This window comes from Saccostrea cucullata, unplaced genomic scaffold (genome assembly GCF_032062105.1).
Source record: "Saccostrea cucullata isolate Sc308-1 unplaced genomic scaffold, CSIRO_AGI_Scuc_v1 ctg1890, whole genome shotgun sequence".
NCBI classification, from domain to species: Eukaryota; Metazoa; Mollusca; class Bivalvia; order Ostreida; family Ostreidae; genus Saccostrea; species Saccostrea cuccullata.
In genome coordinates this window covers 1-72089 of record NW_026939062.1, presented here as the reverse complement: position 1 = coordinate 72089, position 72089 = coordinate 1, and the positions used below count along the sequence as shown (strand labels likewise).

The 72089-nt window shown below is 32.3% G+C and overlaps 1 protein-coding gene and 4 long non-coding RNA genes across 6 annotated transcripts; 2 read left to right on the top strand and 3 right to left on the bottom strand.

Annotated features, from left to right (window-relative positions):
- Positions 1-31295: 31295 nt before the first annotated feature.
- On the top strand, positions 31296-35561 carry LOC134252176 (uncharacterized). Its single transcript, XR_009988918.1, has 4 exons — positions 31296-31411; positions 33562-33648; positions 34358-34523; positions 34772-35561. It is a non-coding gene; the product is annotated as an uncharacterized LOC134252176 (long non-coding RNA).
- Positions 34501-37752, bottom strand: LOC134252177 (uncharacterized). 2 transcript variants are annotated; one of them, XR_009988919.1, is made up of 4 exons: positions 37300-37752; positions 36480-36581; positions 34802-35002; positions 34501-34588 (listed from the first exon to the last, which is right to left on the bottom strand). It is a non-coding gene; the product is annotated as an uncharacterized LOC134252177 (long non-coding RNA). The 2 variants fall into 2 exon arrangements; XR_009988920.1 differs by lacking the exons at positions 36480-36581; positions 37300-37752 and adding an exon at positions 35733-35821.
- Positions 37753-42964: 5212 nt separating this feature from the next.
- On the top strand, positions 42965-44285 carry LOC134252174 (uncharacterized). The gene is made up of 3 exons (XR_009988917.1): positions 42965-43053; positions 43784-43984; positions 44198-44285. It is a non-coding gene; the product is annotated as an uncharacterized LOC134252174 (long non-coding RNA).
- On the bottom strand, positions 43225-47491 carry LOC134252173 (uncharacterized). Its single transcript, XR_009988916.1, has 4 exons — positions 47376-47491; positions 45137-45223; positions 44263-44428; positions 43225-44014 (listed from the first exon to the last, which is right to left on the bottom strand). It is a non-coding gene; the product is annotated as an uncharacterized LOC134252173 (long non-coding RNA).
- A 2328-nt stretch (positions 47492-49819) lies between these two features.
- On the bottom strand, positions 49820-72030 carry LOC134252178 (origin recognition complex subunit 2-like; the record flags this gene model as incomplete). Its single annotated transcript, XM_062734612.1, has 11 exons — positions 49820-49991; positions 52263-52381; positions 54231-54464; positions 54802-54945; positions 55079-55178; positions 59556-59688; positions 62552-62766; positions 63907-64043; positions 70763-70855; positions 71099-71182; positions 71934-72030. Coding segments are annotated over 11 exons (1443 nt in total), but the record flags the coding sequence as incomplete, so codon positions are not given.
- Positions 72031-72089: the final 59 nt, after the last annotated feature.

Genomic DNA, 72089 nt, shown 5'->3' with positions numbered 1-72089 from the left:
GCGTTAAGAAGTGAATCGCGATGTTTCAATAATAAAAAATATACGTTAGGTTGAAATCTCAGAAAATCATTTACAACATTAGGTTTATTCAGAAAAAAAAAAATATCACACATTAAGATTTAAGGGAAGTGTAATCAAATCAACAATTATTGAACATTTAATAGATGAAAAAGTTCATGTATATACTCAGTATCCGACGGTGTTCTATATTATTCAATGTATTGACCCAGAATAGTTGCTTGTATTTGGATCCCGCAATTTCTATATCTTTGGGGACGTCAACATTACGCTACATTGCGAAAAATTTCAATTCATTTACGCTACATTTCTTTGAAATTAAATTTCGAGTGATCAATACCGCTATATTTTATCATTAGACAAGACACAAGACTTTATTCTCATGAACTGTACAAAACAGTATAGAGAGGATATTACATTAAATATTTACAATGAACAATTAAGTATGCGTGAGACAAAGAAAAAGAAAAAAAAAACATTGAAAAAAAAAATGACAATAAGACTATTGCCGATTAAAACTCATTACAGATACATATCGAATCAGCCAGCAATGGAACAGAATTATACTTGTATACTGACCCACAACTCGCTTCTGTACATTGATCCCGCAACATTATATATACAACTAATTAATGACCTACAATTATATCATACATACATATATAAATCTTAAATAATATTAAGTTAATTTAAAAAATACATCATTTATGACAGAAAATGGAAAATGACTCTTACCAAATGAAAGTTGGATTATAAGAAGTATATGATTGCTTTTACGTACGTGTAAAGAGTAAACACACTTTCTGTTGCATCTGACCAAATATTTGTTTTATAAGACATAAACACATCGCTTCTTGATCATGCATAAATAAGAAAAAAAATGTCGTACTCGGTCTTCTTTTGTTTATGCTTAGACAGATATACGTTGCTTAAATTTAAGTCAATGGGACTGGGTTCCAGGGTTGTGTAATTTTTGTATTGTGTGATTAAATTCACTAATTCTATTGAAAATCTGAAATCACTGAAATCCATAGTTTTTTTTAATAATCATATTTCCAAGAAAGGGTGACACTTGACCTCATGAATACCAGGGAGTGTCTCTGTCCACACTATACATGGGTGTTGCAGCCGTGGTGCTAGAGAGGGCTTATCCCCTCCCCAAACCCCAGCCCACGTCTGAAAAGATAAACATAAAAAAGGGATTGAGAATTGTGGCTTACCTTTTTTGGTTTAACCCCCCCCCCCCCCAATTTTAATTTGCTTCCGACGCCAAGATGCTAATGATTTTATTCACTGTATACACTTTTCCTACCAGAGTCGGTGAGATTTAATTTCCGAAATGATTGGATAATTCTCGTCCATTACCTGCCTTTTGTCGAAATATAAGCTTTATAAAACACGTAGTAAATCAAATAGTCCTGGATGTACCCTGCACTGAAATGGAAAGCAACGGAAGCAAATTAAAATGTGTCCATAAAATTGAAGAGGACACCTGTAATTGCCTAGAAAGAATAAAAGCCACGCCAAACCTGTTCTTTTTTACTTTTCTGCAATTTCGGAACATCTTTTTTCCGTCAATGTGGTGATTTTTAATTTTCTTATAATGTGTACAACTGCACATATAAACAGAGAAAGAGAAACACAATTAACAAAAATATCCTGTGTGACGCAGTGGTTAGAACGTATGTTCTACAGCAGCGAAATAAAGAGTTGATGATTATGTCGACATCAGGAAAATTATGAATTTCTAGTATATTGACGAAAAAACTGCATGTAAACGACGTCCCTGAGTGGGAATACCCCCTCTCCCCTTCTCCAAATCGTCTTAGTATAATGACCAATTTATTTCCGACTCGGAATTAAATATCACACACAGTTTAAAGTCAATTAACCATAGAAACGTCGGTATATTTAGGTTCAAAATCGATGAAAATTTTAATTTTAACGTGAATAACAAATATCAAATAAATCTACACCGAATCTACACCGAATTTTTTTTTAAGCTCAGATATTCGATGTATGGCTTTATCAAAAGGACATGTAATCATAGCCTATCCTACCTATATTTCGGTGATTGATATCATGTTCCGTTTTTGTAAAAATTTATAATCAAAGATTGTCTCTAAACAATATAATTTTCAAAATACTTAGAGGAAAAGAAGATAATCTTTTAAACAAACAGGGTGGTACGCTTCGAAGGAGGATTTCAACGTGAATACAACGTCAGCAATAAAATTAATGCAAGACTCAGATCAGGGAAATGTTGTTTTACAAGCCTATAACATATACATCAACACCGGTCAAAATTATTTTTCTGTCCTAATTTTGAGTTTTTTTTTATTTAAAACTGTTTTCCTTTTACTGGCACCGGGACCCAATCATGAGATTATGATTTTACGTTGTGCTACACATCCAAGGAGTTCATATTAGCTATTTCTGGATTTAAACAAAGTGACAGTGAAAGGAAAATAGGTAAATAAACGCTAACCATTCCTCAGGTATACCTGTGGACCATGATAATATAGTCTGTCCCTGGTGTCCCACCGTACCAACTTGACAATTTCTTTTACATATCAAAATCCATTTTACATCTAAGTGTACCTGGACTTTTAAAAATTCAAACTATATCAAACTAAACTTTTAAATAGATTGTTCTTTTTTCCAACATTATTCCTTGATAGGAACCCTCCATTTTCATTAGTATATATACATGCATATGTAGATTGAAAAGGCAACGAATTCAATCTCTTTGGAGATAAGCCTCATCTTCTCGGGCCTTTCCGATTAGCGGAAAAACAACTTGGAATGTATAACTTAAATAATAATTGAAAAACCTCTTATACTAGTATGTGGATTATGGAGTTTAACTTTGATATTACCTAAAATATACTAGAAGGGCTTTTAAGTCCGTATATTCATTCTCTCCGACGGGTATATTCTGTTTTTGAATAAACTGGAAAGATGAAATTTTTTTTAGCATCCGGTTATGTTAATACATTTGAGGTACTCAAAGATAGCACACTAGCCTGATCACCTGGCTCATCCTTGCCAAGGAGTACAGGGACAGGGAACCAGCCGACTCGCACACTAACCTCAGACGTCAAAGGGGTTCTACCACAGGAGTCTGAAGTTTTTATTATAAAAAAAAAAAAATCCGGAAAAATTTTTTCCTACCCTTAACTAAAAAAACCCCAGGATGGCAACGTGTTTTGGGGGGACCCACCTAAACAAATAGATAAACTAATTCAGTATCCAGAGTGTTTGTGCTATTTATTCAAGTTCTCTCTGCTTGACGACTACGGGCTGTTCATGGTCTTTTTTCCAGTTTGACAGCTTCCTGGACTTGCCACTAAACCGGAAGTGAACTTTTGAATATATGACGTAATTGAAGAAAAGAACAAAAAAAATGCATGTAAAACTTCATGTCCAATTTTATGTTACCATACGTGATCAATAAACAAAATAATGTTTTATAAGGGCGCTTAGTCTAACTGTTTGGCTCTTTGTCGACATGGCTTTTCAGTGATTTAAATTTGGCAAAAACTGAATTATCTGTCCTTGGTACACATCGTCGTACAAGTAAGAAAAACAATAAATAACTTTTTAAAGTTCTCTTAAATATATTTAAAATAACTAAATAAAATTACCTTGAACAATTATTTATTTTATTTCATTTGAACAAGTTTTTATAAACCAAGAGATTCTCTTCCGGTTTAGTGGCATGGAGTCCAGTACAAAGTGGAAAAGGGGCTAGGACGGCCCGTATATCAAGCAGATTGAATTTTTCACATCAAATAAATAACAAAAAAGCTCCGGAAACTTTTTAGTCCGAGATTTTTCTAAGCCCAGATCTATTTGTTTAGGTGGGTCCCCCCAAAACACGTTGCCACCTGGGGTTTTTTTAGCAGGAAAATTTTTTTCCGGATTTTTTTTTTTTTTTTGACGATAAAGACTTCAGACTCCTGTGGGTGTTTTTAGTTAAGGGTAGGAAAATTTTTTTCCGGATTTTTTTTTTTTTTTTGACGATAAAGACTTCAGACTCCTGTGGTTCTACCATCTTGCTGATTCAGTCATGTGATCATATTTGAATTTCATTCAAATGTTTAACTTCTGAAGTCCGAGTTACTTTGAATTTTGGTACGCACAACACTAAGTTTTTGCTTTCAAAGACTATTAACAAATGGTTGTAATTAAAAGCATTTTTTACATCAAAGAATTAGACAAATTAAAAAACATTTTTGATGAACTTTATGCATAGCGAAAAATAAAATGAGTAACTAGGCAGTTTCCGGCGGAGAAAAATATATCGACCTGGGGCTCGTAACATAAAGGTTGCTAAGTTTTTGACTTAAGTAGGGTGGTAAGTACGGTTTAGGTATAATCTTATGACCTATTCCTCCACCTATCACACCCGAGGTTTGAGTGGACGAAGCGGAGTCAGCCGAGGATTGTCGATGTTTTTCCGACCTCTGACGGAAAGAGCCGAGATGACGCGATTACTCTCCGATCAGCGGATCGTTCAACAACATTGAAATAAATGTTGGGTGGATTCTGATTTGTAGATTCTTGTCCATACCTTAAAGAATGTAAATTAAATATTACGCAAAATTTGCAAAGGAGGGGATAATCAACTGAATACGAAGCGACTCTATTTTGCATAAAATTTTAACAACTGCTGCTTTTAATACATTTGAGGTGTTTTTTTCCGAGCTATACAAAGACAACAGATGGACTAATGGGCACTTATGAAAATCGTAATATTCACACGTACGAATAGGAGACTTGTTCGAAAAATTCGTGGACGATGTCGATCTTCATTAAACTCCTTTCAAGAAATTTAAAATAAGCTCAACATCTTGACTTTGTACAAATATCTGTTTTGTTGATTTGTGAAGTTTACTTCCGTGGGCGTCGACGGAAGCAGTTATCTAACTTACTACCGCTCTTTTGCGGGGGAGTCGAGAAAAGTCTACATTTCTGGGGCAAATGACATTGTTTATAGTAGTGACAATCCAATGATTCGAACAATTTAATGCCGACATCACGATGTTTTGCCAGATATTGAACTTCAAATAGGAGATCGTCAAATAAGGAAAGTTTAGAATATTTTATCTGATTAAAAATGTGACGATTTTCAATGAAAATTTAACGAGAAGAGTCCGCTTAATTAAAAATATCGTTAAAAATGTGACAATTTAGAATTGGCTCCTCTCAAAAATATATTAGACTGGTTCAACGTTTGTTTAGCGAGGTATTCTACCAGGATTTTTTACTTATCTGTCCTTATAAATGCTACAATGATTGATCTTGCATTGTATTTAATAGCACATTGTCCCCACCCAACAGACGATTCCTACCTCCTTCTCGAAAGAGTTCCGCTAAGTTAAGTAATCGCGATATCAAGTATTGAAAGTGGGTGGGGTGGGTCGGGGTGGGGGTGGGGGGCTAACCGAAAGGGGGGGCTTAACCAACAAAAAAAGATAAATCCTAATTTTCAATGCCTAATATATAATAGTTCTTTTTGTAAAAAAGGGGGGGGGTTAATCCTCCCTAACCCCCCCCCCCCCCCCTGTTTCGACTCTTATGCGTTCCGATTTAATAAAAATCTATTTATTTCATTTTAAGATTAACATGTTTTGTGACCAGGGGCAAATATTTTAATTCCTTTAACATTTTAAGAGTATATGCTGGATTTTTCCCGAGAATAAGATAAAGATTCTTTGCATCGTTATCTGCTGCTCTGTGACGTTCTACAACATCATCTTTTTTTGCCGTTTTCAATGAAGAACTACATGTTCCTCTTTCTAAAATGGATTTATTTTCAACGAAGCAAAATATCGAGGCATAACTTGGAATATGAATCAATGTAACACTTCTCAATTTAAAAGTCTAGGATTTTTTTTCGATTTTGCTCCATTTAGGAATTTTGACCTGCGCCACGAACCGATTTTTGCAGTTTTTATATCTGGATATGTTTTAAATAAATAGTGATACTTTTAAAAAGATTAATAAAAATCATTGGAATTTTTGTTAAAATATTTCTACCAAATTTGGATAAAATATGAAAACGGAAAAGATATGACAGAAATCCACGAACTTTCATGTGATCGACTCGATCACACGCAAAGTTAACATTTCTTTTTATCTTAATAAAAGCAACTTTTTCTAAATACCATATAGGTATTGTGTATTTATTTAATTTGCAGTTTTAAGTTTAAGCTCGGAAACTTAATTAGTGAAAAAAAAACTAATTGTAGCTTTGTAAATTGTATGAAGTATATAAGAAATGTATAATATATTCGCCAATTTAAACATAGAATATCTATGATACAAATAACTTAAATATGGAGAATGAAGTGTTTGGTGGGAAGGTGCTGATTCATTAATTTTTGACCTTGTATATGAAGTTCACATTCACTGCGATATGTAAATATTAACCATCCCTTTATTCCGAGTTCACTAATCAAGATGTGTAGATCATAAGACTGAAATTTTGTCCCCCACTTTTACTGAAATTGGGGAATATTACTTTCGGTCCGTCCGTCTGTATAGCTGTCTAGCTGTTTTTCTATCTGTCTGTAAAACTTTCTTTTTTGCGCGATATCTCGAGAAGCTTTTTTTTTACAATGAAATTTACATAACAACTTCCCCTGGTGTAATCATAAGAATCCTTTAAATTTTGAGGTTAAAAGTTCATAAAGGTCAAGGTCGCAAAATCATAAATTCTGTCTATTTTACAATTTTCGTTTGGGCCCGATATCTTGAGAAGAAGTTAGGCTTTTCCTGTAAAATTTTATGCCACAACTCACTAAAGTTATTGCCTAAGAAATACCCCTTTTGATTTTGGGGTCAAAAGGGTAAAGTTGTAATTGAATATTTTCTGTGTGTTTATAAAACTTTAATTTCCGGGCCATATCTCAGGTAGCTTTTAAAATTTTTGCAATCTTTTCTTATATCTTAACTCCCCATGGCCCCGCCCATCCTCCGTCGTTAAAGTGTCCCCCCTCTGCACCCCCATATACCCCCACCCACCCACCCCCGCCATCATCACATTAGCTTGTGCTGATTCAGTCTTTACCATAACAGCATTTATTCAACATCAATAAAACATTAGCTTAACTGTACAAATCTTAAACTCTTTAATACAATTCAATGAAAAGGGAGAACAAAATCAAAATTCAACATACAAATGATACAGTCAATTTATTCTATCACTTTACATGGTCAATTTGGTGTCACATATACCGGTATATTGTGTTGAAGAGTTTATTTATTACGTTTGTGTGTGTGTGTGAGAGAGAGAGAAGAGAGAGAGAGCGAGAGAGGGGGAGGGAGGGATTATAACACAAACTTACACATAAGGATTGACAAAGTGTAAGGCAGATAGATAAGTAAACAAGCTGTAATTATCCAGCATAACTCGCAATTATGTAGGGAAAAAAGTTTGGTCAGAACATTTGTCCAGGATTTATTTTTTATCACTTCAGTCCTTTGGCTGGTTTCGAATTTTGACCAGTTCCGAATAATTATTAATTTAAGAGCTGATAATGAATACATTAAAAGGTGTAAAAAATAAACTTATAACTATGGTAAGAAGGCATACTTATTAGTGCTTGAATTATGCGAAGTTTTGATTTTTTCCCGTCAAAATTTGGAACTGACCAAACAACTGTAAATCGCAGATGCCTGAAATTTTAGCACATTATTTGTTGAGGCATGCCATATGGTGATATTCATTTTTGTTCACTACAGATTCAGCTTCCTGTTAATCCGTGCGTCTGTCCGTGTCAAACATATCAATAATTTTTGTCGCAGTTTTCTCAGCAACTTCTTATTACAGATGCTTGAAATGTTAGCACATACTTTGTTGAGGCATGCCATACGGTGAATTTCTTTAATATAATCAACTTTCTATTGATGCATCTACCTGTATTAACTGAACTTAATAGTATATTAATATGATAGTGTATCCATATGTAAATATATAATTATATATTTACATCAGAGCGGGGATATATCAAGTGAGCATTGGATCACAGACTTATTGTTGATGTTTGGGTTAACATTTTTTGCTCGACTGGTCACATTTTGTCTGTCATCCTTCTAGAAATTTTTCACATTTTCAGCTTCTTCTTCTTATATCAATCAAACTTGCCACAAATCATCAGTGGATTAAGGGCATCAAGATTGTTTAAATGAAGAGCCATGCCTTCTTTCTAGGAAAGTAGTTATGAATTACTGAATATTTAGTGACAGTTAGAGGATGGGGCTACAATGGGTGATCAAAGTTTTTCATAGAATATATAAGAATTCTTTCAAAATCTATTCCAATTCTGAAATACGCATGTTTTCTTGTATCTAATAACTTACTGCCCGACTATTAAATTGCACTTTCACAGATGTCATGACCCACAATCATATACATGTAGTGCTGTATATAATTCTGCTGTCGACTGCTAGTGAGTGTGAATCGTGCATGCTGATTCGAAGGAAGAAATTCTGTGATTAGACTGAACTGAGTCGAAGTGCAATCAACGCTAATCTTTATATTACCCATGGGAGTGGTGCTAGGCAACTATCAATTATGTCCGCAATTTTGAGGAAAGGGTGTAAAACTGTTTCAAATTACAAATTAAACCTTTAAAATTTTATTCTCAGAGAACAATTTGAGGACTTATATAGTTAAATATTTTCAACATTGTGTATGGGTGGGTGGGTGGGGGGGGGGGGCCAATATCCTATACGTGCTCAATAATATTGATGCGTAAAACTATAAAATGGACATATACATGTAGCAGGGAATAAACAAGTAAACAATAAATAAATTATGAATAATGTTTAAGGTGATAACACAAAGTCTGCACAGCAAACATCTGCATAGTTTAAAAAAAATAATTAAAGAATGTTTTACTGGTGTTGGAGAAAGTGCTAGATTCTTTGACTATTTTAAGAATCCATATCTCTTTATTAAACACCCTCTTTGGAACAGCCCGATTACACGCTATAATTAAATTTCAAAATAGCGTTTTATTGCAGCTGCTTCCATTGAGTTAATAAATGCCAAAATGATATGCTTGAAAAAAATTATTTGTCCTTTAGTGAACATGCAATCTCATGAAATCTATATACTAGTATTTGTTTCTCGATTTTCATGGGTACTCACACGTATGATTGATATACACAGAGAAATTTGAATTAATGAACTTACAGTAGCTCTACGTATACACAGTAGATAATTAAACTTATTAAATATGCCTACTTAACAAGTTGAACTGCACGTTAATAATATAAACGTTTATAGTGTGTAAATGTTTGAAAGACTGTGTGTATTTCAAGTTAAAACATTATCCAAGAGAATTATTGTTGAACACAACTAATTCCGTATCAGATGTAGCCAGGTAATTTTGGGAGGGTTCGGGCTTCATTAAGAAGCTTCAATGGATCAATTCCCTCTCTGGGAGTATAATCTTTTGATGTGAACTCTGAAGCGACATTTCATATCAACAAGAAGCCCTATAGAGCATGCAGATAACCTAAAAGTTTCTGAAGATATTTTTAGGTTTGGAAATCGGATGCACAAACACTATGTACATATTACATGTCAAGATGACAATTTTCTGAAGGTTGAAAATATAAAATACATTCAGTTGTTAATAAAACGAATCTTTAGATTTGAGAAATTCAGAATGTTTGATTGCTTTTGAACCCAATGATTTGTAGAGGGATATCATTTATATTGATTTTATATATTATATATTAAGATTTATATCCCCAAGGTTAAGCAATTCTTTTTTATCATATTTTTTTAAAAATAACAATTAATATTTTACACTGTGTTTTATATTATGAATCCACACTATTTACTTCATCATTTTCATGCAACCCCCTCCCCCTCCATTCAACCTCGAATGTTGTTGGACTTTTTTTTTCCCACAAATTATATTTATTACACTTATTCATAACGTGTACCATAAGCAATAATCGTGAAAAAACCCAAAATTTTCGTTCCACACACACAGGCACTCCATCCATCACCCTAAAAGACCCAATTATAGTTTCCTATAAAATGTGTAGTGGGGTATTTATTTGCGGGTGAAAGTGTATTTTGGATTTTTCACAAAATTTTCCTAAGATACACATGATGAATACGTTTAATAAATACAATTAGTGAAAAAAAATATCCAGCAAGCCCTGGGGTTGAATATCGAACGGGGAGGGGTCCTGTCCACATGTACATGTACCTGTGGGATAAAGGGGTAAACATGTGATCTTCATAGATGTAACATAATATCTAGTCCACTTTGTTCCTGCGGTAAGGTAGAAAATACACATCATTATTTTTTCTCGTGCCCTAATTACAACGAGGCCAGGAAAGAGTTTTTCGATAAGTTTTTGAGATTTAATAAAGTCCATATTGTTGACATTCATACTTTACTCTGGGGGGGGGGGGGGATAAAAATATCCAGCATACATCACTAAGTATTGCTGAAAATGAATATTTATTTTCTATTGTACATTCTTATATTCAGCATTCTGGTAGATTTAACTGATTGTACTCACTTTTTTTTAAACCATTTGAACAAACAATAATGTAGCAGTGGCCAGTCTATATATGTCCACAATGAGAGTTTATTTAATTTACATGTCATTTATTTTGTACAAACTGTTGAACACTTCTAATTCATCCTGTTATAATATCTCATGTAGGATTTAAGTTTTTAGGGGTATATATTTAGTGCAATAAAATATGTTCAAATCAACATGTGATAAAGATTTTTGTTATTTCATAAACAGGTATCCTTAATAATTGATATACACAATCGTTGCACTGTAAACGTGTGTTTAAATTAAAATGTGATTTGACATATCCAGTACCAAGTGGATTTAACGTACCCTTCTTAACCGCAAAACAAGGGCTGGCAAAATGTGTTTCATAAAAAGAAAACCAAACCGCATTATGTAGTATTGGATTTTTTAAAATCTTCAGGCATGATGTGGCGAGGGGTGTGTGTTAGATTTCTCTGATTCGCTGACCTATCTGCAGAACTGTAGCTCTCCGAAAAAATATATTGGCATACCGGAGAGCTACAATGCCACCCGTTGAAAAAACTATATTTATTGCGCACAAAAAATAATAATCATTGGATATTTTTATTTAGCATTCACTCACTGAGTCTTTCACCACGCTCACCCATTTCAGTATCACCTATATATGTAATATACAAAAAAAAAAAAAAAAAAAAAAAAAAAAAAAATACACACAAATATATATGTGTGTATACATATAACATTATGTTTACTATCACTATAAGAAAAAAAAAGAAAAAAACAAACAAAAGTAAAAATTACAATGTTTCTTTATGAATGTTATAAAGCTGATTATTATTCAAATAGATTGTCTAACATAGCCATCTCTTTTTGAACTGGGTGTGTTCCAAATATTTAATGCAAAAAAGTATTTTTAAAAACTATAGCATTTACATGATATATTTTTAACTTCGTTGAATATGAAAGGTTTACAATTTCTATTAAATTCTGGTATACATGCTGTTTTACAAGCAAGATAAAAACATTTAAAGATGTGTTTTCTTTGCCAGAAATATACCTTACATAACAGAAATTGGGTCTAAGTTAATATATATTCCAGTTTTTTTTGTAAAATCCATTCTTCTAAACAATTCCGTATTCCCTTAACAGAAAGACCGTGAGCAATAAAAAAGATGCTTAAAAATTTCCTGCTCTAGATTACAGACAGAACACAGTGGCTTATCTTTAATTTTAGATAAAAACAATAAGGTACAAGTTCCATGAATCCTATGTATGATTTTTACAATTGAACCTTTTGAGATTTGAATCTTAACTTAAGTATTTTAAGTTTGAAAAAGGTTTTTTTCAGTTAAAGTAATTCTGCAAACCTAAATCTCTTGTCCATTTTGAAACTCAAACAGGTTGGAAAGAAAATTATTGTATTATGATTTACAGCCGGAATCATCACTACAAAGAACCTGAATATTTGTGGGAATGTATATTCCAATTATTTAACTGAAGTTCTGCATTGTTTAACTTCGGCCCATTTTTTTCAGTAAATCTAAGCCCTTCATAATTAGTAAATGGAATTAAAACATCATAATTAATGGAAATACAATTAAAGGATAACAAATTACCTTCGGTATCAAATAGATCAGACACAATATGAAAACCATTTGCTTGTAATTGTTCGTAAAAACAGATTTATTTTGTACTATGATACCACTGTTAAACAATAAAATTTTTTTGAGGTGTACCTAGGATAATGCATTAAAAGGAAAATAAAAGTATTTAGATCCGAAATAGAAGAAGTTGGGTTGCAATAAACGCTAGTTAATAAATCTGATCTGTACATTTCAAGTATTCTGTACAATTCAATAAAAGTGGCACTCGTTCTCTACTCTATCTTTAGAAAAAAATACATAAATATACTGCACGTGATTATTACTGATTGTGGGTCACTGTTTGTATGTATATATGATAAATGGGGGGGGGGGTGGGGGGGGGGGGGGGGGGGGTGATGTAGTGTTTAAACCAGTTTGTGGGTCACTGTATACAAGTTTATAACGGATTGTGCGATAAATATATTGTGAGAGAGAAAATCCCTAGAATATATAGTTAAGATTCTTATGAAAAATGTATCGTAGTGAATCATTATTTGATATGATCCGAAAGTAATTAATTATAAAGTAATACTGAAAATTTTGTGGAATAAATATATTGCACGTGATTAAAACTGATTGTGAGTGACTGTTTATAAATATAAAATGAATTGTGGAGTATATTATCGCACGTAATTATAACTGACTGAGGGTCGATGATTACATAATATAAAGAATTGTTGGATAAATAAGTACGTAAATTGTTAATTATAGCGGCATGTGTTATCATACAATAAATCATATCAGAAACATTTAATACAAATATTCAAACACTCGGCCCTTCGGACCTAGATGTCACTTTTAAAAAAAATAAAGGAAATATATATACCGCTACACAATAATATTTTGCATAGCGGTTTTCTGTACAACAAAGCTTGCATTTGCATGTATGATTAATAAAGATATTTTGAGGTGTGCCTAGGAAAATGCATTAAAAGGAAAATAAAAGTATTTAGATCCGAAATAGAAGAAGTTGGGTTGCAATAAACGCTAGTTAATAAATCTTATCTGTACATTTCAAGTATTCTGTAAAATTCTATAAAAGTGGCACTCGTTCTCTACTCTATCTTTAGGAAAAAATACATAAATATACTGCAGGTGATTATTACTGATTGTGGTTCACTGTTTGTATGTATATATAATAAAAGGGGGGATGAGGATGGGTGGGGGGGGGGGGGGGGTTGATGTAGTGATTAAACCAGTCTGTGGGTCACTGTATACAAGTTTATAACGGATTGTGCGATAAATATATTGTGAGAGAGAATATTCCTAGAATATATAGTCAAGATTCTTATGAATAATGTATCGCAGTGAATCATTATTTGATATGATCCGAAAGTAATTATAAAGTAATACTGAAAATTTCGTGGAATAAATATATTGCATGTGATTAAAACTGATTGTGAGTTACTGTTTATAAATATAAAATGAATTGTGGGGTATATTATCGCACGTGATTATAACTTAATAAGGGTCAATGTTTACATTATATAAAGAATTGTTGGATAAATAAGTACGTAAATTGTTAATTATATCGGCATGTGTTATCATACAATATAATCATATCATGAACATTTAATACAAATATTCAAACACTCGGCTGTTCGGACTTAGATGTCACTTCTAAAAAAAAAAGTAAAGGAAATATTTATAATATTTTGCATAGCAGTTTCTGTACAACAAAACTTGCATTTGCATGTATGATTAATAAAGATATTTTGAGGTGCGCCTAGGAAAATGCATTAAAACGAAAATAAAAGTATGATCAAATGAAGAAGTGGGATTAATAAACGCTATTCATTCTGATGTATATTTCAAGTATTCTGTACAATTCAATAAAAGAGGAAAATGCATTAAAAGGAAAATAAAAGTATTTAGATCCCAAGTAGAAGAAGTTGGGATGCAATAAACGCTAGTTAATAAATCTTATCTGTACATTTCAAGTATTCTGTACAATTTAATAAAAGTGGCACTCGTTCTCTACTCTATCTTTAGAAAAAAAATACATATATATACTGCACGTGATTATTACTGATTGTGGGTCACTGTTTGTATGTATATATAATAAATAGGGGGATGGGGGTAGAGGTTGATGTAGTGATTAAACCTGTTTGTGGGTCACTGTATACAAGTTTATAACGGATTGTGCGATAAATATATTGTGAGAGAGAATATCCCTAGAATATATATAGTTAAGATTCTTATGAAAAATGTATCGCAATGAATCATTATTTGATATGATCCGAAAGTAATTAATTATAAAGTAATACTGAAAATTTTGTGGAATAAATATATTGCACGTGATTAAAACTGATTGTGAGTTACTGTTTATAAATATAAAATGAATTGTGGAGTATATTATCGCACGTAATTATAACTGACTGAGGGTCGATGTTTACATAATATAAAGAATTGTTGGTTAAATAAGTACGTAAATTGTTAATTGTAGCGACATGTGTTATCATACAATAAATCATATCAGAAACATTTAATACAAATATTCAAACACTCGGCCCTTCGGACCTAGATGTCACTTTTAAAAAAAATAAAGGAAATACATATACCTCTAAACAATAATATTTTGCATAGCGGTTTTCCGTACAACAAAGCTTGCATTTGCATGTATGGTTAATAAAGATATTTTGAGTTGTGCATAGGAAAATGCATTTAAAGGAAAATAAAAGTATTTAGATCCGAAATAGAAGAAGTAGGGTGGCAATAAACGCTAGTTAATAAATCTGATCTGTATATTTCAAGTATTCTGTACAATTCAATAAAAGAGGAAAATGCATTAAAAGGAAAATAAAAGTATTTAGATCCCAAGTAGAAGAAGTTGGGATGCAATAAACGCTAGTTAATAAATCTTATCTGTACATTTCAAGTATTCTGTACAATTTAATAAAAGTGGCACTCGTTCTCTACTCTATCTTTAGAAAAAAAATACATATATATGCTGCACGTGATTATTACTGATTGTGGTTCACTGTTTGTATGTATATATAATAAATAGGGGGATGAGGGTGGGGGTGATGTAGTGATTATACTAGTTTGTGGGTCACTGTATACAAGTTTATAACGGATTGTGCGATGAATATATTGTGAGAGAGAATATCCCTAGAATATATATAGTTAAGATTCTTATGAAAAATGTATCGTAGTGAATCATTATTTGATATGATCCGAAAGTAATTAATTATAAAGTAATGCTGAAAATTTTGTGGAATGAATATATTGCACGTGATTATAACTGATTGTGAGTTACTGTTTATAAATATAAAATGAATTGTGGAGTATATTATCGCATGTAATTATAACTGACTGAGGGTCGATGTTGACATAATATAAAGAATTGTTGGTTAAATAAGTACGTAAATTGTTAATTGTAGCGACATGTGTTATCATACAATAAATCATATCAGAAACATTTAATACAAATATTCAAACACTCGGCCCTTCGGACCTAGATGTCACTTTTAAAAAAAAAATAAAGGAAATACATATACCTCTAAACAATAATATTTTGCATAGCGGTTTTCCGTACAACAAAGCTTGCATTTGCATGTATGGTTAATAAAAATATTTTGAGTTGTGCATAGGAAAATGCATTTAAAGGAAAATAAAAGTATTTAGATCCGAAATAGAAGAAGTTGGGTTGCAATAAACGCTAGTTAATAAATCTGATCTGTATATTTCAAGTATTCTGTACAATTCAATAAAAGAGGAAAATGCATTAAAAGGAAAATAAAAGTATTTAGATCCCAAGTAGAAGAAGTTGGGATGCAATAAACGCTAGTTAATAAATCTTATCTGTACATTTCAAGTATTCTGTACAATTTAATAAAAGTGGCACTCGTTCTCTACTCTATCTTTAGAAAAAAAATACATATATATGCTGCACGTGATTATTACTGATTGTGGTTCACTGTTTGTATGTATATATAATAAATAGGGGGATGAGGGTGGGGGTGATGTAGTGATTATACTAGTTTGTGGGTCACTGTATACAAGTTTATAACGGATTGTGCGATGAATATATTGTGAGAGAGAATATCCCTAGAATATATATAGTTAAGATTCTTATGAAAAATGTATCGCAATGAATCATTATTTGATATGATCCGAAAGTAATTAATTATAAAGTAATACTGAAAATTTTGTAGAATAAATATATTGCACGTGATTAAAACTGATTGTGAGTTACTGTTTATAAATATAAAATAAATTGTGGAGTATATTATCGCACGTAATTATAACTGACTGAGGGTCGATGTTGACATAATATAAAGAATTGTTGGTTAAATAAGTACGTAAATTGTTAATTATAGCGACATGTGTTATCATACAATAAATCATATCAGAAACATTTAATACAAATATTCAAACACTCGGCCCTTCGGACCTAGATGTCACTTTTAAAAAAAATAAAGGAAATATATATACCTCTACACAATAATATTTTGCATAGCGGTTTTCCGTACAACAAAGCTTGCATTTGCATGTATGGTTAATAAAGATATTTTGAGTTGTGCATAGGAAAATGCATTTAAAGGAAAATAAAAGTATTTAGATCCGAAATAGAAGAAGTAGGGTTGCAATAAACGCTAGTTGATAAATCTTTTCTGTACATTTCAAGTACATGTATTCTGTAAAATTCAATAAAAGTGGCACTCGTTCTCTACTCTATCTTTAGAAAAAAATACATAAATATACTGCACGTGATTATTACTGATTGTGGGTCACTGTTTGTATAATAAATGGGGGGATGAGGTTGGGGGTGGGGGGTATGATGTAGTGATTATACCAGTTTGTGGGTCACTGTATACAAGTTTATATCGGATTGTGCGATAAATATATTGTGAGTGAGAATATTCCTAGAATATATAGTCAAGATTCTTATCAATAATGTATCGCTGTGAATCATTATTTGATATGATCCAAAAGTAATTATAAAGTAATACTGAAAATTTTGTGGAATAAATATATTGCACGTGATTAAAACTGATTGTGAGTTACTGTTTACAAATATAAAATGAATTGTGGAGTATATTATCGCACGTAATTATAACTGACTGAGGGTCGATGTTGACATAATATAAAGAATTGTTGGTTAAATAAGTACGTAAATTGTTAATTATAGCGACATGTGTTATCATACAATAAATCATATCAGAAACATTTAATACAAATATTCAAACACTCGGCCCTTCGGACCTAGATGTCACTTTTAAAAAAAATAAAGGAAATATATATACCTCTACACAATAATATTTTGCATAGCGGTTTTCCGTACAACAAAGCTTGCATTTGCATGTATGGTTAATAAAGATATTTTGAGTTGTGCATAGGAAAATGCATTTAAAGGAAAATAAAAGTATTTAGATCCGAAATAGAAGAAGTTGGGTTGCAATAAACGCTAGTTAATAAATCTGATCTGTACATTTCAAGTATTCTGTACAATTCAATAAAAGTGGCACTCGTTCTCTACTCTATCTTTAGAAAAAAATACATAAATATACTGCACGTGATTATTACTGATTGTGGGTCACTCATTGTATGTATATATAATAAATGGGGTGGGTGGTGGATGGTGGGGGTTTGGGGTTGATGTAGTGATTATACCAGTCTGTGGGTCACTGTATACAAGTTTATATCGGATTGTGCGATAAATATATTGTGAGAGAAAATATTCCTAGAACATATAGTCAAGATTCTTATGAATAATGTATTGCAGTGAATCATTATTTGATATGATCCGAAAGTAATTATAAAGTAATACTGAAAATTTTGTGGAGTAAATATATATTGCACGTGATTAAAACTGATTGTGAGTCACTGTTTATAAATATAAAATGAATTGTGGGGTATATTATCGCACGTGATTATAACTGACTGAGGGTCAATGTTTACATAATATAAAGAATTGTTGGATAAATAAGTACGTAGATTGTTTATAATAGCGGCATGTGTTATCATACAATATAATCATATCAGAAACATTTAATACAAATATTCAAACACTAGGCCCTTCGGACCTAGATGTCACTTTAAAAAAAATAAAGGAAATATATATACCGCTACACAATAATATTTTGCATAGCGGTTTTCTGTACAACAAAGCTTGCATTTGCATGTATGATTAATAAAGATATTTTGAGGTGTACCTAGGAAAATGCATTAAAAGGAAAATAAATGTATTTAGATCCGAAATAGAAGAAGTTGGGTTGCAATAAACACTAGTTGATAAATCTTTTCTGTACATCTCAAGTACATGTATTCTGTAAAATTCAATAAAAGTGGCACTCGTTCTCTACTCTATTTTTAGGGAAAAATACATAAATAAACTGCACGTGATTATTACTGATTGTGGTTCACTGTTTGTATGTATATATAATAAATGGGGGGGATGAGGGTGGGGGGGGGGGTTGATGTAGTAATTATACCAGTTTGTGGGTCACTGTATACAAGTTTATAACGGATTGTGCGATAAATATATTGTGAGAGAGAATATCCCTAAAATATATAGTTAAGATTCTTATAAATAATGTATCGCAGTGAATCATTATTTGATATGATCCGAAAGTAATTATAAAGTAATACTGAAAATTTTGTGGAATAAATATATTGCACGTGATTAAAACTGATTGTGAGTTACTGTTTATTAATATAAAATGAATTGTGGGGTATATTATATTATAATTGACTGAGGGTCAATGTTTACATAATATAAAGAATTGTTGGATAAATAAGTACGTAAATTGTTTATTATATCGGCATGTGTTATCATACAATATAATCATATCAGAAACATTTAATACAAATATTCAAACACTCGGCCCTTAGGACCTATATGTTTCTTTTAACAAAAAATAAAGGACATATATATACCTCTACACAATAATATTTTGCATAGCGGTTTTTCTGTACAACAAAGCTTGCATTTGTATGTATGATTAATATAAATATTTTGAGGTGTACCTCAGAAAATGCGTTAAAAGGAAAATAAAAGTATTTAGATCTAACATAGAGGAAGTTGTGTTGCAATAAACGCTAGATAACAAATCTGATCTGTATTTCGAGTTTTCTGTACAATTTAATAAAAAGTGGCACTCGTACTCTACTTTATATTTTGAACAAAAATAAATAAATATAATACTGATTATTGGTCACTGTATGTTTGTATGTAAAAATGGGGGGGGGGGGGGGCAGGGGTAATGTATAATGATTGTACCAGTCTGTGGGTCACTGTAGATATGTATATAACGGATTGTGCAATAAATACATTGCACTTGATTAAAACTTATTGTGGGTCCCTGTATATTCATTGTATGTTAATAATCAATTGTTGGATTAATATATTGCAGGTAGTTAAAACTGTGGGTCACTGTTTATATGTATATAATGAATTGTGGGATGAATATACCGCATGTGATTATACATGATTGTGGGACACTCTATGTATAGTAAATGTAGTGATCATCGCTGTTTGTGGGTCACAATACATATATAACATTGTTGGGCAGTTGATTGTATGAATGACATTACGACAGAGAATATCCATAGAATATCTTGTTTAGATTCTTATAGATAATTTATCGCAGTAAATCATTATTTAATATGAAATTTTATATTGAAATCAGCGAAACTGTTCTTATTGGTTTATTCTACTATGTACAGAAGTAAATATACATACATGAATATATTTATTGATATTTTATCAAACATTAATTCTTATGTCTTTTCATTGTAAATTACAGCAAATAATATTATATATAGCATAAAATAATATTGCGGGTCATAGAATTAATAAATGAAGAGCATTGTGCGATGTATATAGTTTATCCCACAATGCTCTATATATATGAATGTTTTGACCCACAATTATATACAATATTTATAATATTAACTCAAAAATTATATTATATATTACATAAGGACCATATATAACGCCTAAATCATGAATATGGCATATCTATGCAATGTAGAAATGCGAGATCCCACAAACCAGCTTAGAAGCTCGGTGCCCACAAACAACCTCATATACCTATATATATATATATATATATATATATATATATATATATATATATATATATATATATATATATATATATATATATATATATATATATATATATATATATATATATATATATATATATATATCGAGTACCCGGTTACTCGGATGATTTTTTGTGAAAGTATCAGTATCTTTTATTTATCTTATTCTATACTTATCGGTAGTAGTAATGCACAAATACAATGTATAGGGACATTATGTTTACAATACACACATACGATATCGCCATATATTTACGATTTTAAAATAAAGAAAATTAATAGGGAATTCGACACACGAAGAAGGCAAATAAATACGTCATAGTCAATCATCATTTTACACTTTCTTTTTCAGACCCCGAAATATGTCGCAATCAAGTAGAATAATTATTTACATACTCCATAATTCATAGTTACATACATGTATATAATATGTGGAGTGTCCAGTAAATCGCTGGTTTCCGAATATTTTAAGCTTAGGTGATTTAACAGATTTTGAATCAGCTTTTCTTTTGTTACAACTCCAAGCTTATTATGTCTACGGTGGCATCTCGTTAAATTATTAAATGAGGTAATTATAACTCAGACCTTCAAAATATGTATACCCCAAGCAATCAAAGCTATCAATTATATAAACTGTGAAAACTAATCAAAACAATTTGATCCACTACAATCATGCACTACATCAAGTCTAACGGTACCTAAAATTAGGCAAATGTGTAAGTTCGTATACATTTAAATTATAAAACGTTCATTATCTATGCCTTTACTATGTAGAATTTATTTTATCCCAGTAACCGAATAGCAGTTTTACTAACCGATACTCGCATCGTTCGACGGTTAACTGGGTACTCGTTGCCAACACTAATATATATATATATATATATATATATATATATATATATATATATATATATATATATGTTGTAAATCCTCTTTTTCTTGAGGAAATTCTACAATTTACCAAAGGAATTTCAGCTATTTCGCATAAGTGAGATTTACGCAAGAGCATACTCTACGTATGTACAATATCTAAAACGAGGTAAATTACTGAAAAAAAATAAGTTGATGAAACGAGAATATCAGCAGTCTCGTTTAAAGTCATCATTTCGTTCTATGGTTGGTATAATGACCTTGTCAGCAAAAATAATTTATCATGGAGTCACATGCTTGCTGACTTTTTCATACTTATTATTAGTCATTATTTACCCGATCATGACAAGGAGCACACGACGGATGTGACCGGTCGAAATGAGATGCTCACACATCCATGGCACCTGATCCCGCCTCTTACATTGCGGAGGTCCTTGTTTGCTCTGCTCCTAATTTGTATTGTTTAATGGACTTTTGAACTTAAATGCTGTTCGTCTCATTTGCAAAATTATATGTATGGATTTTGTATCAAAGCTACATGTACCTCACTACAAAATACCTTGCTTAACTGGATAATGTGTTCTTTTAAAACACATGACTATATAGACAAAATGACCTTAATGTAAATACTGGTAAATGAAATACAGTTATAATCAATTCTACATCACTGATCACCAGCTCAGTGAAAAGAAAGTTGATATCTTTCTATCATGTTACCAGTTAATTCAGAAACGCTTTTGCACAGCTTAAGAAATGATCGAAAATATTAATAGTTACGATTTTTCATTATGTGATCATTTGAAATTAAAGGACATTTCTATTGAGAGTTCTTAAATCAAAGAAAAAATGCCCAAAAAATCCTTCATTTTGAATGAAGTAAATACATATGTATTTAATTTATCAAATGACAGAGATAAAGATTAAAGAAAATTTGTCCTGAAAATACTTTCAGAACTTTAAAATCTATAACACCATGTACAGTACTAATGTATGTGCGTAGAAATTGGAACAATGTCATACATTTTGAAAAATATATTTTATCAAATATCATAGAACATTATAAATTCATGCTTTTATGATACCTATTTTTATGCATACGATAAAAAAAAATTGACCAAAGAAAGACTAATTACCCATAAGCCAATACTCCAATGCAACCGTAAAATTATGAAGAGATTAATAAATTGAGTTCAATACACTTGTAAATTTCATAGAAAATCACGAACAAAAAATTAAAATTTAAATCATTCAAATACCTATGGCGCCTTTAATTCGTATCCTTTGATTACCATCAGTAAGAGAGAAGCACAATTATATTCTGCAATCATTACAGCCCTAGATCACTTATGTTTGCCAAATTAGACAGAATGAGTAGGTGCTTAAATGTTTTCCTTACAATCATCGTTCCTTATCCTTTCTTTTCTGATCGCGGTTTATCCATCGATTTTAGATTTATTGATCCCCCTGTAGTCCTTCGCTCACGAGGTTGGACGAACGTGGCAGTGCAAAAGTTTGAAATGAATCTAAGCTATTTATGTTTTCAAATATTTAGTTTGAAGAGTTCAGTTTGTTTAATTGATCGACTTTTCAAAAAGAATAGTTATTTAGGTCTACCAAAGATCACAAGGAAAGAGCGACAGTGATTTTTTTTCAATAAATCTCAAATGGGATATGAACTTTTCCCGATTGTTTAAAGCCCGCTGTAAATTATCTATTTTTAACGAAAACGATCAAAATAGTTTCAAAATATTTGCTGCGAATTCTAATAATATGAACCTATGAACCTTGTAATCAGTATTTCTTCAATTTTTTTTTTATAGAATGGGCACAAAATATGCGATGTTTGATTAAACACATTATATGCCACAATCTTTTTCCATAGCATGTGATTTTTTAATTCAATTTTTGTAATGTAATTTGAGATGTATAGTATTTTCTTTTTTTGTAAACAGGATATTATTTCCCACATATCTAAACTTCTAAATGGTATTGGAAAGCTATAATTTAAATATTGGTTGCTTAACACGAAAATTTATGTAATAACTCAATGAAATATATCTCTTAAAAGATGATTTCAGCATTTAAAGATTAATCCGAGCCTTTAATTCTTTTATGTGAATATTTTGTTTTTTTTTCCTGGCTTTTATTTAAAAATAACATTGAAAAATTTGCTTTCGGTGCAAATAGTAAATTAACAAGCTAGTTAAGCTTTGTGATAAATGTAATGACTTTAACTTTTAAATCGTCAACTTCCCTTACTTCTGCAGCAGTATACCTTCATCAACTGCATTAGGGGTTAATATATCTCAGTTGATTTGATATGCAAAGTATAAACAATTTCTAAAACAAGGTAAGTTTTTGACAAACAAGTTGATGAAACAAGAATATTAGTAGCCTCTCTTTAAGTCATAATTTCTTAAGTTCTATGGTCGATACAATTTATCGTTTAGTCAAATACTGACTGACGTTTTTCATACTAATTGTTATGCCATTATTTACAAGCTGATTTTTTCGTTATTTCCCGATCATGACAAGGAACACAGGACATGGGACGCTCACTCCTCCATGCTACCTAATCTCAGCTCTGATGATTTGGAGGTTCGTATATTTTGAGTTTTTTAACTTATTTTTGGGTGGGTGGGGTATTTTCTTCAAAACGGATCAAACCTTCAATAAACTTTTGTAACCTTTTAGAAAAGAAAATGAAGAGAGACATATATTCAAAACACACACACAAAAAAAAGAATTGATGTCTTATTTGTTTTTTCTGTGAGTGGTCATTGACTGATTGATGATTTTATATTGTTTAACGAATTACGTTTCATTCTTACTTGAAAATACACCTTACTTTGTGTTCCCCCATTTTAATCATACATGTAATACGGAAGAAAAATATCCCTAAATAGTTGCACAATTTGTAAATTTTTTATTTGGTTGTTTCCATGACTGCATGTGTACCGTGATGATGTTAAATAATAGTTCGTAATTGATTTATTAATTTGATCAGGAAAATATACACATGTATAAGTCCTAGTCTTTCGTTTTTTTTGTTTTTTTTTTCCTTTTCTTTCTGACATTAAGTTTTTTAAAGTAAATTATGTTACATTTCAGTCGTATGAAGAAAGAGGATGAAAAGAATAGCGAACTTGGATTTCTAAAATAGTGTGTTATTATAAGGGGTGTTAAGAAAGTTCGTTCCAGGATGAAATATTTTCAAAAATTTCAAAGTAGTGCTTAACTAAAGCGATGAATTTTCAAGTCTGACAAAATCACAAGAGTGTGCTTTAGATTTCTAGCAATTCATTTCTAGTAGGAAGTTATAGGATTTTTCTTCCATATGAAAATATATATAACATCTTTAAAGTACTCGAATGTTAGAAATGCTGATCATTTTGAGTGAAAATAAAGGATAATTTACTGTTTTTTCTTCAGATCTTATCTTGCATCAGACAAGCTGATGAGCGTAGGTATAAGAACGATAGATCACTTTTCAATAGAATAGAATTGTCGTTTTGGAATTTTTCACAGATTTGATAATTTTGCATAATATTTGAAAAGATGTTTTAACCTGTGTGCTTAATATATGTCACAAATATGCGTCATCCCTAATTTTTCTGAACATACATAATCTGTTTTAATACCTGCCCTCCCCTTATTGATTTAACAAAAGACAGTTAAAACCTTATCAGTAGCAAGAATGGACTCTGTAAACATAAAGTAGCACAAACTGCAAATATCTCCTCATCTTATTTCTTTTCGAAAGTAAAAGACAAAATGTAGAACGAACTTTCTTTAAACCCTTTATAAAATATGCTCTGCTTTAATACAACAATACGGTTTACGTCTTTCAATCATTCTTCTTTTATAGATACAGAACCTAACTTGATTTTACTTAATAACTTGATCTTACTTTTATAGAACAATGTTTTAATTTCAATCATAATTTCCTCTTTTTTTTTCCTTACACTTTATAAATTAATTCTTTAACAATCAAAAAAGCAAATATACTTTGTAAGGTACCCATGCACTAATTGGATGAATGCGATCAAACAGTGTTTTGTAACAAAACAACAATAACTATTTAAACATGCCGATAATGAAGATTTAGATTTCTTTCATATACTTAATTACTTAAGAAAATAAAGTGTGTTATTATACGTGACCACATTGATCTTTATTTCATAAGATTTCTTGGATGTGTAAAAAAAACGTGTTTCAAACTGTAAATGTAATTTAGCTACTGCTGTATTTTAATGTGAATATGGAATTTCCTTTCTTCCTTCCATAAATTGACTAAATTAACAAAATAGAAACATTATAAATCAACACCTGGTCTTGATTTCTTCATCTAAATGAGAATTATGACAAAACTAATGTGACATAACTATTATGCTGATTGTTATAGTAGTTGAATGAATTTTGAAATACAACATATGAAATAATCGTCCTGAAAGTTCATTAAAAAAATACTGAAAGCAGAGCAAAAAACGGACCTCTAAAAGTATCAAAAATGGGATCGGGTGCCATGGAGAATTAAGCATCGTTTTAAATTTGACGGTAACGATTAGGATAATATTCGTCCCGAAGATAGATTGCATTTTCTGATAAGGGTGTTAATTTGTTCGGACTTTGTTACATGTATAAGTTCGCTTTTATGTTTCAAAAACTTTGAGTATTAACGGTCAACATCCACGCTCTCCTCTTTAGAAGCCCCACTCCATTTATTTATAAAATAAATGTTTGCCATTTCTAGTCCTATCTTAGTTCCAGGGTTATGTTTTAAGGACAGATGATACAAACAAAAATTGGATGCCTGGATCGGTATATATTTTTTGGCCTAATTTCATTGCAAATGATGCAAATAATAAATTTCTAGAATATAAAGAAATTGTAAACCTTCTGTGGTTTTCAAAAGTCTACCCTTCTGAAACAATCCTTATTAATCTATACAAATATTTTTCACTTCAAATCCCATTTTTGTGAAATTTTGAATAAAAAATTAAAAACTACGTGGCAAAACTTTTTCATTTTACTCACTAAAACATGACCCAAGTTGTTATTTTCAAATTTTTTGGACATAATTTTGTTTGTATCATCTGTCCTTAAAAGAATAAAAGGAAAAAGATTTCACAGATTATATTAGTCGAAAGACAATAACGGGTATGCTGAAAATATTTTGCTTGGTTGACGTTATGAGGTATTTATGAGTGCGTTAGTTAAAATCTAATGTTTAAATGTTCTTCAAATATTCTAATATCCCTTTTGCACAGAGTCAAGTTGTGCTTGAAAAAGAAACGACGCAAAATGTAAAAACTGCAACGACAGAAAATGTCATAAACAGTCTTTATGTACCCTAATAAATTCTGCAACATATAGTCGGTGCAAATGGTCTAATAAGTAAACAAAATATTCTATAAGGTCATAAATTTAAAAAGCATTTGCAAGTTCACAAACAGCGTAAAAAAAACTAATGGAAATTTCCCATTTAAAGTGTTTTAGAGTTATAAAGCATTAAAAAAAACTGGTGAGAGACTTTTGACATTGTACACTCATTCTTTCTATTATATACAAAGTAATTGAGAATACAAACAGAATGTATCAGTTCTTTTAATTACTAAATGTCGCCAATATTCTCTTGTCAGTTCAATATATTTCGAACCTTAGAGAACTGCAAAACAGTTTTACGCGTGAATTCTTAATACTACATTTCATGATGTCCTATAAGATCCAATTATTCAAATTACAGTCAAGCACATTAGATTAGAAGAAAGGAAGTAAGATTTAGTAAATTTCCAAAATCACTCAGTTAATAAGATTTTAATTGTCCTTTTTAATACCACAGAAAGAGGAAATCGTTGTTATTTTATTGATGGGGACGACCGTTTTAAACTATTTTATGTACTTTTAATCGCCCTATTGCAAAGGATCAAAGGACCACATAGGCAAATGTAAGAGAGACATTATTCATTATACTTGAGTGCTGTCTAGGATTTCAATAATCTGATACAACTTTCCAATGAATTAATTATAAAAAGATATTACATTCTGGTATTTTCTGACAAAATTAAACGAAAAAATATTTTGGGGGACTACATCTGCTTTTTACATTTTGTGAAATTTGATATAAAGTATTGGGTTTTAAATGTACATGTTAAATGGACATTATTCTAAACGGCTTAATTTGTATTGAAACTGTACCTTCTTCTTTCAATTAAAGTATTGGGTTTTAAATGTATATGTTAAATGGACATTATTCTAAACGCTAATCAAAACTTGCCCCCCTTTTCTTCGTATTTCTCTTTAAAAATATTTTTAAATTAGTATATATGAAAACTTACCGGTATTATGAAAAAAAAATCCTTCGAAAATTCAGAGAAAAATTCCCACATCAGCACCTTGAAAAACATGTTCATGTAGTTATTACTTTACATATTCTTTAAAGACAAATATGATTAATTTGCAAATGAAAACAAAAAAATTTGTACATTGAAACAAAAACATTAAAAATCAAAGAAAACAAATTAAGTGGTAAACCTACCTGAACCTCTTTCTAAAGAGAATAATTTGTTCCCTTTTCTTGCCTGTGCTTTTTAAAATGCCCGCGTATCGATTGAAAGCTGTTAATTCTGACGGCTATACTAATCGATCTTAATGAACATCAGTACATGAAGCACTGCCTTACATATTAAAAGAATTGTCATTAATTATAATTAAACTGATTTCTTCTTAAGGAGGCTGAGGGTGTCCCCCCCCCAAAAAAAAAACCCCACCAGATACAACTTATTTTTTTTAGATATGATATCTTAAAAGCTATTAAGTGTCATTTCGCAAAGAAAAAATTCATACATTTTAGTTATAAAATTTGATCATTTTATATATCTTTAAATGGAGCGCTTGGTCACAACCATCCAGTCCTCTTAAAATTGTTTGTGTTGATTTATCAACATTTAATGTTGATATCCCCACCACTTTTTTCTTTAGCGAGAATGATGAATGTTTATATTCCTTTTCTTATCTGTATCCGTCTATTTTCTTTTTTAATTAAGAAAGTCATAATAACATTATTTTGATATTTCATTGTTATATTATCCATCGAGAGTTTTCTGTTGCAATCGATTTATTAAACGTAGAAACCTGTATATTTCTTCTCGAATCAATGTCCCATGCATACAAATGAACTCATTAAAAGAAATAAAAATGAGGACGAAAATAATTTATAATCAACAAAGAGTAGCCCTTGTGTCGCAGTGGTTAGAGCGAGTGTCCTAGATTCGCGAAGTAAGGAGTTGATCCTAAGGTCGCTGATTTGAATCCATTTGCGGGATTTGAAGACCGCTCCTTCGGATAAGACCGCATAAACCGAGGTCCCGTGTCGCAGTAGCTGTTGGCACAAAAAAAGATCCCTTACTGGTAATATTAATGCTCAATGGTCCCCTGTGCCGAGTATAGGTCTACCATTGACAGGAGGAGTCTCGATTTGAATGAAAAATTGTAGAAAGAGAAGTTAAATAAAAAAAAAACCCAAATAAAAACAACAATTTAAAAAGACAGTGTTTAATGGCTCCAATCTTGATCAAGTTGATAATTAAACTTTTAATATTTAGGTGTTACATTTTGTAAATGCAATTCTTTTGATTTTAATGCAAACGAAGTACATGACAATGCTATCAAAGTTTAATTACAACTGATAGATGTAGAAAACATTATGAATACATTGATTGTTAATCAGGCTTGGGGTCAATTACTTTCAAATGTAATTAATTACTTTCAAATACATTGATAATTTTGTCAATTACTTGCAATTACAATTACAATGATTTTTTCAAATGTAATTAATTACTTTCAATTACTTTGACAAATGTAATTAAATACATTTCAATTACTTCGAGTTTTTTTTATAAAAAAAAAAATAAAGATTTTTTTAAATAAGATTTTTTCTATAGCGATCGAATTCAAACTTTCATTCAGTGTTTTTGTTCTTGGGTATGATAGGGGTTCACACCTGGTCAAAATTAGACCTTTACCTTATAATGAGTGTGACACACTGTATAAACAAATTAAACATTATGAGACAATTAATTATTGTACAAACACAAGCCCATGCTACACCAGTATGGTGTATGGCAAGATCTTTTTTGTTACTTTCTCAAATCCATATTTTTGAAGGAAATAAATAATATCTATCACAATTCCATTCATTATTTTCTATCTTAAAATGAATAGAATACAGGTAAATCTAAAAGGGGATGTAGTTAGTCTAATTATTGTAAAACAAATTAACTATCTAAACAATCATTGTTATTTGCAAGTGGGAATAGGGAGAACTGAGATTTATAAAACATGGGAATAAGTAATATAAACCCACCAGTATAAAACTAGGTATCAGTATAAGACACTTTTTAAATATAAACTTTCATTTTAAAAAAAGTAATTGAAATGTAATTGAAAAGTAATTGAAAATACATGACCTTTTTTGAATTGTATTTAAATACATTCAATTACTTGTAATCGAAGGCTCGCTCAAATACAAATTACTTCCAATTACTTTGAAAAATGTAATTAATTACACTCAATTACAATTACTTTATTCAATTACCCCATCCCTGTTGTTAATAAGAAGCGTTTGACAAAATTATCAAATACTCCTTTATAGATGTGAAATATGGGGTTATCACAATACTAAGTTAAAGAGAAAAAACATCTCTCATTTCGAAAATTTATTCTGAGTATAATCAGTATAAACTTTATAGCGTATGGTAAACCTGGCAGATATCATTTATTAATTGATTTCAAAGATAGGATAGTTTTATTTTGGTGTAACCTATTTTATGCGCAGAGTTCTAAACTGCCTGTAAAACGTATACGTGCAATGAAAATACTTAAGTATATAGGAATCCATGGTGTGCTTTTGTTTAGAAAATTTAATATGAACAAGATTTGACCCATGTATGGTTTGAAAATTCATAAATATATCATGTTTATTTTTAAATATATACTGGTATACCATTCTATCGAATGCCATATACGACAGCCAACTGCTTACTGCCAACTGCTGACTGCTTACTGCCAACTGTCAGCAGCTTACTGCTAACTGCCACACATATTTGAATATTTTTTTTTATATTGATATTTATGCGAATGTTCAAAAAAAAAAAAAAAAAAAAACAGGCGCGGATCCAGGACATTTTTTCCAATAGGGTCACCCTGGTAAAATAGTAAAATTAAATTGATTAAATGACCAATATGTTTATCCTATTTAATATCTATTCAATATATGCGATTGATAAAGTACATTTTTTATTTGTTTTCTTATTTGAAATAGGTAATAAAATGACTACTTTCTGCTTTTAATCTTTAAAGAAGTACACCCTCCCCCCACCCCCGGAGACAACAAAACCTTTGAAGAGAGAAAAATGAAAAAAAAAATGTTGTTTTGCAGGGAAAGATGTTTTAAAAATAAGTTTACATTTTCCATTATATTCTACAGCTAAAAATTTCCTCAAATTAAAGATGTATATCTCTGTGTGTTATAATGTTTCACATGCAAATACTAGTATCTTGGGGGGGGGGGGGGGGGGGGTATTTAAAATTTGTACAGTCATGGGTTAATGTATAAACTAAACGAACTAAAACTGATCTTAGACCCTCCACGTAGAAAACGCCGATAAAACATTTATATCTCTTTGTTTTTACAAATAAGACATGTTTTACATGCATAGGTCTAGAGAGAGAGGTCCGGACCACCCCTCTGAAATTTGTAAAGTTATTTAATGCACAAACTAATTATAAACCAACTATAGTCTGTCCCACCAAGTTACTGTAAGCACTTTTCGCATAAAATCTCAAAATATATAAATACCTTGGCTTTCAACCCAGTTCCGATCGATAGATCATTTTTTTTCCAACCTTCCGCCGTTTATCCGAACCCTCGAGGTCAACCAGTGTATACACACGGCGGCAAATTCAAAGTCTACGGAGATTTAACATGGTAAACTCGTCCATTGGCGTCTAGATTACGGGGCCGGGAACCAGTTTTCGAAGGGAGTAGTCGTCCTTTGCAAAGTAAATTTCCAAAAAATCGTTAAAAATTCAAGGAATTAATTTAAATTGCTTTTATCGATAATATAACTTTTACTTTGAATTAAAATAAATTTTAACAGCATTTAACAAATTTAATTATAAACTACGAGAAAATAGTCCGAATCTAACGAAGTACAACTTGTGGATAATGGCTGTGGGCATGATGATGCAAGCTTGCCAGGCGCAGTGTTTAAAACGTAAGTTGTTTATATATTCTATGGTACTTTTTGCAGCTGTTGTTGTTTCCTAGCTTATATACACACAAGAAAGAAGTGTCTACAAATGCTAAGAATATAAATATATTTCAAAACGCGTGATATTGCTGACATTAGAACAACAGCCCTAGTGCTCATGGTTAACCGTTCGTGTTCAGTAACGGTCTGAATGTAAGCCCATGTGTGGAATATGAAAAGGGGTGTTTCAGAACACGAATATGGTTAAACAATTTGGTGAAATAATACCAAAAAGAATATAACAGGTAGTTAACTTAGTAACTAAAGTTTTAAAATTTTATTCTTACTTTCATTTTCAATTTTCAATTTATAACATTCCATGTACATACTACATGCATTTGGCAAATAAATAATAAGCTAGAGATCTAAAGTGCATTTTTATTTTTTCCTTATGTGTAGTATCAACACCCTGGGGACATCAAAACAGTTTTCAATAGATGACACATTTTGGAATTATTTTTCAAATCTTTTTATAATATTAAAATGTGCATGTAATTTTTCATCAAGTCTTTGGATTGAGTTCTATAATGGTCATTTATCACAGTACATGCATGCATATTGATGAACTAATTAGCAGAACCAGGCATAAAGTAGATGAATATGCACGTACTGTTTCAGAAAATAATGATTTGTCTTGACCTTGCAGTTTAAATGAGAAAGTAATTATATATGTAGTATTCATGAAAGGAAAACAGAAAAACTAAATAGAAGAACATGTCTGAATAGTTTGATCAGCACAAGAAGTTAAGATAGGCTGAATTATTTCATCTGAGTACAGACTTTAAAATAAAATTGATATACATGTAACATCAAAGGGAATCTTCCATTACCCGGTAATACTAGCTGTCGTGCACATATTCAGAGTTCAAATTCTCAGTCTGGTCATCTCGAAAAAAAAAAATTTTATTGCCCTGTCCCAACCAACTGGCTAAAATGACTCAAAATTTTTTTTTTTTTTATCTCCAAGAAGCAATTAACTTTTTTTGTATTCTGGAGAACACATTATTAATTTATAATTACTGGTAATTTTTCTGAGAATAATTTTCTCATCTACCTATATACCAACCTAATCCTGAGTTGGGAGAGGGCAGGCCTCAACAGCATTGTTTTTTTCTGTAAAGTCCTATACTGCTCAAATGTGAACTTAATTTGAAAATTTCTGTTTCCTTAATCATGTTAATTCCAAGATTTTCATTTAAAGTACTTGTTTTTAAAAACCGTAGAGCATAATTAAAATATTTTTGTTTGATGTACCCTGACACACATTTTTCAAGGTGGGTAGGTACGTATCTTTTTTGGCTTAATAATATTGATCAAATTGATATCAAAGTGTCATTAAAAAATTCCAGACTCGACAGAAATTTATTAATATTTTCAATACACACTGGATATCTAGACAGATGAAATATATATTGTTAAAAAATTATTAATCTAAAAGCATCCAATAGAAATCACATACCACAATTTTAAAAGGAAACAGTATCTATTTCTAATAAATAAAACAATTTTTTTTTTAAATAAAAAATTCAAAGTGCTGAAAAAATGATTGGGTTGGGGTATTTTTGATGGGTCAGTCTGAGTACATCAAAGAAATTTGTTTATATTGTTGCCCTTATTTGCTAGTACTGTATTTGGTTGACTTGAACTTTGACCTACTTTACAAAGATACCCCAGAAACTTTAAGTTAACTAAAGACTTTTTTAAATATTGAGTGATGTATGATGATAATTAACATTAATTTTATACATGTTTATGAGCTCATAAAACTGTTCTTTTAAACTATATGATATTCAGTAAACCACAAAAACTAATATCTTTATTATGAAAATACATTGGGATGGAATCTCACAAAGTGGATCGTGCAATGTGACAATTGCTTTGAAACATGTAACACATGTAAAATGATAAATAATTATTTATGATGATTTCAACTTAATTATTCAGTTGAGGGTTGCATTCTGTATATGCTAGTAGCATAAAAATAGCTGACCACTCTTAGATTATATAGATACATCTTTAAAGAAGCTAAAAGCAGGTGATATATGTGTTCCTTGGAACACTTTAGTTTGTAATGGCTGTACTCTTTTATAACACTAATCTTCCTCTTCTTTCAGCAATGTTAAGCTTGATTTAGCCACTGCATTATAAGGAGAGAAGCAGAAACCCTGACTAAAGTAAAGATGATTTGCATAACAAAGGCAGTAAGTTTACCATATAATATTCAAGATCCTCAAAATATCCCGTCTCTTTTAAATACATGTATTGAGAATGATTTGTTGAAGCTCAGCACCTGTCAGATGTGAATACATGTTACATTTTTCCCTCATCATTCGTAATCTTCTTCCAAAGAACCACTGGCCAGAAAAGTTGAAACTTATGCAGAAGCATCCTGGGGTAGTGTAGATTCTAAATTATTTAAATTATGACCCTTGGGGTAGTGGGACTACAAATAGGGAACCCAACTTTTACATTGAAATATACAAGAAAAATCTATAAAAATCTTCTTCTTTGGCATTACCAGTACTAGGCAAGCAAAACTGAAACTTATGCAAAATCATTGTGGGGTAGTGTAGATTTTAAATTGTTCAAATTATGACCCCAGGGGTTAGGTTGGGTCACAAAAGGTATAACAAGTGGGAAATCTGGTAAAGAACTGCATCGTCAAAGCTATTCAGGTAATTATAAGTGATGTGGCTCATGAGCCTCTTGTTATATAAGTTGTGATATTTTACAGAAAATTTGAGAAAATATTAACTGCAAATCTGTGTGTAAGCACCTGTAATACTGCACTATCTCACCATTTGAAAGAATAAACAAACATTGATAAAAAAAAAATGTAATTATAACTGAAGCATAGAATATTTGATTATACACTGTACTTTTATTGCTTACAAAATTATGTTTTTATAGGATGAATAAATCACAAGAGTCCAAAGTTTTGATGACCATGCAGAGTCGAGATATTGAAACAAAGACATGCCTGCACTGTTCACTCAATTTTTCAGAATAACGTGTCAAATTGAAATCCATCTTATGTTGGACTAAACAATCAGGACATTTTTCTGGATCACAGGTTGTAAGTGTTTACATTGTATGAATGAGAAAGATTTTGCTCTTCCTATGTATACCTCAGATTGAAACCTGAAAATGAGAATTGACCAAGTATATGTATTTTTGATAAGTAAACAATTCATATTAATATGATGAGCACAATCTGAATTTTTATTGTATCTTTATATTTCACTTTGCACAAATTTAAAAGTATTTTTATGCACTGAAATCTTTATGACGATTTAAAATGTTTTATCATTAATTTTTTTTCAGGCACAAAGTATTGACAAAATCAAAGATTACCTGGTAGTCTGCAAATGGAGTGATCATTGGATGAGGCAGACAACACCATTTTCCTCGGAAATTTTAGAATAGAGGCAATCTCCATCTTCATAGATGACTGATGTCGACATCTTCTCACTTCTGTTTCATGTCTTTTCTACAGCATGGACTCCAGCATCAGTGGGCACTTGACAATTATTCTTCTTATTTTGTTCTAATATCCTTAAATATAGGATAAACAATTCATTTATCTTTTAAAATATTGTTAAATTTTACTTAATAAAACGATAAAAACAGTGCAAACAAACTGGTTTATCCTATAATCTAAAGCTGTTTTATGGTTCAAGCATTTATAATTTTACAAGACTTATTAAAAATCTGTTAAGGTACTTGGATTCTCAGCCAAGAAGGATAACTCTTTAATTTATAATTTAATTCAGAATCTCAAAATGAATCTTGAAAAATTAAATCTCTTCATGCAACAGTTTTTATTTTATCATGATAATGTTTATAACTTCTCAATGTCCTTTAAGGTTGTTTGAAGTTCTCAGAAAGGTCTTGTAGAAAGTCGAAATGTTAACCTTATATAGTAAAACTCTGTTAAAGAAAAGTCAATGGGACCTATGAAAATACTTTGCTATAACCATAATTTGTTTTATCCGTATAAGGAATTCATTAATTTACATAGCTGGGGATCCAAGGTTACCTCGCTATATCTGTGAATTCGCAATATCTGTGTTCATATCTAGACAAATTTTTGATATAAAATCTCTTACTTAAATATGAATTTTACTCTTAATTCACACAAATAAACAGAAATAATGATTTGACATTTGAGGGCGAGACAGCACCATGACAATGGGCCGAGACAGAGATATCTCAGCCCCTAGGGAGAGACAGCTGTACTCAGGTCCAAGAAAATTATAGTCTTGTTTCCTGTTACCCAACCTACCTTAATTTTTCGCACCTGACCCTACAGTTTTTTAGGTTTGGAAAAAATCTGGAATTTCTGTAATTTCATGTTCCATGTTCTGAACGGTAAACCTGAAAAAAAAAATAATGTATATTCAAGTGGTATTTTACGAAAGACGAATAGGGCCACATAAAAAAATATTTTTATCTCGTAATTACGAGATCTTTTCTCGTAATAACGAGATAATTAACTCGTAATAACGAGATCTTTTCTTGTTATAACGAGATCTTTTCTCGTAATTACGAGATAAAAATATTTTTTTATGTGGCCCTATTTGTATTTCGTAGTATTTTATGATACTACCGAGTATATGTTTTAAATATGGACTTTCATAACATACTACTTGAGTCATGCATCAAAAGACAAAATTTAATTTGTAATGAAAATATTGGTCTATGACATGTTTAATTTGGTTTTGTATTAGTTCATATCGAAAATAAAAAGAAATTAAAAAATAAAATAATTTTCCTGCCTACCTACCCAATTTTTTTTCAGGCTGGTAGCAGGAAACAAGATAATTATTTTTTTGGCCTTACAAGGCACTGTCTCACCTAGTCCAAAACATCTGTATCAGAGCTGATATACTACTAGGTATATGATATATGCATGTTTGCGTACTAGGGAACTGTCAATGAATAAACTTACTTTGAAAATTTACAAATACAAAAGGAAAAAAAATTGCTGGGACTCAAAAATCAAACTCAAGAAACCTGCAGTATTTCATACCTTCAATATATATGTATCTGCAGGTACTTATGGCTTAATATGTATAATGTACATGTTTGTGCTTTTCTATCTTGTAGTTGCACCAGGCAGCTATTCAGATTCCTGCAATGAAAATTTTTGTTCTGAAAACTCATAAAAATCAAAAGGCTTTCTGTTAAATTGTTTTATTGAAATAGAGAAAGGAAAAAAATTATAATATATTTTAAAAAATCATAATCCTTCACACTTGCGTTATGTATTTTAATTTTATGTGTATAGGAATATTTTAAATTTTGGTATAATTCTGTTATATTTAAGGTAAACAAAAATGTATATCCTGGGTCTGAATTTACCTAACACCGATACATTACCGGAAGGTTTGGAAGGGCAAGGTCAAAATTCATTGGTGACGTAGTTTAATTGATGCAGACAACAAACGTTGTTTTGCACCGAGATTAAAAATAAAATATCAACGAAGGATTTATGAGTTCAAAGAGTTGGAAGTATAACAAAGTCAAGAAATACTGTGGCATGTGCATGTGAGGACATTACTTGTTCACATACTGTGACATAGAAACGATAATATGACTTATTTTGACCGTGTGTTACAGTTTTTTAACAAACGTAAAGGAGTTGGATTTATAAGGAAAACTAAGGTGAAACGTTAAGGTAAGGCAGCAATTATAATTTTTAAAAATCTTAATCCTAGTGATATTACTTTGATTGATCTCTAATGTTACGTGTTAGCTATAAATTATAAAACTAATTTTACTTGAGCTAAATTTGCAGTAGCCTAGCCTCGATTATTCTATCGAAATGTTATGTATGAATTGAGTCATACCTCTTTGCCTTTATGCAGTGACTAACCCTTTTATGAATCTTTGGTCCCTTGGGTCTCAGTCTGGGTATGAAAGTTTGTTGAAGAAGTAATATTTCTTGTAGTATAAATATATACTTGGAAGTCTCGGGCGTTATAGGTTTTTCGGACGTCGATAACCATAGAGCACTCCCGAACGTGTGTGACGTCATTTCCTTACTGACGACGACGTACGGAAAATTACGAACAATGGATGATCCCCTTCCGAAGTGGTGGCCATTTTGACAATGTTAAATCTCCGTAGACTTTGAATTTGCCGCCGTGTGTATACACTGGTTGACCTCGAGGGTTCGGATAAACGGCGGAAGGTTGGAAAAAAAATGATCTATCGATCGGAACTGGGTTGAAAGCCAAGGTATTTATATATTTTGAGATTTTATGCGAAAAGTGCTTACAGTAACTTGGTGGGACAGACTATAATAGGCACAAGGGTTTCTACCACATATCTTTTTAAAAGTAAATTCTTGAAGTACAATCCACGACGACTCAATACAGTGACGTAGACGTTGTTTTTGAAAGTGGGGGAAGGGGGAGGGGGGTTCAGCTGGAGAAAAAAAATAACTCATGTTACCTGAAGAAAGTGGACAAGTCAAAAAACATTGAGAATTTTCAATAGTAAAAGTTATGTGTAGGAAAAGGGGGAGGGTGTTACTACGCGCGTGTATAATGTCTGCTCTGAAAATCGCATGTCTTTTCCTGATACATATCATTTATATACAGTACAGTTAAAGACGGTGAATATCATACATTTTTTATATGCCATAGTTTAACAATTAATACAATGGAATGGTAAAAATATTTCAATGATAAGCGCATCTCTCTCATTGTAATTAAACTACTGAAGTATTGACATGACTTCGAAATTCGTTTAATTAATGTAGGGATAAATCTAGTTAATAAGTCAACAAAATCTTAACAAGCTTGAAATTCAACCATACTTAATTTTTTTCCAATTCCAAAAATCTTTGTTTTCTTTTTTAACTGGATTGAAAATAAGTGTCCACAAAATAAAGATAGAGGTTGGCAGATTATGTTACCCAAGAGATGAAAGATATTGTATCAACTGTTGTTGAAGATGAACATAATTTTTTATTTGTTTGTGCCCTCTTTATAAAGAACTAATCATGCGCATATCTAGAGGGGGTAGGGTCAAAACACCCCCCTGGACTTTGCAAATACTAAAGCAAGAAAAAGGTAGCCTTGGACCACCCTCGGAAATCGCAGACCCCCGCCCCCTGGTAACCGCGAATTTGTGTTAAATTGGTATGAAAAGTCAGAGGTTTGAAAAACTAGAAGTCATTGACACCCCCCCCCCATGTAATAGGTATTTGAAATTTAGGCGATTGTACGTTTTTTTTCGGGGGGGGGGGTGGATTTTATTTTTTTGGACTGGGGTGACACCCCCCCCCCCTAAAAAAATTCTGGATCCGCGCCTGAACTAAAAAGTGAATTTTGTACACTTTTCAAAAATACATGTATAACTTATGAAATTCTTAATTCAGCAGATGTTAAATATACAAGAAATATTTGTAACTTCATACGTGTTGCATTTAATTAATATAAGAAAATCCATGTGACTATATTAATTATCATTTTTGTTTACTTGCGCCACATGTGGTTTTTGTCAAACTAAATACACTTGTAAATAAAAAAAAAAACATGAAGAATGTCCATATCTAAGAACGCAAATAAACCTTTCTAAATATAACAGAGGGGGTTCCGAAGGGTAGCTTCCGAAAGATCATCATCATAAAGAAGAAAGCACCGCATACAATACTGTGTCTACATCATAACGAAATGCAAAATCTACCGCACGGAATGCTAACTGAACCGGACATAATATTTAATGATCAGCATCATCATAATAACAGAAATACTACACATAATGATGAATGTACTGTATATAATGTGAGAAGTACATAATATATTGTTGTGTTTACTGCATATAATGTTAGAACTACCGCATATAATGTTAGAACTACCGCATATAATGTTGGAACTACCGCATATAATGTTAAAAGCACTTCATATAAAAATAAAAACACTTTGTATAATAATAAAATGACATATCTACATCATATAATGAAAGAAGTACTGCATGTAATGGAGGTTGTACACTATATAATGTAAAAACTACTTCATATAATAAAAATAGTACCGCATATAATAAAGGAAGCACTGCATATAATATTTAATCCTCATATAAGACAGTCCCGGCGTTCCATAGATCAGATTCACAAGCTTTGCTTATCAGTTACGTAAAATATGATAATGTCTGATCCCCCAAAAATGACTATCATCTGCACATGTTTACGTCTCCCAATTGATTAGATATGAAAGAGCATGTTCTACTTCCGAACAATTTCTAAATTAAGACGAGCTTTTGATAAAAAAAAAAATGATGAAATAAGAATATCAACAGACTTATTTAGTCATTTTTTTTTTTTTACAAGTTCTTTGGTCTGTTCAAGGACAACAAAATCAGGACTATCATGTTTCATATTAATGTTTTACAGATCTTTTTGTTTTCTCGATCATTTTTTGATTTCTTTAAATTACATTTTACACTTTTGGGGAATGGTATGGAATGCCATATACGACAGCCAACTGCTTACTGCCAACTGTCAGCTGCTTACTGCTAACTGCCACACATATTTGAATAAAATTTTATCTTTATATTGATATTTATGTGAATTTTCAAAAAAAAAAAAAAAAAAAAAAAAAACAGGCGCGGATCTAGAACATTTTTTCCAAGAGGGTCACTCATGTTAAAAAATATCCAACCCAGATATTTCTTGACAAGAAAAAAAACCCCGTAAACTTAAGTCCTTTCCTTAATGTGAAAATTTATTTCGGCCTGGGAGAGGGGGTCCTCATGCGTCATACCCTCATGTATATGACATTTTTTATACCAACTTAACAAGAAACCGCGTTTTCGGGGGGAGGGGGGGGGGGGGGTTCTAAGGTCCCTTTAAGTTGATTTATTTTATACATTGAATAACTTTTATAGTCTGTCCCACCAAGTTACTGTAAGCACTTTTCGCATAAAATCTCAAAATATATAAATACCTTGGCTTTCAACCCAGTTCCGATCGATAGATCATTTTTTTCCAACCTTCCGCCGTTTATCCGAACCCTCGAGGTCAACCAGTGTATACACACGGCGGCAAATTGAAAGTCTACGGAGATTTAACATTGTCAAAATGGCCACCACTTCGGAAGGGGATCATCCATTGTTCGTAATTTTCCGTACGTCGTCGTCAGTAAGGAAATGACGTCACACACGTTCGGGAGTGCTCTATGGTTATCGACGTCCGAAAAACCTATAACGCCCGAGACTTCCAAGTATATATTTATACTACAAGAAATATTACTTCTTCAACAAACTTTCATACCCAGACTGAGACCCAAGGGACCAAAGATTCATAAAAGGGTTAGTCACTGCATAAAGGCAGAGGTATGACTCAATTCATACATAACATTTCGATAGAATAATCGAGGCTAGGCTACTGCAAATTTAGCTCAAGTAAAATTAGTTTTATAATTTATAGCTAACACGTAACATTAGAGATCAATCAAAGTAATATCACTAGGATTAAGATTTTTAAAAATTATAATTGCTGCCTTACCTTAACGTTTCACCTTAGCTTTCCTTATAAATCCAACTCCTTTACGTTTGTTAAAAAACTGTAACACACGGTCAAAATAAGTCATATTTAAGGAATCACTGTCTAGTTCGTATACATGTAGTATGCCAGGGCATCAACGATAGTGGGAAACATGGGATAATTTGCATAACGGGCGAAGCCCGTTATGCTTAAATTATCCCATGTTTCCCACTATCGTTGATGTCCCTGGCATACTATACGAACTAGACAGTGATTCCTTATATTTCCGTTTCACTGTGAAATAAAATTGTAGATTTAAGGAGGCTGGGGTCAACAAAATAACCACAAATTAACCACCAGATTTAACTTATTTTTTTAGATACGGTATCTTAAGCTGTCAACTATCATTTGGCAAAGAAAATATTCATACATTTTAGTTTAAAAATTTGATCATTTTAGTATATCTTTATATGGAGCTCTTCTTTTAAAGGAGATCAAAATAGTCTGAAAATGGCTGCCACCCCCAGCCTCTTTAAAAATGGAGACATAGATTTAAATTACATGAAGACTCCCTTGCCAATTTCCATAGCCCTCTCCCACTGACGCCAAACACAAAGGCAGCCGCACGAGATTTTCATGCATATTTGGCATCCTTAGCGTCAGACACAGAGACAGATGCGCACGAGATTTGCATGCATATTAGGCCTCCCTAGCTCCTGACCTTTCGACTTGCCTAATTTACATTCCGGCAGGTTTATCAAGAAATTAACTCTGCTAAGTTTCAAAGAGTTATCACAGAGACAAAAATAAGAAATGGAAATATTATCGTTTCTATGTCACAGTATGTGAACAAGTAATGTCCTCACATGCACATGCCACAGTATTTCTTGACTTTGTTATACTTCCAACTCTTTGAACTCATAAATCCTTCGTTGATATTTTATTTTTAATCTCGGTGCAAAACAACGTTTGTTGTTTGCATCAATTAAACTACGTCACCAATGAATTTTGACCTTGCCCTTCCAAACTTTCCTGTAATGTATCGGTGTTAGGTAAATTCAGACCCAGGATATACATTTTTGTTTACCTTAAATATAACAGAATTATACCAAAATTTAAAATATTCCTATACACATAAAATTAAAATACATAACGCAAGTGTGAAGGATTATGATTTTTTAAAATATATTATAATTTTTTTCCTTTCTCTATTTCAATAAAACAATTTAACAGAAAGCCTTTTGATTTTTATGAGTTTTCAGAACAAAAATTTTCATTGCAGGAATCTGAATAGCTGCCTGGTGCAACTACAAGATAGAAAAGCACAAACATGTACATTATACATATTAAGCCATAAGTACCTGCAGATACATATATATTGAAGGTATGAAATACTGCAGGTTTCTTGAGTTTGATTTTTGAGTCCCAGCAATTTTTTTTCCTTTTGTATTTGTAAATTTTCAAAGTAAGTTTATTCATAGACAGTTCCCTAGTACGCAAACATGCATATATCATATACCTAGTAGTATATCAGCTCTGATACAGATGTTTTGGACTAGGTGAGACAGTGCCTTGTAAGGCCAAAAAAATAATTATCTTGTTTCCTGCTACCAGCCTGAAAAAAAATTGGGTAGGTAGGCAGGAAAATTATTTTATTTTTTAATTTCTTTTTATTTTCGATATGAACTAATACAAAACCAAATTAAACATGTCATAGACCAATATTTTCATTACAAATTAAATTTTGTCTTTTGATGCATGACTCAAGTAGTATGTTATGAAAGTCCATATTTAAAACATATACTCGGTAGTATCATAAAATACTACGAAATACAAATAGGGCCACATAAAAAAATATTTTTATCTCGTAATTATCTCGTTATAACAAGAAAAGATCTCGTTATTACGAGTTTTATCTCGTTATTACGTTCGTAATTACGAGATAAAAATATTTTTTTATGGGGCCCTATTCGTCTTTCGTAAAATACCACTTGAATATACATTATTTTTTTTTTCAGGTTTACCGTTCAGAACATGGAACATGAAATTACAGAAATTCCAGATTTTTTCCAAACCTAAAAAACTGTAGGGTCAGGTGCGAAAAATTAAGGTAGGTTGGGTAACAGGAAACAAGACTATAATTTTCTTGGACCTGAGTACAGCTGTCTCTCCCTAGGGGCTGAGATATCTCTGTCTCGGCCCATTGTCATGGTGCTGTCTCGCCCTCAAATGTCAAATCATTATTTCTGTTTATTTGTGTGAATTAAGAGTAAAATTCATATTTAAGTAAGAGATTTTATATCAAAAATTTGTCTAGATATGAACACAGATATTGCGAATTCACAGATATAGCGAGGTAACCTTGGATCCCCAGCTATGTAAATTAATGAATTCCTTATACGGATAAAACAAATTATGGTTATAGCAAAGTATTTTCATAGGTCCCATTGACTTTTCTTTAACAGAGTTTTACTATATAAGGTTAACATTTCGACTTTCTACAAGACCTTTCTGAGAACTTCAAACAACCTTAAAGGACATTGAGAAGTTATAAACATTATCATGATAAAATAAAAACTGTTGCATGAAGAGATTTAATTTTTCAAGATTCATTTTGAGATTCTGAATTAAATTATAAATTAAAGAGTTATCCTTCTTGGCTGAGAATCCAAGTACCTTAACAGATTTTTAATAAGTCTTGTAAAATTATAAATGCTTGAACCATAAAACAGCTTTAGATTATAGGATAAACCAGTTTGTTTGCACTGTTTTTATCGTTTTATTAAGTAAAATTTAACAATATTTTAAAAGATAAATGAATTGTTTATCCTATATTTAAGGATATTAGAACAAAATAAGAAGAATAATTGTCAAGTGCCCACTGATGCTGGAGTCCATGCTGTAGAAAAGACATGAAACAGAAGTGAGAAAATGTCGACATCAGTCATCTATGAAGATGGAGATTGCCTCTATTCTAAAATTTCCGAGGAAAATGGTGTTGTCTGCCTCATCCAATGATCACTCCATTTGCAGACTACCAGGTAATCTTTGATTTTGTCAATACTTTGTGCCTGAAAAAAAATTAATGATAAAACATTTTAAATCGTCATAAAGATTTCAGTGCATAAAAATACTTTTAAATTTGTGCAAAGTGAAATATAAAGATACAATAAAAATTCAGATTGTGCTCATCATATTAATATGAATTGTTTACTTATCAAAAATACATATACTTGGTCAATTCTCATTTTCAGGTTTCAATCTGAGGTATACATAGGAAGAGCAAAATCTTTCTCATTCATACAATGTAAACACTTACAACCTGTGATCCAGAAAAATGTCCTGATTGTTTAGTCCAACATAAGATGGATTTCAATTTGACACGTTATTCTGAAAAATTGAGTGAACAGTGCAGGCATGTCTTTGTTTCAATATCTCGACTCTGCATGGTCATCAAAACTTTGGACTCTTGTGATTTATTCATCCTATAAAAACATAATTTTGTAAGCAATAAAAGTACAGTGTATAATCAAATATTCTATGCTTCAGTTATAATTACATTTTTTTTTATCAATGTTTGTTTATTCTTTCAAATGGTGAGATAGTGCAGTATTACAGGTGCTTACACACAGATTTGCAGTTAATATTTTCTCAAATTTTCTGTAAAATATCACAACTTATATAACAAGAGGCTCATGAGCCACATCACTTATAATTACCTGAATAGCTTTGACGATGCAGTTCTTTACCAGATTTCCCACTTGTTATACCTTTTGTGACCCAACCTAACCCCTGGGGTCATAATTTGAACAATTTAAAATCTACACTACCCCACAATGATTTTGCATAAGTTTCAGTTTTGCTTGCCTAGTACTGGTAATGCCAAAGAAGAAGATTTTTATAGATTTTTCTTGTATATTTCAATGTAAAAGTTGGGTTCCCTATTTGTAGTCCCACTACCCCAAGGGTCATAATTTAAATAATTTAGAATCTACACTACCCCAGGATGCTTCTGCATAAGTTTCAACTTTTCTGGCCAGTGGTTCTTTGGAAGAAGATTACGAATGATGAGGGAAAAATGTAACATGTATTCACATCTGACAGGTGCTGAGCTTCAACAAATCATTCTCAATACATGTATTTAAAAGAGACGGGATATTTTGAAGATCTTGAATATTATATGGTAAACTTACTGCCTTTGTTATGCAAATCATCTTTACTTTAGTCAGGGTTTCTGCTTCTCTCCTTATAATGCAGTGGCTAAATCAAGCTTAACATTGCTGAAAGAAGAGGAAGATTAGTGTTATAAAAGAGTACAGCCATTACAAACTAAAGTGTTCCAAGGAACACATATATCACCTGCTTTTAGCTTCTTTAAAGATGTATCTATATAATCTAAGAGTGGTCAGCTATTTTTATGCTACTAGCATATACAGAATGCAACCCTCAACTGAATAATTAAGTTGAAATCATCATAAATAATTATTTATCATTTTACATGTGTTACATGTTTCAAAGCAATTGTCACATTGCACGATCCACTTTGTGAGATTCCATCCCAATGTATTTTCATAATAAAGATATTAGTTTTTGTGGTTTACTGAATATCATATAGTTTAAAAGAACAGTTTTATGAGCTCATAAACATGTATAAAATTAATGTTAATTATCATCATACATCACTCAATATTTAAAAAAGTCTTTAGTTAACTTAAAGTTTCTGGGGTATCTTTGTAAAGTAGGTCAAAGTTCAAGTCAACCAAATACAGTACTAGCAAATAAGGGCAACAATATAAACAAATTTCTTTGATGTACTCAGACTGACCCATCAAAAATACCCCAACCCAATCATTTTTTCAGCACTTTGAATTTTTTATTTAAAAAAAAAATTGTTTTATTTATTAGAAATAGATACTGTTTCCTTTTAAAATTGTGGTATGTGATTTCTTTTGGATGATTTTAGATTAATATTTTTTTTACAATATATATTTCATCTGTCTAGATATCCAGTGTGTATTGAAAATATTAATAAATTTCTGTCGAGTCTGGAATTTTTTAATGACACTTTGATATCAATTTGATCAATATTATTAAGCCAAAAAAGATACGTACCTACCCACCTTGAAAAATGTGTGTCAGGGTACATCAAACAAAAATATTTTAATTATGCTCTACGGTTTTTAAAAACAAGTACTTTAAATGAAAATCTTGGAATTAACATGATTAAGGAAACAGAAATTTTCAAATTAAGTTCACATTTGAGCAGTATAGGACTTTACAGAAAAAAACAATGCTGTTGAGGCCTGCCCTCTCCCAACTCAGGATTAGGTTGGTATATAGGTAGATGAGAAAATTATTCTCAGAAAAATTACCAGTAATTATAAATTAATAATGTGTTCTCCAGAATACAAAAAAAGTTAATTGCTTCTTGGAGATAAAAAAAAAAAAAATTTTGCGTCATTTTAGCCAGTTGGTTGGGACAGGGCAATAAATTTTTTTTTTTTTTTGAGATGACCAGACTGAGAATTTGAACTCTGAATATGTGCATGACAGCTAGTATTACCGGGTAATGGAAGATTCCCATTGATGTTACATGTATATCAATTTTATTTTAAAGTCTGTACTCAGATGAAATAATTCAGCCTATCTTAACTTCTTGTGCTGATCAAACTATTCAGACATGTTCTTCTATTTAGTTTTTCTGTTTTCCTTTCATGAATACTACATATATAATTACTTTCTCATTTAAACTGCAAGGTCAAGACAAATCATTATTTTCTGAAACAGTACGTGCATATTCATCTACTTTATGCCTGGTTCTGCTAATTAGTTCATCAATATGCATGCATGTACTGTGATAAATGACCATTATAGAACTCAATCCAAAGACTTGATGAAAAATTACATGCACATTTTAATATTATAAAAAGATTTGAAAAATAATTCCAAAATGTGTCATCTATTGAAAACTGTTTTGATGTCCCCAGGGTGTTGATACTACACATAAGGAAAAAATAAAAATGCACTTTAGATCTCTAGCTTATTATTTATTTGCCAAATGCATGTAGTATGTACATGGAATGTTATAAATTGAAAATTGAAAATGAAAGTAAGAATAAAATTTTAAAACTTTAGTTACTAAGTTAACTACCTGTTATATTCTTTTTGGTATTATTTCACCTAATTGTTTAACCATATTCGTGTTCTGAAACACCCCTTTTCATATTCCACACATGGGCTTACATTCAGACCGTTACTGAACACGAACGGTTAACCATGAGCACTAGGGCTGTTGTTCTAATGTCAGCAATATCACGCGTTTTGAAATATATTTATATTCTTAGCATTTGTAGACACTTCTTTCTTGTGTGTATATAAGCTAGGAAACAACAACAGCTGCAAAAAGTACCATAGAATATATAAACAACTTACGTTTTAAACACTGCGCCTGGCAAGCTTGCATCATCATGCCCACAGCCATTATCCACAAGTTGTACTTCGTTAGATTCGGACTATTTTCTCGTAGTTTATAATTAAATTTGTTAAATGCTGTTAAAATTTATTTTAATTCAAAGTAAAAGTTATATTATCGATAAAAGCAATTTAAATTAATTCCTTGAATTTTTAACGATTTTTTGGAAATTTACTTTGCAAAGGACGACTACTCCCTTCGAAAACTGGTTCCCGGCCCCGTAATCTAGACGCCAATGGACGAGTTTACCATGTTAAATCTCCGTAGACTTTGAATTTGCCGCCGTGTGTATACACTGGTTGACCTCGAGGGTTCGGATAAACGGCGGAAGGTTGGAAAAAAAATGATCTATCGATCGGAACTGGGTTGAAAGCCAAGGTATTTATATATTTTGAGATTTTATGCGAAAAGTGCTTACAGTAACTTGGTGGGACAGACTATAAATTGAGAGATAAAGGGTAATTTTACATTATGAAAAATTAGCACACCCCACCCCTAAATACAAGTAAATAAATAATGTAATGTTTTCTATAACTCGCTGTTAAAGACCTGCGTACTCGAAGACATCATTTTTTTTTTCATTACCCATTTTGAAATTGATTGTCCTACATATGAAATGAATCTTTTTGAATGCTATATTGTTCACAAGAAAGAAAAAAATCTCTCATTTTTTTTCCACTCCCCTTCTCTCTCTCTCTCTCTCTCTTTTTACTTCATACCATAAAATAGATGGCATTTTATTTTACTCTATTATCCTACTTCTTATCTTTTAAAAACAATTTAATCAGTTCATGTAGCATTTATAATTCACTGCTTGAATCAGAGACATAAATAATACGTGCATGTATTTTTATTGTACTAAATTCAACAGTTGATAGAAAGAAGAACCTTGAACAGAGAGTTCCGAAGGGTAGCTTCCGAAAGATCATCATCATAAAGAAGAAAGCACCGCATATAATACTGTGTCTACATCATAAAGAAATGCAAAATCTACCGCACGGAATGCTAACTGGACCGGACATAATATTTAATGATCAGCATCATCATAATAACAGAAATACTACACATAATGATGAATGTACTGTATATAATGTGAGAAGTACGTAATATATTGTTGTGTTTACTGCATATAATGTTAGAACTACCGCATATAATGTTAGAACTACCGCATATAATGTTGGAACTACCGCATATAATGTTAAAAGCACTTCATATAATGATAGATGTACATAATATAATGACATATCTACATCATATAATGAGAGAAGTACTGCATGTAATGGAGGTTGTACACTATATAATGTAAAAACTACTTCATATAATAAAAATAGTACCGCATATAATAAAGGAAGCACTGCATATAATATTTAATCTTCATATAAGACAGTCCCGGCGTTCCATAGAAAAGTGTGCAAGTTTAACCCTTATCAGTTGAGTGACGTAAATGTTACGTCATAGTCCAATGAGCTCGAAGATCTTGCGGATCTGGGGCCCGGTAAAGTCAAGTCTACCCTATCAATGAGTTTATTACATTGATGAATCCATTCGATGAGCAAATGCACTAAATTTCTATTATTTTTTTTTATTATTTATTTTGTTTTAAAGGCAGTCTGATATAGAAAGGATCACTATTTCAGCTTTGAAAACCGTGTGCTTTCCTAGCATAGATACTTTTTAAATTGTGAATGTACTTTTTAAAATGCTACATTTTTTTGCGACCGATTTGATGCTTTGCATCAATTTTACTTGTTTTTTCCTTTTACCTTATCATGATCTAGTAAAAGGAAAAATATGAAAATAAGTAAGTGTGAGTTAGGCCTTAATCATCACACTAAATTATTTTTATATTATTTATATCTTTAATAGACCATGATGAGGAGCACATGGCAGTCGACAGGGGATGTCTACTCCTCCATGACAACTGGTCCATCTCAGGAGTCCTTGCTCTGTTCACGATTTGGTTTCTTTCAGTGTTGATTTATTTACTGATTATCTTCTTTTTTTACTGAATACATGTACCTCTAATTACATATTTTTGAAAGTATCTGTGTATGTTTGAAATTAAGCAACATGCAAAGTGTGAAGGATGAGACAGATCAAGAACATAAGATTCCATGGACATATCTGATGAGCACTTTATGCCCTGGTCATATAATTGGCAGGACAGCATGCCCATTGATCATTTATGGACTTTTTAATAAAATCAATGCTACTCCTACATCAGCTGTACATGTATTTTTTCATTAAAAGGTCATATTAAAAAGTCCTGAGACAGAAATCAATCATACAAATGAACAGCAAACATCATCCTATGGATACTCCTAAATTTATTTTTCAATTCCAATAAGTTAATTACAATTTTTTTTTTTGCAAATAACAATGTTCAATATTAAACACATATATTAATTTGACATACAACTGCACCAAACTTATTGTCAATGTTATGTTTGTTGGGATGAATTGAATCACAACTGAAGTCCAGCTTTCAGTTACACATTACTATCATGCTGTTCTATGAACTCTGTTAGTGTAGCATTGTCCACTGGGATTACAAGGTATTCAATTCCTTCAAAACCCTGCAAGTAATCAATATTTTTTCAATTTATTTAAAAGATCTAGAACTATATAGTAAAATATGTCTTTGTTTTATTATTTCAGCATTCCATTAAATATACTTTGTACTGAAGTTATGAACTGTTTGCATAGAGAGTTAAATTTAATATAAATAAAGAAATCAATATATTCTCTAGTTATATAATACAACTTAGGTTGGAACAGGTCATGCTTTATAAACTGCAAAACAGTTGGGAAAAAAAGAAAACTGTTTCAAACCATTTTTTTTTACATAAACATATAACTTGTATTCCTTATGATTTAATTTTGTATCAATATAAATTAAAAATTAACAAGAAATCTGTGAGCCAATACTCACTAGTAATACCCCCCGCTCTAATCTAAATAAACATTATCATGTTAATATAAACAAGTTCAATTACAGGTAGATGAACAGAAAAATATGAAGTTGACATCAGATTCATATCAAAATTAATCCCACCATATGGCATGCCTCAAGAAAGAGTGTACTAAAATTTCAAGCATCTACTATGAATAGTTAATGAGAAAACTGTGACAAAAATTTGTTATGTATGAAACAGACGCACAGACAAACAGGAAGTTGACATCTGATTTGCCACCATATGGCATGCCTCAGGGAAGATTGTGTAAAAATTTCAAGCATCTGCGATGAGTAGTTGCTGAGAAAACTGCGACAAAAACTTGTTTTGTATACAACGGACAGACACGAAGACAAACAGGAAGTTGACATCGGATTTGACGAAAAATGTATCCCACCGTATGGCATGCCTCAGAGAATATTGTGTTAAAATTTCAAGCTTAAACGATGAGTAGTTGCTGAGAAAACTGTGACAAAAATTTATTATGCATGAAACGGACAATCACACAGACACACAGGAAGTTGATATCGGATTTGACCAAAAAAGTATCCCACCATATGGCATGCTTCCGAGAAGATTATGTTAAAATTTCAAGCTTCTACGATGATTAGTTGCTGAGAAAACTGTGACGAAAACTTGTTATGTATGAAACAGACAGATGCACAGACAAACAGGAAGTTGACATCAGATTTGAACAAAAATGTATCCCACCATATGGCATGCCTCAGTAAAGATTGTGTTAAAATTTCAAGCTGCTATAATGAGTAGTTGCTGAGAAAACTGCAAGGAAAATTTGTTTCGGACAGACACACGGACACACAGACGGACGGACAGACAGACACACAAGGGTAAAACAGTATACCCCCTCTCCTTCGGAGCGGGGTATAATAATATAATTCTTTCATCGATATGTCTTCAAACTTCAAAGATATTTAATTGTAGTGTCAAGTGGATTGAATAATTTTAAACATAAGTGTAATTTATGCAGCACAAGTTTAAGTCCGTCCGTCCATCAGTCAGTCCATCCATCCGTCTGTCCCATGTCTGCCTGTCAGTCTGTCCTACTTGGTTTTTCGCACTTTTTTTTTGTAACACTTGCAGATATTGAGCTGAATTTTGGTATGTGAGTGTATCTTAATGAGTTACAGATCAAGTTTGAATGCTGTATTGCTTCATTGATTTCTGACAGAATTAGGGTATTTTTAATTTTTCATAATGGTTTAAGATCCAGGCCCCTGGATCATGAAACATCTTAAGCTTAAGTCAAAATCTTCACTTTATAATAAAATGTGGTACCTCAGGTCTAGCAGACCAAAATTGAAATATTTTTCAATATTGCTTTACAGAAGCATTGTTATCTGCAAATTTCTAAATTAATTCCTCAACCAATGACTATTTTATAGGCGATTGAAAATTTGACTTAAGTCTAAGTTTGTTTCATGACCCTGGGGCCGGGTTTGTGCTGCGCTAAATTCTGAAGGTCAACATGGTAAATATGAAGTAAAAAAAAAACGTTGAAAAAATGAGTTGAATTTTCGTCTTTATGTGGAATGTCTTTTAAGGTTAAAGGCATGCACAACCTTAAAATTTTAACATTAAGCAGTTTTACAGTGGTCATAACTTTTGCATATTATAAAATGACATTCTAGAGAAAAAGGGGAACCCAGTAGTGGACATGTATTGCTTATGCAATACTCTCAGAATGCTTGTTTTGTTGAATTTCATTATATGAAATATGTCAAGGCACATTGTGTTTTTGCATCGCTCTTTTATGACGTCACAATGAAAAGCTTTCACTCTCATTAATGCTCGTTTTACTGCTTCAAACAAAGCACATTAGCCAATCAAAATGTGTTTTACAAACCAATTGCATTAGAATTAAACTTTACAGACCTTCTTGGACTTGATCAGCTTATGATCTCTGAATTCTGTTAACTGAGCACGTAATGTTAAATCACTGTTCACGAGGAAAGCTTCTCTGCATCTTTGGTAAAGGTCTTGTAAGGACATACCTAAACAAAAATATAAAACAGTTTATAAAGTCTACGATGCGTGACTCTCTTTAGAAATTTATTTCTTTTCTCTCGTTTATCATTGTCAATTAATTTCTCAACATAGCATAGGAAAATATTTTTAATACTTAATACCTGTCATAAGAAATGCCCATTCCTTTGCAAGGAACAGCAGCAATTGGAATCAATATTTATCTTAATCAGTTTAAAATGCAGCTTGAAAATAAAAGAATTTTTCCTATGCTCCTATTTTCTAATCCAAATTGGGAATCAAAAAATCCCAACCAGTAAAAAAATCCAACCAGGATAAATTAAAGGGTAACTGACCTGCGATTGCAAGAAGCATTTACACATCCTACTGCTATTAATTTCAATTTTTTAATTAGGCTGCACAATAATATTGATATTCCGGTATATTGTGATTTGTTGACAAAAATATTGTGTTGCAATATTTCATGTACTGATAGAGTCGCAAATGCTTGGTCTTGGGATTTCTAAAGTAAAACAAGAAATTTTTAAAAGATGCCAGAAATCGTTCAAACATGAAATGTTCATGCAGAACAGAAAGGTTGAACATGTGTGGTCCCATTTTGTTGCAAAAGTGTTATGAAATCAACAAAAATTTTTTTTGTTCGATCATATTTTTCATACATGAATCCCCGGGATTATTAATTTGTGTTTCGAATTCTCATATACAATTGTTAAACTTTATTAAAGATTTAAAACTTTATTATCTATTTATTATTTAATTACAAGCCTCACTACAGGCAGAAAATCAAAAGGGTTAATAAAGGTTGAAATACTATTGAAAGGAACATCTTAAAAAAAAACACACACAACGCGAAGTACGAAACTTTTACATTAGTAGTGGCTGAATGCCCAACTACTACAGTGATAATTTTATAAGGAATTAAGTTACAAAAATGCATTAATTGACCATTATAACAAGAGCATGCTGACATGCCTCACAAACATATAAATCATTTTGACTATTTACACATGTCTATCTAACTAATTTATATTTTATTTATATTTCAGGGAAAATTTTAACTGAAATTATAGGTCAAGGATCTGTTTTGGTTTAACCACATGACCAGACTTAGTTGTATATACACTCTGTTTATAAATCAGGGACGTAGCAACAGGGGGGCCTGCCCCCCCCCCCACTTTTTTTCCCAACATTACCTTTACTATTGAAAATGTCCATTGAAAGGTTGGTTGCCCCCCCCCCCCCCCCACTTCTTACCAGAGTACAGTAATATGAAGGAAATAAAGTAATGTATGGAAGAAAAATTGGAAGTGAAAGGAAGTTGGCCTTCAAAAAAGTAGTACAGTAATATGAAGGAAATAAAGTAATGTATGGAAGAAAAATTGGAAGTGAAAGGAAGTTGGCCTTCAAAAAAGTAGTACAGTAATATGAAGGAAATAAAGTAATGTATGAAAGAAAAATTGGAAGTGAAAGGAAGTTGGCCTTCAAAAAAGTAGTACAGTAATATGAAGGAAATAAAGTAATGTATGGAAGAAAAATTGGAAGTTAAAGGAAGTTGGCCCTGAAAAAAGTTGGCCACTTAAACCCCACCCCCGGAAATAGGATTTTCGAATTTGGGTAATTTTTTTAATTTCCTTTTTTTTTTTTTTGCTTGTCAACTTTTACAAGTAAGCAAAAAAATTTTTTTTTCTATGCTTGCCCCCCCCACTTTCAAACACGATGCTACATGCCTGTAAATGGAAATTATTAAAACAAAAAAAAGACCATTTAAATTTTAATTAAAAATATTGCAACACATGTCCGATACTTAATTCCAAGCCAATGCCCAGTCCTATTTTTGAAGAAAATAAAATTGCTTACCTATATAGGTACCACTATCTTTGTTCTCCATCTGGTGTTTGGCCAGCAGTATAAAGATCTGTTTAGCATTAGTGGTTAAACTCTTCATTACGTGAGACATAGAACTGAGAGCGAGGGCACCTGTCTGTTGCACCAGAAGCGAGTTCTCGTAGGAAGTCTCGTCAGTGTATGGTAAGTATGTGGTGACATCGTACCACAGCCAGCAATATCGACTGCACTTTGTCTGGTCCCATACTGCCAAGATAAAATATGTAACTATCCATTAGCTAGCCATGCCAAAAACAGACTTATCTATCAATTCTGCCTTCAATGAACAAAAACACATTGTATAAAATATTAAGTTGTTAGTTCATTAAAAGGTTGAAAACTGGCATTCGCAAAAGATCAACCTGATATAAATTAATTTTTTTTTTTAAATGAATAATATTGACATGGAATGACATATACTGTATATACAAAATGTACTGCCTTGTGTAATAACGTGAAAATAAAGCTGTTGCAAATAAAAAGTTGATTTACAGTACATGTTTCCACAACTCCAACATATTAAAAGCAGAAACTGTACACTTACTAAGTGGAGCATTGATGTGGTCAATGGAAGCTATAATATGGAATCCTCTAATCTGGCTCAACAAACTTAGAATATTCTGAACTTTCTCCGGACGTAGCATTATCCCGTCAATATTATGTACAATGAGGAAGAAATCCCTGTAATCTTTGGAGGAAAAGTATACGACCTATTATTAGTTATATTGTTTTCACATGTATTGTACTATGGATTTACAGACTTCTGTGACAACATATGTCATATAAACTTATAACTATGGTATTCCTCTATCTAGAATTACCTTTTGTCTCAAACTGTGATTTAATGAAATCTACTTGATCCAGAGGACTTCTGTGGCTGCCCTCTACTTCTAGTATATCATCAATTATAGTATTCAAAATCTGAAACATGGTAATGCAAAAAATAAGAACTAACCTCAACAATTCTACCACGATTACTGCAAAGATCAAAGCAAAGCCGCGGACATTATTCTCCAATAGATCATGAACGTCATCAAAAAATTATCAGATCAGAAACACGTATCAAATCTGAACAATTCAAATGCATGTTTGGCTGTAGAATGAAATACTTGTTCAGACCGCATCATCGATGTGTCATCTTTAGCAGTATAAACACTGTAAATTGCATAAAGTTGCTGATGAATGTCGGTTTTTATAGCTAAGCGGGGCTATTCCACGGACCTCCCTACACATTAAACAACGTGATTTTAGCAGTGAAACAGGAACATGATTTTGTTATTGTATATTCATTATAACTGATCAATACACATTACGAACAAATTTGTAATTTAAGAAGGCTATTTTTAATGTAACGAAAGCTCAAATTGTCTGCATTCCATACACAGGTAAGCAGACAAACTTTACCTCTGGTTTTAAATGGAACAGCGTAATCGAGACATGGTGACCTAATTCGTTTCTCTATAGAGGAAACAATCAGCCGTATTTTAGCGATTGTAGTAGACATGGAAGAATAGAAATAAAGTCCTTCTTGTCATGAATGATGCAGAATAACCTCCTCGGTCTCGAAATGTTGTTTGAAATATAAAAGCCTCGGCTTTTATCTTTCAAACAACATTTCTCGACCTCGGAGGTTATTCTGCAACATTCACGAAAACGTGGACTTTATTTCTTAAATATAATTGAAGTAAAGCAAAGTCGCAAATTAAACAAGTGATCTGGAGGTGTACATCCTTATAGTTACAACATTTATGCAATTTTAGTTCAAATTGGGTTTGCAGTTACCCAGGAATGTGCTTGTCCTTAAAACTTCACTTGTCACTCGTCTGAACAAGAGGCCCATGGGCCACATCGCTCACCTGAAAAGCTTTGACCATGCTGTTCTTTACCAGATTTCCCCCTTGTATTACATATTGTGACCCTACCCTATCCCACTGATCATAATTTAGACAATTTAGACTCTACACTATCCAAGAAAGCTTCCACATAAGTTTCAGCTTTTCTGGCCCAGCGGTTCTTGAGAAGATTTTTCCTAATTAGAGATATATTTCTATGCAAAACTTTGATTCCCCATTGTGGCCCCGCCCAACCCCTTGGTCATGATTTGAACAATTTAGAATCTAAACTACTCAAGGATGCTTCCACATAAGTTTCAGCTTTTCTGGCCTAGTGGTTCTTGAAAAGAAGATTTTTTAATGACCCCACCCTATTGTTGTCTTTTCTTGATTATCACCCCTTGTGAAGGGACTTGGCCCCACAGGCACCTGACGTTACTTATTTTTCTATTAATAAAAAAAATATACCCTTACCTTATAATAAACCAAGGCTCCCAACGGCGCCATCTTAAATTTTTCAAGGTCTGCCACATCCACTTGTACTTTCGTCTGAAACTCCATCAAATAAATTCCCTGCAACCATATTCTTTCTGTGGCCAGTCTTTCGAGGTCTAAACTTACGGACACTGCAGCCAGAAGGGCGCATCACACTTGCAAATATTAAAAATCCCTCGTCAAACTTGATCTACTGCTTCAACAAGCCGAGAAATCGCCAAAGGGGGGCCAGAAGTTTACATCAATATGCTAATGGGAATTCCGTATTTGTCAGTTTTGTGGTGGATCTATAATCCACGTGTGTAAGCGGCGTGTTACAATTACCTTGAAAGTTTAATAAATATTTCGATCATTGAAATAAAAAAAAGTGCAAACTGGGAAAAATGAAACACTTCTTATAAATATGCCTGTAAAATATCTGTATTAATCTATACATATCGTTGCGTTCGAAACAATCTTGAATAAAAGAGAGGGGTGCTTGAAAAATAAAATCAAAAACAAATCAACTAGAGTTAATTGAATGGTTTTCAAAAAACAATAGACTGCAAACCATCCTGATCCAGTTATATATACATGTGTATATACATATATACCTGGCATATGCTTAATTGAAAAAGGGGAGGGGATACATGCACTGATAAAAAGATATGTAATGAAATCAATTAGCTTATGCAGTATGTATATGTATAATCTGTCACGTCACCAAGAAAAAAAATGTCGCCATGCCATTACTTTATTGCAATACATAAAATTGTAGATCTCAACACTCCTTGGAATAATTTTAGTGTGGACTCCCCCCCCCCCCCCCCACGTGCGTACATACTTTGAATAAACAAAGTCAATCTTCTCCACGGATATCGCTCAATCAGGGCATCAATCATGACGGTGTTATTAATTATATCTAGTGCATGTAAGTAGGGACTTACAACCGACTCAATATTTTGTCTCGAAAATGTTCATTGATCAGCTAGCATGATATCAGGCCGATCTTCGACATTTACAAAATATAATCGCTTTGATCAAGCTATATCTAAATTATTTTAGAAAGAAATGCAACAAATGTTCTTACATGTATATTACGTTGTATTATTGTCTGAACTGTTTTTGGAATAAGTAGTTTATAACTTTCGCTGGTTTAAAATATTTTTAAAAATAAATCGTATAAATATATCGACCAATCAAAAAAGGGCTTTCCTTAAGAAATTCAAGTCGTATGTAAACTTCCGGCCCCCCTTTGGCGATTTCTCGGATTGTTGAAGCAGTAGATCGAGTTTGACGAGGGATTTTTAATATTTGCAAGTGTGATGTGCCCTTCTGGCTGCAGTGTCCGTAAGTTTAGACCTCGAAAGACTGGCTACAGAAAGAATATGGTTGCAGGGAATTTATTTGACGGAGTTTCAGACGAAAGTACAAGTGGATGTGGCAGACCTTGAAAAATTCAAGATGGCGCCGTTGGGAGCCTTGGTTTATTATAAGGTGAGGGTATATTTTTTTTATTAAAAGAAAAATAAGTAAAGTCAGTTGCCTGTGCTTGGCCCTTCATTTTAACAATTTAAATTTCCCTTTACCCAAGGCTGCTTTGTACCAAGTTTGGTCAAAATTGGTTCTTATGGTTCTTGAGGAGTCGAAAATGTGAAAAGTTTACAGACGGACAGACAGACAGACAGCTAGACAGACGGACGACTGACAAAATGTGATCAGAATGTGCTCAGGTGAGCTAAAAATGGAGATCAGATTTAACATACAAAGCATGTCTGTTTAATAGTGTGCTTATCTTGATGCATCAATATGTTTGGTCAAAGAAAGTTTTATAGACATGTGGAAATCAACCTGCTCTAAAAACTTTCCCTGAGAATGTGGGTCAAATCCAGCATTCATGTCAATTCTGATAGTCTGCATCCAAAGATACATGTACAACAACCATTCAAAATTAGTGCATCCAAAGATGCAACAATCATTCAAACTTAGTCCACATCGGGTTTGAAGTTACACTGGAATGAGCCTTCTTCAAAATCTTAACCTGGTCATTCATCCAGAAAATGTAGGTCAGATACATCATCTGGAGTATTTATCCCTTAATGCATCATTCATTCAAGTTTGATCTTGGGGAGACCATGAAGTTACGCTGGTCCAACCCTTTACCCCTTGGTCATAATTTGTTCAAACTTTGAATCTACACTTTACAAAGAAGCTTTCACTAAGTTTTTTTAACATATGTAAAAAGGTTTACAGATGGACAGACAGCTAAACAGATGCTGGAGGTAATTTTATCAGAAAAAGCTCATAGTGATACACATGTATAATTATTATTAGTGTAAATTAATGATTCCATAGTGTATTTTTGATAAGAGAATATCAGTATATAAAATTACAAATCCATACATATTATTATAACAGTAACTTGATCCGAAGGGTCGTATCACATCGAGTTGACAGGCGCGGATCATCAGATCTAACAGACATGAAGCGTCGAGTTTGATCTGATGATCCGTGCCAGTCAACAAGATGTGCTACGGCTCTTCGGATCAAGTTACTGTTATAATGATAAATTTATTATATACCCTCTCATAACTACCTAAATAGAGCAAAATAACACTTTAGAGATCAATTGTATAATATTTATCAATAAAACAAAGCATAATTACAAGGGACTTTTTAACGCGCGAGAAAAATAACGTCATGTTTCTGCATACTACATCATCAGTTTCAGAGAGTGGTGATATGGATTCAGAAAACCACAGTGTGGTGATCCAGAAAGTCGGATCACGACGTCACATGATAGCGTTAAATCAACAGTAAAATTGAGTGATACACAGTAGGTATATAATAAATGTGCTGATCGAGTCACCTGAATGCTCAACAAACTACCATGTTACATCATTAGGAAAGTAATGTATGTTTGAACCTCACAGACAATGATAAATACAAATCCCTACTGGGTATTGCAGTTACATATGAAATTAACACTTACATGTTTAATGGTCAGACTTGGAAAATACCCATTAACAACAATATGATCTACATCTTTTAGTTCAGATCTTCTGAAGTCTTCAATCAAAGTTCTCTTGGAGCCCAGACCATGTAACAATATATTGTATCCATTGCTGCAAAGAGAAAACACCAGTAAGGCTTTTTATAAAGAAAGAATGAAAGAAAAAGAACCTGCACACATTTTCTGAGGATTTTATATTCTAAGGTAATGTACCTTATTTTTTTAATTTTTGCACAAACATTTAACAAATATATACTTTAAACATAGGTAATCAGAGATTACAGAGCTCACCTCAACGAATGTTGTCTTTAAGTAAGGCAAAGTCACACAATTAACAAACAAAAAGTGTACATTCCAAAAATGAAAATATTTAAGCAATTTTGATCTGATACTTTGAAATAGACCTACATAAAAAAAATTAAACTATTAGTTCTTCTTCATGAAAAGGTAATTAAAATCCAGCATCTGAAGCAAATTTGAGAGTTTTCATCTCTTGATGCAACATTTGTGAAAGTTTGGTTTATACAATGTTATATAAGCCTTATACTTTTTTGGTAATAGATCTGCACCCATAACTTTTACCTGGTCCATTATCTGAAAAATGTATGTCAAATTCAGCATCCGAAGCAAGTCCATTAGTGTGCATCCAAAGATAAATCGTCCATGCAAGTTTGCTCATTATAGGGTTCATAGTTAATTGGAAATGAAACCTGCATCAAAAACTAACATTTTCACTCATCCACAAAATGTAGGTCAGATTCAGCATCCAAAGCAAGCCTGGTAGTATGCATCCTTAGATGTATCATCCATGCAAGTTTGGTCATTAAAGAACTCATAGATACTTGGAAATGAATCATGCACCAAAAACTTTAACCTGTTCACTCAACCGGAAAACGTAGGTCAGATTCAGCATCCGAAGCAAGCCTGGTAGTATGTATCCTTAGATGTATCATCCATGCAAGTTTGGTCAACATAGGGCTTATAGTTACTTGGAAATGAAACCTGCACCAAAAACTTTAACCTGTTCACTCAACTGGAAAATGTAGATCAGATTCAGCATCCGAAGCAAGCCTGGTAGTATGCATCCTTAGATGTATCATCCATGCAAGTTTGGTCAACATAGGACTTATAGTTACTTGGAAATGAAACCTGCGCCAAAAACTTTAACCAGTTCACTCAACCGGAAAATGTAGGACAGATTCAGCATCCGAATCAAGCCTGGTAGTATGCATCCTTAGACTTATCATCCATGCAAGTTTGGTCAACATAGGACTTATAGTTACTTGGAAATGAAACCTGCACCAAAAACTTTAACCTGTTCACTCAACTGGAAAACGTAGGTCAGATTCAGCATCCGAAGCAAGCCTGGTAGTATGCATCCTTAGATGTATCATCCATGCAAGTTTGGTCAACATAGGGCTTATAGTTAATTGGAAATGAAACCTGCACCAAAAACTTTAACCTGTTCACTCAACCGGAAAATGTAGGTCAGATTCAGCATCTGAAGCAAGCCTGGTAGTATGCATCCTTAGATGTATCATCCATGCAAGTTTGGTCAACATAGGACTTATAGTTACCTGGAAATGAAACCAAATACTTTAAGCTGTTTACTCATCTGGAAGATGTAGGTCAGATTCAGCATCCAATGCAAGTCTGGTAGTATGCATTCTTAGATGTATCATCCATGCAAGTTTGCTCAACATAGGGCTTATAGTTACTTGGAAATTAAACCTGCACCAAAAACTTTAACCTGTTCACTCAACTGGAAAATGTAGGTCAGATTCAGCATCCAAAGCAAGCCTGGTAGTATGCATCCTTAGATGTATCATCCATGCAAGTTTGCTCAACATAGGGCTTATAGTTACTTGGAAATGAAACCTGCACCAAAAACTTTAACCTGTTCACTCAACTGGAAAATGTAGGTCAGATACAGCATCCGAAGCAAGCCTGGCAGTATGCATCCTTAGATGTATCATGTATCATCCATGCAAGTTTGGTCAACATAGGTCTTATAGTTACTTGGAAATGAAACCTGCACCAAAAACTTTAACCTGTTCACTCAACCGGAAAATGTAGGTCAGATTCAGCATCCGAAGCAAGCCCGGTAGTGTGCATCCTTAGATGTATCATCCATGCAAGTTTGGTCAACATAGGGCTTATAGTTCCTTGGAAATGAGACCTACACCAAAAACTGCACCAAAAATGTTAACCTGCTCCAAAAACATTAACCTGGTCATTTTTTTTGCTGAAATTGCAGCATCTGAAACTTTGACTGGTACAATGAAACACACTTAAAGCATCTTCCATGCATGTCTAATCAATATAGGACATAGAAGTTCTTAAAAAGAAAACTGCTCCAAAAAACTTAACCTTAACCTGGGACGCCGACGCCAACGCCGACACCGACGCCGAGGGTATTACATAAGCTCGCCCAACTTCGTTGAGGTGAGCTAAAAAATTTCATGCTTACCAGTAATCTTAATAAAATACATGTATAAAAGAGTTTGATGGTTCAATAATCACCTAAACAATATCCGAATACCATGTCAAAAAAGTAGAATCCATGCACATAATTGGAAGATACACTTCTTAAAAAAAGATAAACCTCTATTCATAATATGAATAAATGTTACCGTATAAGTAGAATTTTTAGCGAGGATTTAATTTTGGCATTATTAGCTAGGATGCTGATATCGCTAAAATTGATTGCGTATTATTTGTAATAGCTTCTTTAGTTAACATTTTAAAATTGCTAAGATTACTTCTCGCTAAAAATAAAATATCAGATTTTAGGTAGAAATTGCTAAATTTGCGTCTCGCCAAAATTTCTACTTCTACGGTATTTAAAATGGCTCCCACAGGTGACTGCTTAAAGTTTGATTGTATTTAGCTCAACTTCTGGTTGGATAACTCAGACTTGAAAACTTAACAAAACTTTTTTTTAAAAATTGATGTAAAATTGAAAGTCTACTTGCCACATGTGAAACATCCACCTGGAGAAAAGCTCTCTGTGTTCCTCATACATTTGTTTACATTCACTGCTGTGCTTGCTTGGGATCCTTTTCAGAAGTTCGTTCAGCGAGTCCTGGTCCATCTTTGTTGACCCCAGCTTTGCTAGAGTTCTGTCCGATGTTACCATTGACATCCCCCCTTGTGAATGCAAGTCAAAGTATTCTTCTACCATATGAGGCTGTTTTTGAAAATAAGGATTTGCACGATATCATTTCTGTATAAAGGATGATACAGGTAACTCTCGATACCTCGAAGTCCGTGGGACCAAGGGAAAACTTCGAGAGTTCAAGAGTTCGAGTTTTCAAGAGTCCGGAATTTTCCGGGTTTGTTTGACAGGTTTTAAAATTAGTCTTACCAGGTGTAATGATTTTCATGCAGTGCTAACTTTTTACACGTGGTTTTTATAAAACAATGATATATTTTCGTATTTTAGTTAATATTTATTAAAATGAGTAAAGCAAAAAATGTACATCGTCAGTTCATATTTATTTATGCATTCTTTATAATTACGGACATCATATTGGAAACATAAGATTAATTATAAATCAATTATAACCGTACAGTATAAGTGTCACCTGAATAAACATCCCGTATCACGAGACCCGTGTCTTCTGCCAGGGGCCATTAAATGTCCAGGTAAAGTTGCTCATTATGTAACTTTGTATACACATAGCCACTACGAGGTATCGAGGGTAAATTTCAATAGAATATTCATAGCAAGACTGCATTTTGACTTCGACGGATCAAGGGTTTCGAGAGATCAAGAGTTCGAAAAATCAAGAGTAAATTTGCTTAGTTATATAGGGGAAAAAATTTGGGACCGGAGACTCACTTAGAGCGATCAAGAAAGGGCATTTAGATCTGCAACAGCAAAGACAATGAATTTGAATATCCTACGGTTTTCTTTCTTATGACTTCAACTGAATTGCCACACTTACAAAAAATTGTAATGTCTGACAGAGAAATTACCCATCTTATGGTAGATGCAAGATCCTAGATGAATTAAGAAAGGGCAGATATACATTTTTAAATGTGAATTTCAAGTGAAAAGAACGACTTGTGAAATTTACACACTTCCATCACATGAATTTCATTTACATCATATGTATCTTCTCTTATTTGAAATTTACACTACAGCATTCATACACAAGTCTGACCTTTGTATGCATATAAATTTGCACTTCATGATTTTGAGTAACGTTGCAGGCATATTAATGTATAATTGAAGGTACTCTATAAATGTAATTTCTTGGTATACATGTAGTTCTGAGTTTAATGGCCAATGAATACAAAATGTAGGTTGTGATAAATCTTTCACCATATCAGCTGCCTCCTGAATCTTTCTTCGTGACCTCGGGGTGGTAGGAGGGACTTTGGTTGTTTCTGTGTCACTTTCCCCCTCCCCACTGTCAGTATCACTCGAGTCCCAGTCCACATCAATATCATCACAGATATCTATAAATAGACCATAATATCAGTCAAGTATAATGTACCCTTCAATCAACTAAATGTTTCATTTTTTTAAAATGATTTACTATGAACAATTACAGTTTACTTTTTAAACAAGAGGCCCATGGGCCACATCGCTCACCTGAGAAGCTTTGACCATTCCCAGGGCTCTCGATTCTCTATAATTGGGGCCGATATTCGGCCCCATTCCCAACGTGAAAAAGGTACCTTTTTTTCCCAAATTTAAGGGTAAAAATTCCCAATTTATTGATTGCTTCAAATTCATTACTGTAACAAAAAAGCATATCTTTGACAGTCGTAAAAGTACTGTTAAGATATGAAGGAAAGACGTTCGTGTTATGAACTGGTAGTTTGTTTATATGCTGGAACCAGTTTAGAATAAAATCGAAAGTCGTCTGTAGTAAAGTTCATTCACAACATGTCGCAGAATGTGAAGATCTATGATGTCAGGGCTCGAAATTAATGGAAAATACTCTTTGAATGAGAAATTAAATAAAAAATTGCGAGTTAAAAGCGACCTGTGTTCGCCACCTTTTGTCAGAAAAAAAGGTCTTGTAAAAAATTCAGATTACCAAGACTGAACGAGAAGCACTTGGCCTACAGGTATTTTATTCACTATTTTGCTATTAGATTCCCTAACAATTAAAAATAAATAGGTACCATGCTCCTACAGTTTATAAATCCCCATAATCTTATCCATTTTGCAGCGCTACCTGTCTTATAATTTACTTCCAAAAACGATCGTTTTTTTTTAATCCGAATTTCCTCCACTCCTTTCTTTATGGTAAATACAATCAGATACAATGTAACGTTAGATATTCCATTAAATTATTTACCATCTCTAAAACAACTTGAGTAAGAAAATTATGTAATTTTCCAAAAAATGTATCCCCAGTGTATTTAATGATTTAATTTCAAATTTATAAAGATGATTTTTTTTTTTTATTAAACAACTGATTTACTCTGTATATTCAGATTTCATCTGTAATAAAACGGCCTAAATGCTTCCAAGAGGTTAATTATTATTATTTTTTAAAATAGATTAATTAAATCTTGTATGAATCACTATAAGGAAAAAAAATGCTTGGAAAAGTTCAAAATTACAATTTGATAGTAAAAATAAATCTGCTGATATTTACTACAGTGGTCAGAAAGTTAAGTTTGATCCCTGCAGTACTGTTGTCAGTGTAGAAAAAATATTTCTACTAAGAGCAAGACAATGATGTAAGTTTAAATTATGACTGGTAAAAATTTCCCAATTTTTATAAAAACGTTGCTTTTTTCCCAATTTCAATGGCCCCGGCCCCAATACCAAAAATGGGTGTGAGAGCCCTGATTCCGTTCTTTATCAGATTTCCCCTTGTAATACATATTGTGACCCCACCCTACCCAACTGATCATAATTTAAACAAATTGAAATCTACACTACCATAGGATGCTTTGATTCAACATTGTAAAAATTTGATTCCCCATTGTGGCCCCGCCCTACCCCAGGGGTCATTATTAGAACAATTTAGAATCTACACTATACCAGGATGCTTCCATATAAGTTTCAGCTTTTGAGGCCCAGTGGTTCTTCAGAAGAAGATTTTCAAAGATTTTTCCTATATATTACTACGTAAATCTTTGATTCTCCATTGTGGCCCTGCCCAACCCCCGGGGGTCATGATTTGAATAATTCAGGATATACACTACCCCAGGATGTTTCCACGTAAGTTTCAGCTTTTCTGGCCCAGTGGTTCTTGAGAAGATTTTTAAAGATTTTTCCTATATATTTTATGTAAAACTTTGATTCTCCATTGTGGCCCCGCCCTACCCCCGGGGGTCATGATTTTAATAATTTAGAATCTACACTACCCCAGGATGCTTCCACATAAGTTTCAGCTTTTCTGACACAGTGGTTCTTGAGAAGAAGATTTTTTAATGACCCCATCCTACTTTTGTCGTTTCTTGATTATCTCCCCTTGTGAGGGGACTTAGCCCTCCATTTTAACAATTTAAATTCCCCTTTACCCAAGGATGCTTTGTAGCAAGTTTGGTCAAAATTGGCCAAGTGGTTCTTCAGAAGAAGTCGAAAATGTGAAAAGACAGACGGACGGGCGGACGGACGATGGACAAAATATGATCAGAAAAGCTCACTTGAGCCTTCAGCTCAGGTGAGCTAAAAATTGGAAGCTTTTATTTTCCAAAGATTTAGATTTCAAAATTCAAATAAATCATTCATACTGTAAATATTTTACAAGCAAAATTTAAAATATGAACTGTCCAATAAATCCATAGATTTAACAATAAAAATGTATTAAAGCAATGGATGTGTATATATACCTTCGGCAAATCAATTCTAATATTTTGGGTTAATTGCATATTAAAGTTTAAATTGTGATGCAAAGGTGTCTCACTGAATGTGCTTGAACCTAAAACACACATTTTTAAAGAATATCATTTGAATGCCACTTCTGTTTGTTTAAAAAAGTTCAATAATACAATCCCCTTTTGAGAACTATGGATCATATGTCTTGGTCACACTGTCCATTAAAATGGTACTAAAGACACGTGATACACCCACTTATGGTGACTTGATCATTCCCAAAAAACCAGAATGTTATGTTATAGCTAAGTCTCTATGAGATCACTTAAAAACAGTAGGAGCTACATGTAGAAGCAATTCAAAAGATTTGTAAAGTTTTTTTTACAATTTTACAATCATGGCAACAAGACTGATGCATAGAGTGTATCTGTATACCACATACAATTTACATGTAGCACAGCAGAGCTCTAAGTGGCAACTAATTTCATAAGATATGTCACCTAGAAATTTGGATTGGCTGTTTCTTTCAGGTACAGTAGCATTCCAACAAAAGAAATATTCAAATCACTCCATCAATTTCAACTATATTTTGAATATCCACCACAGTGGCAACAAGAGGCCCAAGGGCCTTGAATCGCTCTTCTGATAAATTGTACAATCTATCACTTCTATTAGAAGCCTCCAACTCTATTAGTATCATAAGACCCAAAACGCATCAACTTACAAAGTTTGATAATATTTAGCCAGTTAAGACTGAAGATATTATAATATAATTGTAAAATACCATAAGTAGGTCACAGTGACCAACCTTTTGATTGAAAATATTCCAAAGTAGGTCACCATGACCTACTTTTTGGTCAACATTCTCTGAAAACCCAAGATGCATCATCTGACAAAGTTTGAAGATTCTAAGCCAATTAGTACCAAAGATAATTGAATATAGCCACCAAATGTCAAAAGTAGGTCACGGTGACCTACTTTTTGGTCAACGTTATCCAAAAACCCAAGATTCCTAAGCTGACAAAATTTGATGATTCTAAGCCGATAAGTACCTGAGATATTCAAAAGTAGGTCACCGTGACCTACTTCTTGTTGGACATTCAATGAAACTGTAAGATGCCTCAACTGACAAAGCTTGATAATTCCGAGCCAGTAAGTACCAGATATAATTAAATATAGCCATAAAATGTCAAAAGTAGGTCACAGTGACCTACTTTATGGTCCACATTCTCCGAAAACCCAAGATGTCTAAACTGACAAAGTTTGATGATTCTAAGCTAATACGTACCTGAGATATTCAAAAGTAGGTCACTGTGACCTACTTTTTGGTCGACATTCTCCGAAAACCCAAGATGCCTCAACTGACAAAGTTGGATGACTCTTAGCCAATAAGTGGCTGAGATACTTAAATAGCCATAAAATGTCAAAAGTAGGTCACTGTGACCTACTTTTTGGTCATCACTCTCCGAAAACCCAAGATGCATCAACTCACAAAGTTTGATGATTCTAAGCCAATAAGTACCAGAGATACTTAAATAAAGCCATAAAATGTCAAAAGTAGGTCACTGTGACCTACTTTTTGGTCCTCACTCTCCGAAAACCAAATATGCATCGACTCACAAAGTTTGATGATTCTAAGCCAATAAATACCTAAGATACTTTAATATAGCCATATAATGTCGAAAGTAGGTCATCATGACCTACATTTTGGTCGAATTTTCCAAAGACCCAAGATGCATCTACTGCCCAAGTTTGATGATCGTAGTCTGAAGGTAATCAAAATATGCGTTTGAAACAATTTGAAAACAAATGTCGGCAAAAGTCAAAAAGTAGGTCACAGTGACGTACTTTTTCATGAATATGTTTTAAGGTCCCAAGATGCATCAAAGTACAAGATTTGATGATTCTAAACCTCACAGTGTCTGAAATAATGGGATTTAATGTTTTTAAAAAGATAAGTCATAAAGTTCGAAAAGTAGGTCATGGTGACCTACTTTTAAGTTGACATTGTTTGAGGACCCAAGATACATCAACTGACAAAGTTTGATGATCATGGGCCTTAAAGTGTCCAAAATATGCCTTCAAATCAATTTGAAAACAAATCCCCGCAAAATTTAAAAAGTAGGTCACCATGACCTACTTTTGAATCAACATGATTTGAAGTCGTAAGATGCATCAACTTACAAGATTTGATGGTCTTAGTCATTATAATAAGCAAAATATACACGTTTTTATTAATTGTAAATTTAGGTCAACTTTGAAGTGACCTTGAGACCACGCCCTTTGCCCCAGGGTAATTCCCCGTTCAAATTTTAATCTTCAACATATCCTGATTCTTGTATGTAAGTTTGGTGAAAATCTGCCTGGTGGTTATGGAGAAGAAGATTTTTTAGCAACCAGTACTTTTGGTTTTGTTTTCCTGATTATCTCCCCTTGTTTAAGGGTCCCAACCCTTATTTTAGTATAAATGGTAGCCCTTGGGCCAAGGATACCCTGTGACAAATTTGGTACTGATTGGCCAAGGGGTTCTTGAGTTATGGCCCATATTCTAAAAAGTTTACGCACACCGCACAAATGGCCATAGCATTAGCTCTTTGAGCCTTTGGCTCAGAAGAGCTAATAAAACTTAATCCTTTCATTTCTGGATAGCTGGTCTTGAGTTTGATTAAAATTGAACGTATCATATACACGTATTGATTATTCTGATCAGAGAAGCTGATTAGAGGATTTTATATATAGGAATACAGTAAAACTCGTTTAGTACGAACACAGATATAGCAAAGTTTTTCTGGGTCCCCGGCAAAATTATTAACAATTCTTTGTAAAATTTTACAGTTATAACGAACTTGGATATAGCGAATTTACGGATACAGCGAACTGAATTTGAGTCCCATAGAGGTTAAAAATAATGAAATTTACATCTTTTATAACGAATTTCTAAAAATCTCCAAATTAGATATATTGAACTGACTTTATATTTAGTAAGAATTTGCCAGTGAAATTTAATTAATAATAAAAACCTTAGTTAGCCAAGGTATGTTTTGTAATAATTGATTCCCTACGATATTCTATGGTAATACTTATAGGAAAGCGTGATTATTGCGAATTCGCTACATATACCCGTACTTATACAAATTCGTTATATGGATATAACGAATTATGGATATAGTGAATTAAATTCATAGGTCCCCAGGACTTCGCTATAACCAAGTTTTACTGCACTCCATCTTCAAGTATTATTGTATAACATACAGTGATTCATTTTGAAAATTGATTGAATGAGTACAGTGTTCCCATCTGTCAGAAAGCAATGAGTCAGAACTCAAAATCAATGGGTCAGAATTTAAAAAGAACTAAGAATGTGATATCAAGCACATTTTTATTTTTTTTTTCAATTACCGTATTTGGCGGAATATAATAAGCACTTTTTTCCTAAAATAAATTTCTGTGAGAAAAGGGGTGCGTATTTTAAAATTTTGATATGTTTTTCTTTCAGGTGAAACATGGCTATCATACGTACATACCGTAGTACTACCTAGAGACATATGCAATTTCTTTTGTTTATCGCCATATTTCAAACTTTGGAAGTTATTGTTGGGAAGTATACTTGTTAAAAATGTCACTTTCACAACCTTTAGATACTAAAATGACATGAAAAAGCAAGTTAAAATCAATTTGAGCTGCATGTTTATCGTCTCCTTGTAGACCGTCATTACCAATGTTATTTTTAGACGCTCACACATTCCTTTGCCACATGCTTCCATAATCGTAGTACACATGTACCTTATCTGCCCGACAAAGTAATCTTTTTTTTTTTAATGAAATACAATAAAATAAAAAAATATTTTAGGTTTTAAATAACTCAGTGAAAATTCACTGCAAATAAACACCCCTCTACAAGTCCCAATGAAAGGAAACCAATGCTGTGAACCCCTCCAGGCAAGTAATTGTTTACCGACTCCAAAGCAATGTTTTTACAGTTAGAGCACTGATTATTTACTGTCCTGTTAATTGCTTTGATTATTTTCTTTGTTAAAAATCGGGTCGGTTTATGACCTTTTGTATGTGTGAGTGTGAGTTGATTACGACACATTAAACAATTAAACACCTGTTAAATGTAGGCCTTATTTTACCTTATCTTATACTTATCAGTCTCTTGTTTAAATGATTGATAGTTGACAAATGAAAAATGAAGTATGTTAAAACTTATGGCAGTTGTTCCGAAAAATAGAATGAACGATAAAAATAGAAACTGGAAACTTCGATTCTATTTTATCCGGGTCATCACTTATGCGTATTCGGAAAGCACTGGACAAAAACCAACGGGTATTTAATGAATGTAATGCGTAAATAACGCAATACGCTGGGCAAAATGAATCACTGAACATACACTTACATTCGGCTCTTTTCCGGAGCTTAAATGGTGTTGTAGCCTCTGGTTTCCTCCCTTTCTTCTTAACTTGTAATCCCTTTGTAGGAGTTCCTTCCCCTGTAAAAATACGAGTAATTATCACTTGTAGGGACTGTACCCAGAAATATAACTTTGTGAACAATAATTCATAACCAATTCTTCATTCAAATTGGTGAAAAAAATCCTAAAGGAGTTACCAGAAGTATAAATTTGTGAAAAATAAATCAAAACTAATTCTTCATTCAAATTAGTGAAAAAAATCCGAAAGTAGTTAAAATTAAAAAAAAAAATCTGCGAGATATTGTAAAACGGGTCTCCAACCTTTTTGTGGAGTCCTACTTTCAGATCCCTTCCTGCTGCTCTTCAGAATGGACTTTGGAGTCTTTGGTGTTCTTGCCTCAGATGCTTAACAAAGATTTGTGAATGTAAGTAATTTGTAAAATGCACAGTACAGTCAAACCTTATTATATCAAAATTATCAGGCAAATTTAACTTCAAGATGTCCAAGGATTTTACATATAGCTTAGAAATACGAAATTATTGGTGCAATACATAGTATCTACATTTTGGTAGTAGGTCTGTTCACTCTATCTACTATTTGCAAGAGTCTGCATGTAAGCTTAGGGTCTGTAAATGTGCACTATGATTCTCATTCCCCCTGTACTCTGTTTCCCATATATCCCTTTTGCCCTATTTTAAATACTATAGATAAATATATAGGGTTTTCATATTAAATGTATGTTTTGAAAATGCTTTAAGAAATTGAGATATTATTCATTTTAATTGGATGAGCAGCCTCTTAGCAATGGGTTAATTTTTAAGAATCTTTTATTCTCAACATAATACAAAGATAATAATACAGTGTATAACATAACTTATTATAAATTAACCAGTAAGTATCACATTGATTACTTATGAGTAATTATATTTCTTTATAATAATGAACATTCACATAAAATCGAATAAATTATAACTAAAGCAGAAAATTCAATAAAATCAAACACAATTACAAAACTTACGACTTCATATGAAGAGCAACAGACTTTCAGTGATCAAGTTTTAGAGCAAATGGACTTTGGGCAAAAGAGAATCATGTTGAATTTGTGTTAGAGCAAACAAACATGTACATTCCTACATAATATGAGCATACATGTACCTTTTTGTGCCATACTTCCTGACTTTTTTGGAGTTTTAAACTGAAACACATCACTCCCAGCAACCTGATTTTCCTCTTCATTATCCCCAAACACTTGAAATGATAAAAACAATTTGATATGCAGATACAAATGCAGTGTTTACATTTTATTCAATT